The sequence below is a fragment of the Oncorhynchus mykiss genome, chromosome 30 (genome assembly GCF_057628025.1).
Source record: "Oncorhynchus mykiss isolate SJ-2025 chromosome 30, ASM5762802v1, whole genome shotgun sequence".
NCBI lineage: Eukaryota > Metazoa > Chordata > Actinopteri > Salmoniformes > Salmonidae > Oncorhynchus > Oncorhynchus mykiss.
The window spans coordinates 29,587,751-29,659,839 of NC_143051.1; the positions used below are offsets into that span (position 1 = coordinate 29,587,751).

Genomic DNA, 72,089 nt, shown 5'->3' on the forward strand with positions numbered 1-72,089 from the left:
TGGACTGTAGGCCAGAGAAACAAGAGCCTACCGATATTAATCAGGCTGAAGGATTAACATCCTACCATTTCTCTCTTGAAAGAGCAAAACAAGACCCTTTTCAAAGTTGGTGCCTAGACCTGTTCCCCAGAAAGTTTTACCTCCCTTGTGTGACTTAAGTGTTTCATGCTAAATGTAAGCCACTATCACTAGTGGAGGGTCTTTCTGCTGAGGGGGAAAGGCCTCTGAATACATAATATAACATGGCTTAAAGCTGTGCCAAGAGTACAGAAGCACACACACAAAGTCATTTCATGTATGTTCATCTCAGTAACATCATGCCAGCACACATCAGATGTGTGTTATTGTAGCGACCTCTTTGGATCTCTTGGCGTAACTGGTGTTGCGTTGTCAGTTGCTGAACCCGGTTTGGAGTCCCGGTTGGTGCTACCCCACGAATTTGCTACAATAGTGTGGCCGGGCACCGAAGCGAATTGCGTTCGGCAAGTGGGCGTGGGGATGTGTAGTCAGGCGTCAGGCCATGGATGTGAAGGCATGTAACTATTTTGAGCCCAAATCTTCATCAGGCAACAGCGTCCTCTGTTGTCTGAAATACCAAAAAACCTCGACACAATTTTGTTGAAAATCGTTTTTTTTTTTTTATCAGCGATTAACATTTCGGTTATCTTTCGGTTTGTAAACTACTAATTGACCAACATTGATTCAATAAATTTAATACAATTTCGTTTTAGTTCTTTTGTGAGTTCAATGAAGTTTCGCCAGAGATAAATCAGATCAAGCCCAAATATTCGATACAGTTTAGCGCAGAAAACGTGGTAATGAACTACAATGACCATAATCTATTGCAAGTCTACTTGTCAGGTCTGTGTTTCTTTTTATGCCAGCTACATTTTATGCAATCCAGAGGAGAGCAGTTGCTTTGCCAGGTATCTCTGCCTAAAAATACATGATCTAATGGATTGATAGTTGGTATTCAGCAGTCACATGCCTTATATACTTTGAAGAACTACTAAAATGTTGATTTTGTCTTTCATTAATTGTTTTATTCTGTGTTACAGCATTCAACACATATAATGCATAGTGCATTTAATGTTTATCATAATACCTATGGTTATTGCTTTTCAGAATGTGTACTACTGACACATTGCAGTAGTATTCTGTTTCGGACACATGCATTTCTAGCTAGCCATAATGCATTGTAAGTAAAGATAGCACCCATGTTCAAGCCAGCCAAAGGCCGAGCCCAGTGTCTACTCTAAGTGTGCAAGCAAGCAACTGTCTGCCACGTTAGCAAACAATGCTTGCTAGCTTTCCAAATAATCATTAGTCTAATGAGATGCTTATTTCAGAGAGATTTTTGGAGACTGAGACAACCCCAAATATAGCCACAGAAAGCCATGTGCATGGGATGAATGGGACTGATAAAGGCAGAGCTGCCATTACAACTCAGTAAGTGTGCTTGGCTGGAACAAAAGCCTGCACCCACAATGGCCCTATGTGAATATAATTGGCCACCCCTGCCCCAGAACATCACCAGTCTGACATGAGTACTGATGGAACAGGCATCAATGAGAGAAACTACACAATTAAAAATATCACACCAAAAGGGGGAATCTAAAAGAATTAGGCATACCTATTGAATTGTCTCAATTATATGTCAATGTGATTTAGCATTCTCTGTTTTTCAGGTTTCTCACAACGAAAGAAAAGTTCCATGAATTACTGGACTCTGGAGGGAAGGGTCCTAACGGTGACAAGGCCAGCGGTGATGCAGGACCAAAGGAGACGGCAGAGGACTCTATGGAAGAGCCTCAAGATAATTTTTTTTAAGTGGACCCGGATGAGCAGGAGAGGACGGGGAAACAGGACAGCAAGCGAATGCGAGGGCAGGACAAGTCCAGGCCGCACATGAAACCCACGAGCAACGAAAACAGACTGTCCTTCCATTATTCAGGTAGGAATGCCACTTTAGGGGATAGATGAAAGGGCCAACTACTTTTCATGCAACCTGGGACTTTCCATCTTAGAAATCTCATCAAGTCATTAAATGATGTTTTTCCTTTACCTATCAGGAGCATGCTCAATTGAATTTCCTGTAGACCTAATTGTTTATCAACACCAATTTTATATTTTTCCCCCCCAGGAGCGTGAGGCCAAATGTGTCTAAGGCGACAAATGCAAGTTCTTCCATAACATTGTGGTGTACATGCGGCATGTAGGCTAGTGGTTAGAGCATTGTTACGGTGCGTGAATGAGGACCCAAAAGCGAATCAACTTAAACAGAGCTTCTTTAATTACCAAACATAGGTAGGCTCAGATGGACCGGCAGATTCCGACAGGACAGGACAAGGTTACAGCAAACATGACGACAGTCTGGTTCAGGCATGAATGACACAAACAAACAAGAATCCGACAAGGACAGGAGCAGAAACAGAGAGAGATATTGGGACCTAATCAGAGGGAAAAAGGGAACAGGTGGGGAACGGGGTGAATGGGTAGTTAGAGGAGACAAGGGACAGCTGGGGGAAAGCGGGGGAGAAAAGGTAACCTAACACGACCAGCAGAGGGAGACAGGGTGAAGGGAAAGGACAGAGACAAGACAACATGACAGTACATGACAGTACCCCCCCACTCACCGAGCGCCTCCTGGCGCACTCGAGGAGGAAACCTGGCGGCAACGGAGGAAATCATCAATCAGCGCACGGTCCAGCACGTCCCGAGAGGGAACCCAACTCCTCTCCTCAGGACCGTACCCCTCCCAGTCAACTAGGTACTGATGACCACGGCCCCGAGGACGCATGTCCAAGATTTTACGGACCCTGTAGATAGGTGCGCCCTCGACAAGGATGGGGGGGGGGGGGGGGAAGACGAGCGGGGGCGCGAAGAACGGGCTTAACACAGGAGACATGGAAGACCGGGTGGACGCGACGAAGATATCGTGGAAGAAGAAGTCGCACTGCGACAGGATTAATGACCTGAGAGATACGGAATGGACCAATGAACCGCGGGGTCAACTTGCGAGAAGCCGTCTTAAGGGGAAGGTTCTGAGTGGAGAGCCAAACTCTCTGACCGCGACAATATCTAGGGCTCTTAGTTCTACGCTTATTAGCAGCTCTCACAGTCTGCGCCCTATAACGGCAAAGTGCAGACCTGACCCTCTTCCAGGTGCGCTCGCAACGTTGGACAAAAGCCTGAGCGGAGGGGACGCTGGACTCGGCGAACTGAGATGAGAACAACGGAGGCTGGTACCCGAGGCTACTCTGAAAAGGAGATAGCCCGGTCGCAGACGAAGGAAGCGAGTTGTGGGCGTATTCTGCCCAGGGGAGCTGTTCTGACCAAGACGCAGGGTTGCGAAAAGAAAGACTGCGTAAGATGCGACCAATAGTCTGATTGGCCCGTTCTGCTTGACCGTTAGACTGGGGGTGAAAGCCGGAAGAGAGACTGACGGAAGCCCCAATCAAACGGCAAAACTCCCTCCAAAATTGAGACGTGAATTGCGGACCTCTGTCCGAAACGACGTCTGACGGAAGGCCATGAATTCTGAAAACATTCTCGATGATGATTTGTGCCGTCTCTTTAGCAGAAGGAAGCTTAGCAAGGGGAATGAAATGAGCCGCCTTAGAGAACCTATCGACAACCGTAAGAATAACAGTCTTCCCCGCTGACGAAGGCAGTCCGGTGACAAAATCTAAGGCGATGTGAGACCACGGTCGAGAGGGAATAGGAAGCGGCCTGAGACGGCCGGCAGGAGGAGAGTTACCGGACTTAGTCTGCGCGCAGACCGAACAAGCAGCCACGAAACGACGCGTGTCATGCTCCCGGGTGGGCCACCAGAAACGCTGGCGAATGGAAGCAAGCGTACCCCGAACGCCAGGGTGGCCGGCTAACTTGGCAGAGTGAGCCCACTGAAGAACGGCCAGACGAGTAGGAACGGGAACGAAAAGAAGGTTCCTAGGACAAGCGCGCGGCGACGGAGTTTGAGTGAGTGCTTGCTTTACCTGCCTCTCAATTCCCCAGACAGTCAACCCGACAACACGCCCCTCAGGGAGAATCCCCTCGGGGTCAGTGGAGGCTACTGAAGAACTGAAGAGACGAGACAAAGCATCAGGCTTGGTGTTCTTAGAGCCCGGACGATAAGAAATCACGAACTCGAAACGAGCGAAAAACAGCGCCCAACGCGCCTGACGCGCATTAAGTCGTTTGGCAGAACGGATGTACTCAAGGTTCCTATGGTCAGTCCAAACGACAAAAGGAACGGTCGCCCCCTCCAACCACTGTCGCCATTCGCCTAGGGCTAACCGGATGGCGAGCAGTTCGCGGTTACCCACATCATAGTTACGTTCCGACGGCGACAGGCGATGAGAAAAATACGCGCATGGGTGGACCTTGTCGTCAGAGAGGGAGCGCTGAGAAAGGATGGCTCCCACTCCCACCTCTGACGCGTCAACCTCGACAACGAACTGTCTAGAGACGTCAGGTGTAACAAGGATAGGAGCGGATGTAAAACGATTCTTGAGGAGATCAAAAGCTCCCTGGGCGGAAACGGACCACTTAAAGCACGTCTTGACAGAAGTAAGGGCTGTGAGAGGAGCTGCCACCTGACCGAAATTACGGATGAAACGACGATAGAAGTTCGCGAAGCCGAGAAAGCGCTGCAGCTCGACGCGTGACTTAGGGACGGGCCAATCAATGACAGCTTGGACCTTAGCGGGATCCATCTTAATGCCTTCAGCGGAAATAACAGAACCGAGAAATGTGACGGAGGAGGCATGAAAAGTGCACTTCTCAGCCTTCACAAAAAGACAATTCTCTAAAAGGCGCTGGAGGACACGTCGAACGTGCTGAACATGAATCTGGAGTGACGGTGAAAAAATCAGGATATCGTCAAGGTAAACGAAAACAAAGATGTTCAGCATGTCTCTCAGGACATCATTGACTAATGCCTGAAAGACAGCTGGAGCGTTAGCGAGGCCGAAAGGAAGAACCCGGTATTCAAAGTGCCCTAACGGAGTGTTAAACGCCGTCTTCCACTCGTCCCCCTCCCTGATGCGCACGAGATGGTAAGCGTTACGAAGGTCCAACTTAGTGAAAAACCTGGCTCCCTGCAGGATCTCGAAGGCTGAAGACATAAGAGGAAGCGGATAACGATTCTTCACTGTTATGTCATTCAGCCCTCGATAATCTATGCAGGGGCGCAGAGACCCGTCCTTCTTCTTGACAAAAAAAAACCCCGCTCCGGCGGGAGAGGAGGAGGGGACTATGGTACCGGCGTCAAGAGCTACAGACAAATAATCTTCGAGAGCCTTACGTTCGGGAGCCGACAGAGAGTATAGTCTACCCCGGGGGGGGGTGGTTCCCGGAAGGAGATCAATACTACAATCATACGACCGGTGTGGAGGAAGAGAGGTGGCCCTGGACCGACTGAACACCGTGCGCAGATCGTGATATTCCTCCGGCACCCCTGTCAAATCACCAGGCTCCTCCTGTGAAGAAGAGACAGAGGAAACAGGAGGGATAGCAGACATTAAACATTTCACATGACAAGAGACGTTCCAGGAGAGGATAGAATTACTAGACCAATTAATGGAAGGATTATGACAAACTAGCCAGGGATGGCCCAAAACAACAGGTGTAAAAGGTGAACGAAAAATTAAAAAAGAAATGGTTTCACTATGATTACCAGAAACAGTGAGGGTTAAAGGTAGCGTCTCACGCTGAATCCTGGGGAGAGGACTACCATCCAGGGCGAACAAGGCCGTGGGCTCCTTTAACTGTCTGAGAGGAATGTCATGTTCCCGAGCCCAGGTCTCGTCCATAAAACAGCCCTCCGCCCCAGAGTCTATTAAGGCACTGCAGGAAGCTGACGAACCGGTCCAGCGTAGATGGACCGACAAGGTAGTGCAGGATCTTGAAGGAGAGACAGGAGTAGTAGCGCTCACCAGTAGCCCTCCGCTTACTGACGAGCTCTGGCCTTTTACTGGACATGAAGTGACAAAATGACCAGCGGAACCGCAATAGAGACAGAGGCGGTTGGTGATTCTCCGTTCCCTCTCCTCAGTCGAGATGCGGATACCTCCCAGCTGCATGGACTCAGCACCCGAGCCGGCAGAGGAAGATGGTAGTGATGCGGAGAGGGAGGCGACGGAGAGCGCGAGCTCCTTTCCACGAGCTCGGTGACGAAGATCAACCCGTCGCTCAATGCGAATAGCGAGTTCAATCAAGGAATCCACGCTGGAAGGAACCTCCCGGGAGAGAATCTCATCCTTTACCTCTGCGCGGAAACCCTCCAGAAGACGAGCGAGCAAGGCCGGCTCGTTCCAGCCACTGGAGACAGCAAGAGTGCGAAACTCAATAGAGTAGTCTGTTATGGATCGATTGCCTTGACATAGGGAAGACAGGGCCCTGGAAGCCTCCTCCCCAAAAACAGATCGATCAAAAACCCGTATCATCTCCTCCTTAAAGTCTTGATACTGGTTAGTACACTCAGCCCTTGCCTCCCAGATTGCCGTGCCCCACTCACGAGCCCGTCCAATAAGGAGAGATATGACATAGGCGACACGAGCAGTGCTCCTGGAGTAAGTGTTGGGCTGGAGAGATAACACAATATCACACTGGGTGAGGAACGAGCGGCATTCAGTGGGCTCCCCAGAGTAACACGGCGGGTTATTGATTCTGGGCTCCGGAGATTCGAAAGCCCTGGAAGTGGCCGGTGGATCGAGGCGGAGATGGTGAACCTGTTCTGTGAGGTTGGAGACTTGGGTGGCCAGGGTCTCAACGGCATGTCGAGCAGCAGACAATTCCTGCTTGTGTCTGCCTAGCATCGCTCCCTGGATCTCGACGGCTGAGTGGAGAGGATCTGAAGTCGCTGGGTCCATTCTTGGTCGGATTCTTCTGTTACGGTGCGTGAATGAGGACCCAAAAGCGAATCAACTTAAACAGAGCTTCTTTAATTACCAAACATAGGTAGGCTCAGATGGACCGGCAGATTCCGACAGGACAGGACAAGGTTACAGCAAACATGACGACAGTCTGGTTCAGGCATGAATGACACAAACAAACAAGAATCCGACAAGGACAGGAGCAGAAACAGAGAGAGATATTGGGACCTAATCAGAGGGAAAAAGGGAACAGGTGGGGAACGGGGTGAATGGGTAGTTAGAGGAGACAAGGGACAGCTGGGGGAAAGCGGGGGAGAAAAGGTAACCTAACACGACCAGCAGAGGGAGACAGGGTGAAGGGAAAGGACAGAGACAAGACAACATGACAGTACATGACAAGCATTGTACTAGTAACCAAAAGATTGCAAGATTGAATCCCACAGCTAACGTAAAAATATGTCGTTATGCCCCTGAACAGGCAGTTAACCCACTGTTCCTAGGCCGTCATTGAAAATAAGAATTTGTTCTTAACTGACTTGCCTACTTAAATAAAGGTAAAATAAACATGGCCTCTTAGCCCACCGATGTTGGAGAGCACTGCTACCTCTGACACTTTTGGGAAGTGGCACTACGGCTTGAGCTGGCAGTTTGCCTGGGCCAACACCAGCGCTGACCTCAAAAATCTGGTGAACGAGGAGCATGTGAAAGCCATGGAAAGGAGAACGCCAGTGAGGAATAGCCTGGACAAGGACATGCAGTGGCGCCTCCACAACAAGGTGGTCCCCTTTACAGCGTCTGACGCCTACATGAAGACCATTTTCAAAGGTGGACACAAAGCAGGAAAAAGCTGCAGCAGCAGAGAACGGTAAGGCTTGGTGGTTCTGCCATTATGTGGGAACGGTATGTTGCCTGGGTTGTATTCATTAGTCACACACCATAGCAAAATGTTTTGTAACAGAAAATGGTTTGCAACAAAAAGAGTTTCTATTGGACAAATTCAGGTAGGGGCCTTAATCTTCGAAGAACAATTAGAGGTGACTGGTGACAGTGGAAAGGAAAAAACTGCCTGGCTGGGAAATATAATAGATTTGTGCGATTAAAAATAAATAAATAATAATAATAATAATAATTTTACATTTTTTGAAAGGGGGGGATACTCTTCCAATGACTGTGAATTTATTTTATGGTGTCTAGAGGTTTTTCCTTGACAAGTTGTTTACCTTTTGAAAAATTGCAGGTTAGCCAGGAGGACCTGGCTCTAGTGAAGACCATTGTGCGTTGACTGATGCTGATGTCATAAAGCTACTACAATGTGAAAAGAAGCTGGTACGTTTGAGCTGCTTGTCTGAAACACAGTGCAAGGTTTTTTGTCTTGCATGTCGGGGATCTGAGTACCACTTTGTATATTAGGCTCATTTAAATATTAACAACCCGTTTTAATATTAAGAAGTTGTATAAACCAAATAGTACATTTATGAATATTGTTTTTATTCTTCCTAAAGGTGGACTTCAAAGACAAGCTGTATCTTGCTCCCTTAACAACAGTAAATTGGTCCTTGGAACAGAATTGGGCACTTTCCCAGACTTAGATTATCCCTACTCCTGGACTGAAACCCAAGCTCAACTGAAAATCTATTTTAAAAGAGTTTCTTAGTCCAGGAATAAACATCTTCTGGGTCCTGGAAACCAACCCAATGTGCTTGATATGTCAAACTAACTGTAACAGTTTAGCTTCCGTCCCTCTCCTTGCCCCTACCTGGGCTTGAACCAGGGACCCTCTGCATACATCAACAACAGTCACCCACGAAGCATCGTTACCCATCGCGCCACAAAAGTCACAGCCATTGCAGGGCAAGGGGAACAACTACTTCAAGGTCTCAGAGCAAGTGATGTCACCGATTGAAACGCTATTAGCGCGCACCACCGCTAACTAGCTAGCCATTTCACATCGGTTACATAACCATACTCCAAAGAGGATCATAACTTTGTGCTTCATATACTTTATGATTTTGTGTGTTGTGTTCTGCATTATGTATTTTAGAATTATCTAATAAAATGAGAACGAAGACCAGGCTGAAAGTAATAGTTAGATTAGTATTTTTTTTAAACCGGATTAGCAATGATAATCTGAATACTCAGGGAGCATAGGCCATCGATAACTCCTGTCCATTGCACTTTGTTCTGGGCAGTATGCTTAAGCTTGTTCCACCCCATGCCGGTTCTACAAGTGATAGTCGTGGAAGTGGTAGTAGATCACTCCAAAGTTTCAGATTTTTTTCTCGTTTTGTTGTGTGGATCTAGCTATTTGCCTCAATTTGAAATAAATGGGAAAGATGGGGATCATTTTAGTCCATTTCAGATTTGTCCTCCTGGGAATTTGAGCTCAAAGTAAAGGTATTGAAACATTACCAAAGTCACCCCACCTATGTTTTTGTAAAAAGCTGAGGGATAGACAGAGTTATGGATGCAAGGGCTGATATTAATGCCAAAATGATAATAGAATAATACAATTACAATTTTAACCATGTTTAGAGGCTATAGTGTTTGTTTACATTTACTTTGTTTAAAACATTAGAGTAAAACAAGCTTATATTAGGGGTTCTGGTGGGGTACAGCAGTTGAACTAAGCTCATGGGGCATTTACAACTTATATTATTTAAGAATCTATGCATTTAGTTGCTACATAAAAAAAATTATGTAGCAACTAAGGATTCTAGCTTCTAGGCCTTGGTCTGTACTAAAAGTATGATCATTTCAAATTTTAGGTGGAGAGATGCTTTCTTGACGCAATGACCAGATGTACAGAGCAACTCAACAACAAAATCGACGTGGACTTTGTGGACTTCAGCTCGGGGTGTCCCATTGACCTTGTGTGCAAGAAGGCATAAACTTCTGAACCTATCACGTAAGGACCGAAATAAGGTATTTCAATGGACATTCTCCATTGAGTTTGCTTTTAAGTCCAGGGTTAGTCATAATCTGTGTGGGGAAACCAGCCCTCTAAAACAGACGATTAATATGGTCTTCCCTTTCTTTAGGGCGGAGGTTGTGGCCTGATGACGTGCACCAACAAGTTTGAGCAAATCATCCGAGGAATGAACTCTGTAAGCGATGCTTCTATATATAGTACAATTCCTTATTTGCTCAACTATGTTATTGGAGATGTTGCACTCGATGCAGGCTCAATAAAACGCTCAAAGCATTTGAAAGAAAATAAATACTTGAACTCAGTTCTGGTATGTAAAGGGACTTGGTTGTTCTGTCCTCTGGTTCTGGATGTTCCATTGACTGTCAAGATTCGTACCGGCGTTCAAACTCATCCCAGAGATGAAGAAGTGGGTGGTGTCCATAATCACCGTACGTGTGTCAGAATGTAATGCTGAATCCTAAATCGATCTAGCCCAAGTAAACTGTTGTGTATTGTTGGGGTCTTTGGTTGTGTCAGGGATGTGTAGCATAAGAGTAATTTCAAGTATCTATGCAGTTGCATGGCAGGTCCAGGGAACAGCGCTATACCAAGTCAGCTGACTGGGACTACATTAATACCTGCTCCCAATTTGCCAGCCCCATCCCACTCTTTGGCGAGTTAGATTTGGAGATTTCATTAGTCATATGCAGAAGTAATAACAGTGAAATTCTTAAACTCCGAGCTCCAACAGCGCAGGCCAAAGGGAAGTGAAAGAAACAATAAAGATAATGGTCCCGCTTTAAATGATGTGCAGTTTATAAAGGTTTCATAAATACCACAAATGTTTTACAAATCATCTATAACCCTATGTCATGCTTTATAAAGGGTTCATAAATGTGGCATAACTGTGTGACATGACCAACAATGTCAAATGTGACATAACCTACGATGTTTTTGGTTACTGGCCCAAAGAGCTTAACCGCTAGGCTACCTGCCACATATGGCGATAATCCCTGAGAACTCTCTCTGGAAGGTAAAAAGGGCGACATTTGATGACCAAGTATTCCAAATTGGGAGAGCAGAACCTTGCAAGTTCCTATACGTTTCCCCTGTCGCACCACTTGTTGCTGATCATAGAATGGAGCCCTTCGCCCTTGTTTTGTCCCCTCGATAAACTGTAAAACCCATTGGTTGTATATAATCCGTTTGGTTGTTGAAGGAAAGCAAAGTCTCATTGAAACAATGTATGCTGCAGGATCTGATGTCCCTCACACTGAGTTCAAGTTTATTCATAATTGATTGAACATTGGCGAGTGGTAAGCTCTGTAATGGAGGACAGGTCGCCGGCATCTCAATCTCACAAAGTGTGTATGTTCGAGCATGCATCTTTGTGTGTGCACCTGTTAAACCTAATCTCTCTTCTATGCAGGTAATGGGGACATTTTGTTTTACGATGACACCATGAAGGCTAGAGAGACTGAAGTTTCGGGTATTATGCTGGCAAGGTTAGTATCTTAATGGAAAAGAAAAAACAGTGCATTCGGAAAGTATTCCGACCCCTTAACATTTTCCACATTTTGTTACGTTATGGCCTTATTCTAAAATATATTAAATATTTTTTTCCCTCATCAATCTACACACACAACCACATAATGACAAAGCAAAAACTGGTTTTAAAACATTTTTGCAAATGTATAAAAAACAGAAATAACTTATTTACATAAGTATTCAGACCCTTTGCATGGAGACTCAAAATTAAGCTCAGGTGCATCCTGTTTCCATTGATCATGCTTGAGATGTTTTTACAACTTGATTCGAGTCCACCTGTGGTAAATTCAATTGATTGGACATGATTCTGTAAGGTCCCACAGTTGACAGTGCATGTCAGAGCAAAAATTGAATTGTCCTAGGAGCTCTGAGACAGGATTGTGTCGACACAGATCTGGGGAAGGGTACCAAAAAATTTCTGCAGCATTGACGGTCCCCAAGAACACAGTGGCCTCCATCATTCTTAAATGGAAGAAGTTTGGAACAACCAAGATTCTTCCAAGAGCTGGCCGCGCAGCCAAACTGAGCAATCGGGGGAGAAGGGCCTTGATCAGGGAGGTGACCAAGAACCCGATGGTCACTCTGACAGAGCTCCAGAGTTCCTCTGTGGAGATAGAACCTTCCAGAAGGACAACCATCTCTGCAGCACTCCACCAATCAGGCCTTTATGGTAGAGTGGCCAGACAGAAGCCACTCCTAAGTAAAAGGCACATGACATGACTCTGGCCTGAATGCCAAGCGTCACGTCAGGAGGAAACCTGGCACCATCCCTACAGTGAAGCATGGTGGTGGCAGCATCATACTGTGGGGGTGTTTTTCAGCTGCAGGGACTGGGAGACAAGTCAGGACAGAACGATCCTTGATGAAAACCTGATCGAGCGCTCAGGGCCTCAGACTGAGGTGAAGGTTCACCTTCCAACAGGACAATGACCCGAAGCACACCACCAAGACAATGCAGGAGTGGCTTCGGAACAAGTCTCTGAATGTCCTTGAGTGGCCCAGCCAGAGTCCAGACTTGAACCCGATTGAACATCTCTGGGGATACCTGAAAATAGCTGTGCAGCAATGTTCCCCATCCAACCTGACAGAGTTTGAGAGGATCTGCAGAGAAGAATTGGAGAAACTCCCAAAATAAAGGTGTGCCAAGCTTGAAGTGTCATAACCAAGAAGACTCAAGGCTGTAAACGCTGCCAAAGGTGCTTCAACAAAATACTGAGTAAAGGGTCTGAATACTTAATGTAAATATGTCTTCACCTGTTTTTGCTATGGCATTCTGGGGTATTGTGTGTAGATTGATGAGGGGAAAAATGTAATTTAATTTAATCCATTTTAGAATAAGTCTGTAACGTAAAAAAATGTAGATAATGTCAAGGGGTCCGAATACTTTCCGAATGCAATGCAGTGTACTTTAGATTTCACGCAATTTGACTGATCAGAGTAGTGTGCTCTGAGGCTGAGTGGATAGAATATAGCTTACTCTTAACCAATTATTTCAGATCTACACAAGTGCATAGGGAGGCTTGATGAGGGGCTTGGGCAAGGTTCGCACAAGGTATATTTCCATGTTTTTTGCGCTCTGGTTTCCAGATGAGCTTGCTCATTCCACCCACACTGCCACTCAGTCAGGCGGGTACAGAACTGACTGATTAGGCCTGCCAAATGTCACATCAATAGCTAAAATGCCAAAATATATTAAATCTAGCCTTTTGTGCGTATGGAGCATTTCTAGGATCTTTTATTTCAGCTCATGAAACATAGGATCAGCACTTTACATGTTGTGTTTTAAGTTTTTGGTCAGTATTAGTTTACCCATTTTTATTTTATTTTACCACTACATCATTGGACCCAACCCACACAGTGTAAGGTGCAGTAAATGCGTCAGACTTTGACATTGCTAGCATGGGTGAATCGGCCCTGGAAGGGGAAAGACAACGCTACATCCTGCACTGCCTCCAGTTCTACATTGTGACTCATCAGACCAAAGGACAGATTTCCACCGGTCTAATGTCCATTGCTCGTGTTTCTTTGCCCAAGCAAGTCTCTTCTTATTGGTGTCCTTTAGCAGTGGTTTCTATGCAGTAATTCGACAATGAAGGCCTGATTCACACAGTCTCCTCTGAACAGTTGGTGTTGATGTGTCTGTTACTTGAACTCTGAAGCATTTATTTTGGGCTGCAATTTCTGAGGCTGGTAACTAATGAACTTATCCTCAGCAGCAAAGGTAACTCTGGGTCTTCCTTTACTGTGGCGATCCTCATGAGAGCCAGTTTCATCATAGTGCTTGATGGTTTTTGCGACTGCTCTTGAAGAAACTTCTTGAAATGTTCCAGACTGACTTATCTTCATGTCTTAAAGTGATGATGGGTTGTCGTTTCTCTTTGCTTATTTGAGTTGTTCTTGCCATAATATGGACTTGGTCTTTTACCAAATAGGACTATCTTCTGTATGACAACCCTACCTTGTCACAACACAATTGATTGGCTCAAACGCATTAAGAAGGAAAGAAATTCCACAAATTAACTTTTAACAAGGCACACCTGTTAAATGAAACGCATTCCAGGTGATTCATGAAGCAGGTTGAGAGAATGCCATGAGTGTGCAAATCTGTCAAGGCAAAGGTTGGCTTCTTTGAAGAATCTCAATATAAAATATATTTAGATGTAACACTTTTTTGGGGGGTTACTACATGATTCCATGTGTTATTTCATAGTTCTGATGTCTTTCTTGACTATTATTCTACAATGAAGAATAAAGAAAAACCCTGGAATGAGTAGGTATGTCCAAACTTTTGATTGGTACTGTATATCATGAGTAAGTTTATTACTTGTATATATTATTTAATTTGCAAACTTGTCCATGAAATGAAAAGCAGCCGTACAGAACCAGTGCTAGACCGGCACATTCCTCACTCGCTTTCTCGTGTACACTAAGGACCTGGGGAAGAGTTGCAGGAGAGAAGAGAAGAATGTCCCTAGTTCATGTCTAGAAATAAAATAGTAGCTCGCAACATGTTTCATTTTTTAAAAGCAGCTGAATATCTTTTCCAACTACACACAACACGCTGAATAGTTTCATGGAAAAGGGTTTTTAATAATAGTCCATCATATGTTCCCTTCTCCACAGTGGAATGCTGCTTGGACATATGTACCCAAGAATATCAACTTTCTGCCCAAGCATAAGACAAATGCTTACAAATGAATGTGTGTGAATGCTCAACAAAATGTTATGATGGTAAAGCTTTTTTCATTATTTTATTCATTTTATTCAAGTCAGCAGTCCTGAATGTACTTTACCTATTACATGAGTAATACACTGGAGTGATTTCAAAATTACAGTAAGTTTATGTAAATTATTTATAAAGAATGTATTCGGAGTGGTGTGTATCTTTTACTTGGAAATGTATTTTCTTACCATTGCACCAAATAAATACTGTATATGGAATAAAATAAATAGAAAATACAACTGATCTTTTCCCAAAAGCATCTTAAGGCTAAGTTTGTTAGAACCATGGGATCCTAAGGTTCTAACAATGGGATCCTATGGTTCTAACAATGAACTTAAGATGCCTAAGGGAGACCGGGCCTTGGTCACTTCTGGTCTTCATGTTTACACTGATTACAGCACAGACCATCCCCAGCAGATCACAGTGCAGCAGTGAGTCAACGCCAAAAGGGTTCCTCCAGAAAGAGTCTTAGGGACTGACACACACACACCTTGTCATAGAAGTCAGCACACCAGTACATAGCCGTGGGAAGTAGGGGTGTTGGGGGGAGGATGCAGCACCCCCTGAAAAATTTGAATAAAATAAAGTAGTGCACTGGGCTTTTACTAGTCCTGTATTAGTGGACCGGATTTATAGCCGTCTGTAGCGTGGGCAAAATAAAAATCTCCCCACACCCAAACATCTTCAAGCAACTATGTACCAGCACGCCACACTGTCCTCCAGTGAGGTTGGAGAGGACTAGAAAGGAGCGAGATGTAATTGTTTGGCCATCCATGTCTTTGGGCATTGCTGAGCAGTCTGTCTGTACACCACACAACCCTGTCAAACTTGGTAAGATCATAGTTACAGCTGATGTAACCGATGTGAAATGGCTAGCTAGTTAGCGCTGGTGCGCGCTTGTAGCTTTTCAATCGGTGACGTCGCTCGCCCTTGAAGACCTTGAAGTAGTGGTTCCCCTTGCTCTGCAAGGGCCGTGGCTTTTGTGGCGCGATGGGTAACGATGCTTCGAGGGTGACTGTTGATGTGTGCAGAGGGTCCCTGGTTCGAGCCCAGGTAGGGGCGAGGAGAGGGACGGAAGCAATACTGTTACATTGATGCTGTTGATCCGGATCACAGGTTGCTGCAGAAAAGGAGGAGGTCAAAAGGGGGGTGAGTGTAACCGATGTGAAATTGTTTTTTTTTCAGAATTCCTAGTTTTCTTGAAAGCACAAGGGCTGCATTCCAAACACTTAAAATACACACCCTCTACCCCCAAAATTAAGTGGGCACTTCTGATGTCGAGCTAACACTTGCAGGGAAAGGGGAAAGGGTGTGCCCGGAAATGTGTCACTTGCTTGTCCCGAGACAATTGTGTTTTCAGCCACCTGTAGCTTGTGGGTGCTTTATATGCGGTACAGTCAATTATGATTGCATGTCTACTTATATTAACTATATAATTATTAATATACGTCTACTGTATGATAGCTAGCAAATTAATTAACTTGCCTAGCTGGAACTTCTGAAGAAGGAAATTGTTTTATTTTTACAATTTCCAAAAGCTAACCAAACAAAAACATTACTGTTACTAGACGTTTGTGCCGTCGTGCATTAGTAGTACAGTTTCTAACTTATTTACATTCATTTTTACATACACTTGTATGTTGACTTCTCCATATTGAAGTTTAGGTTTTAAGTCTTAGCGTATGTACAATCATCACAAATTGAATTATGGGGCGTTTCAGGCCCGAAGTGAACATATGTGTACACTCGTAAACTCAATCAAAAACGAGGGCTTTGGGGCTTACGTTGCGAACTTCCCTTGCTTGGCTAATTATTTGGACCGACGACAAAGATGGCCACGGGAATTCTCTCAAGGGCATAAGGGTAAGTGGAGAGGGTGTGTACCTGCGGGCTGACCCCGGATGCCATTTTGAAAGGTGTTTCCTCCAACACATTGGCTGCATTCCAAACACTTAAGACACCCTATCCCCTCAGCCCTCAAATGAAGTGGACACTTCTGATGACGTATCATAACGTCTGACGAGTATACACTTGCAGGGCGAGGGAGGAAGGAATGATTTTTAAATGGATCGCCCTTGCCCGGATATTCTTTACTCGTTCATCCTGCGATGATTGTGATTTCAGCCACCAGTAGCTTGTGGGTGCTTTATATGCGCTACAGTCAGTTATGATTGCATGTTAACTTATATTAACTACATTTTTTATATTAACTACAACTTACATTAATTACATTCCCTTTTGTCACCAAAGCCCCATATACTACCCACCACTGCGAACTGTACGCTCTCGTTGGCTGGCCCTCGCTTCATACTCGTCGCCAAACCCACTGGCTCCAGGTCATCTACAAGACCCTGCTTGGTAAAGTCCCCCCTTATCTCAGCTCGCTGGACACCATAGCAGCACCCACCTGTAGCACGCGCTCCAGCAGGTATATCTCTCTGGTCACCCCCAAAACCAATTCTTCCTTTGGCCGCCTCTCCTTCCAGTTCTCTGCTGCCAATGACTGGAACGAACTACAAAAATATCTGAAACTAGAAACACTTATCTCCCTCACTAGCTTTAATAACTTCTTAGGCTGCAATCCCGTTAACGGGATCGATATGACAACAGCCAGTGAAAGTGCAGGGTGTCAAATTCAAACAACATAAATCTCATAATTAAAATTCCTCAAACATACATGTATTTTATACCGTTTTAAAGTTAATCTTATTGTTAATCCCACCACAGTGTCCAATTTCAAATAGGCTTTACAGCGAAAGCACCACAAGTGATTATGTTAGGTCACAAGTGTTACACATGGAATTATAGATATACCTCTCCTTAATGCAACCGCTGTGTCAGATTTCAAAAAAACTTTACAGAAAAAGCAAACCATGCAATAATCTGAGAACGGCACTCAGAAAAACCAAACAAAAACATTACTTTTACGAGATGTTTGTGCATTAGTAGCACCATTTCTAATGTATTTACTCTCATTTTTACTTACACTTGTATGTTGACTCCATACTGACGTTCACATCAGAAAAGCTGAGTACAGGCTGAACCAATTTAGAAGACATGCTCACTGCTTTCTCAGTGTGACCCACCACACTCATTCCATTGGCAGAGCCAATGATTCGTGGGCAGATAGAATTTAGGCCCACTATTCTGCCTCAGCAGAAAAATGATGCCTCAATATTTCCTCAACTTTAGTGACCGGTCTAATAGTCAAGTAACACTAGGTTACAGTACTATTTCCCAGCACAATGACACACTGGTGGCACACAAATCACTGACACGCTTGGCTGTAGTCAAGGCAAGCAACAGTGCCGTCTTCAGAGACAACATCTTGAGGGGAATTTGATTCAATGGTTCGAACGGTGTCTCACAGAGCGCCTCGAGTACCAACGTTAAATCCCACTGTGATAGCGTGGCTCTAGCCCCAATAGCGTAATAGCGTGATAGCGTGGCTCGCATCCCCAATAGAAACTGTTTCACTAAAGGGTGATTGAAACAGTGTCTCTGCCAAACCCCTCATGACAAGCTGAAATCAATGCCGCGATGGTGCAATCAACATTTGAATCATCTCCTTGTACCACGGAGCCCCTGGGCGGTCGGGGGCTATCAATATGATTGACAGCCCTCCTGTTCTCACACAGGCTAGCAGTGGGAGAATGCAGGACAGCGGTGGAAATGCGTACAGGAGAACCTCTGGCCACTGGTGCGCAAAAGCGTCTATCCCTAGTGACTGTTCGTCTTGGGCTTGTAGAGAAAACTATAGAGGACATTGCTCGTTCACACGTGACGCAAACAGGTCCACCTCGGCTCTCCCAAATCGTTCCCATATTTGGAGAACAACATCGGGGTGCAGTTGCCACTCGTCGTCTCGGGGACCCCTCGAGACATGAGGTCTGCTCCGATGTTCTGACAGCCTGGAATGTGTGCTGCTGTCAATGAGCGAAGGTGCTCGTGAGCCCACAGCTACAAATCCTCCGCCAACCGGTGGAGTGCAGGAGACCTGACTCCCCCTTGGCGATTTAAATAGGCTACTGTCGTTCTGTTGTCTGACCAGACCAGCATGTCGTGTCCCCGTAGGGTGGACATGAAGTGGGTCAGAACCAGTAGAACCGTCTCCATTTCCAGGAGGTTGATGTGACGTCCCGATTGGGACCACACACCCCTAGCTGCCCGAGCCTGACATGTCCCTCCCCATCCAGTCAGACAAGCATCTCTGTACACTGGAATGTAGGATGACACTGCCTATTGCGACCCCTTGCGTCATTATGCACGGGTCTCTCCAATAGGGAACTGTCAACAACCGACGACGGTGCCTCACTGGGTCCAGTCGTAGTTGAGCAAATCATCGCTGTGTTTTGCGTATGTGAAAAAGTCCCAGTGGAACCACGGAGTGGGTAGACAACATGAGACCCAAAAGTGTCATGACGGAATGCGCCGTCAGCATGTGATTCGGATAAAACCTTCTTATGGCTAACAACAAGGCAGACCGTCGAGGATCCGAAATTCGAGCCCTCATAGTCACAGTGTCTAGCTGTAATCCCAAATAGACAATCTGCTGACTGGGCCAAGGCGCACTCTTTTTCCAATTCACAGCAAACCCCAGACGCGTGAGGTGAATCACTGTCTGTGTCGTGTGATCGCCAGCTCTGCTGACGGAGCCAAAACCAGTAGGTCGTCTAGGTAGGCTAATAGCCTTATCCCTTGACGGCGCAACGGCTCCAATGCCGCCTCCACACATTTGGAAAACGTGCGAGGTGCCAGGGCGTACCCGAATGGCATTCTCGCATACTCCTACGCCACCCCTTGAAAGGCGAAACGCAGAAACTTCCTGTGACGCGGAAGTACCGGCACATGAAAGTATGCGTCCTTTAGATCTATGCTTACACAAAGTCTCTGTTGTGAAAACATTCCAGTAGACGTTTTGTTGTGAGCATTCGGAAAGGCCATTTGGCTGCGCTCTCGTTGAGAGTGCGTAAATCCTAAAATCGGCCTCATTCCCCCTGTCTTTCTTTGGCACTAGGAAATAGGGCTAATATAGCCCGCTGTTCCTTTGCTCCTGGGGACCACTGTGACCACCTCCTTCGCCAAAAGTTCCGCAATCTCAAGAGCGGCTACTTTCTCTGGCGTCTTCATCACCGTCTCCACCACACCCGAGAACGGGGGTGGGGTTCGATGGAATTGAATGGCATAACCTTTCTCCAGCATCCGCCTTAGCCAGGAGGAGAGGGTGCAGCTTCGCTGTCACTCCCAATAGTGCTCTGAGAGCGGGAGAGCGCGAAGTTGTGGTATAGACTGTAGGAAGGACCTGTATTCCTCTATGGCCCAAGCCGCCGCTGTCTCCCAACACTGAAGTGGTGAGACAGCCCAAGGTGGGCCCCCTACGAAAGGGGGAGGGAACACTAACGCGTTCTGTGAGAATCGGGGGCGCCGACACTTCGGTTATGCATGTAACCTTGTGGTTCCAGCCCTCCGTGAACTCAGCACGGGTCTGCGCTACACTAATTGAGGCGCTGGCCTGAATTAGTGCGCCGTCTCCCAACAGCCATTGTTTCATCGGCCCACTATGGGGCTGTGTATGCAGGCTGCTATTAAAACCCCTATCTACTTCACTCCTCGGAGTGTGTAGTGTTGGGTTTTTATGAGGTATAGCATGATGGCTCATTACAAACGTCCGTCTTGCTTTCCTCTTGTCATTCCCACTCACAACGTACCTCTGTGTGTGCTCAGTTCCGCAATGGGCTGTGCTGCACACAGTGGTGAGAGGAAGAGAGAGAGAGAGAGAGAGAAGGAATCTGAGCGGTCTCGGTTTTGTTATGGAAAAGATGTTCTCTTGTGACAAAGTCAAATGGAACACATTCTTTATTCAACACAGACACAATGACTCCTCCATCCCTTTGCAGGGGTGGGGGATGAACAGTGGGCGCCCTCACATGAAGTGTAGCGCTCTCTCCCCCTCGCCCCGTCATGGCCGTCGCCTCTTCTGACTACCTCTCGGCTGCCAGGGCGACGAAATAAACGGGGTCTCTCTCGTCGGTTTCACCGCTGCCTTCTCTGGTGCTGCCGGAGGGGCTGTGCCCGCTCTCGGTACTTCAGGTGCAGCCGTTCGACGGGCTCTCCGTCTGGCCGTAGACCCTGGTCTACTGGAGACGGTGGAGCGATGGGGATCTTTCGTTGCTGTTCTAGACCCTCCTGCCAAGGTCAGGTGTCTAGCCGGCTGCTTTCTCTCCTCCTCAAGCTTCCCAAAAAGTGCTGTCGCATCTGTGACGGCGGCTCCAAAGAGACCGCAGGTCAGAGATGGGGGCGTTCAATAGGGCGGCTTCGTCAGTCTCCTTCATAGCCGCCAAGGACAGCCAGAGGTTTCGTTCCATTCCCACCGAAGTGGCCATGGATCTCCCCGCACATACAGCTGATGCTTGTGTGAGATGGAGAATGGCGTCAGAAATCTTCGACGCTTCCTCCATCTCCTCTCCCGACAGCTCCTCTCTGCCCGTGGTGAGATGGGATAGAGAGGCTGCCAAGAGGGCAATATTATTCGCTGCTGCTACAGCTTGTGTACTCAGAACAAAGGACTTCTCAGCCAGCTGTGCTGTGAGGCGGTCCTTAGTCGTTCGTAATGTGGGTCTCTTGGCAGACGGCCAAGAGCTCGAACCCGGCACGAGGTACGCCGCAAAAGCGGCCTCGAGCCTAGGGATCTCATGGGGCTGTCCTCCGTCAACGTTAGTGAATGGGATATACGCCTTCACCGGCGCTCTGGCCGTCAAAGGCGTTTCCCATGCACCCTCCACATATTTGGCGAGTGAGGGCACGGTTGGTGCCAAAAGTACCGCTGCCCGTCCTGGTCTGGAATAGTGGCCGCCCACCATCAAATCCACTTCCGAAATGGAGGGAATGAGGGGCAGTGTAATTTCCAGCCTGCTCGCAGCCCGCTCAATGAGCCCTGTCCAATCAGAGCGCAGAGAGGCCACTGCGTAGGAGGGGGCTGCTGATAATTCAGAGCCCATCTACTCCTCGCCTAAGGATGAGAAAATCCCCTATCTCTCCCTAGGGTGGGGGGGTCTTTTCAGCGTCGGTCGGTAGACTGAATTATTTCGGAGAAAAACCCAGACACTTCCCAACATCCTCATCCTCTCTAGATGCTCCGTCATCATATGATGCCTCAGAATCTGAGGCTATCATAGACATAGCGTCTTCTAGAGGGAAATCCTCACTGAAAAATGCCCATCGCTGTTTCCTCTCCTTTAAAGAAAGGAGTGAACAGCTAGTGCATTCCGGAGGATCTGTGAGACTGCCCCTAGCGTGCTTTGAACCTAAGCACACAAAACAAAGTTTGTGCGGGTCCAAAGCCCCGCATAGTGGAGCAGCGACACTGAGCTCTTAAAAGAGCTTTTGGGATTGGAAAAGATGTGCTCATTGAAGGACAGGACGACGTCAACAACAGGATATCGACGACGGGTTCGTCCTGAGATTTCTTCTCTTCTAGGCTTCTTCAGTCCAGTCCTGTCGCTGAAGATAATGGGAGGCTGATTGAGGGGAAGCGTCCCCTTATATAGGGACACCTGTACTCCTATTGGCTGCAGGTGTGTGCATCATTTTCTCTCAGGCTATTTGCTGCCTAGGCAGCGGGGTAAAACACTCCCCTAGGGGTGGAGCTGCACGACGTAGAACCGCCTTCAATGAATCAGCATGTCGGAAATGTCTGTTTCCTAGTTTCGACTAGCACATGAACGCGGCAGAACACTTCATAATTCCCACTGATGCCCAAAAACTCAGTTTGCCAATGGGGAGCTTTCTCTGAGGTAATTGGATTAAAGAGGAGGGAACAAAAAATCATGTCTGAATTTAGATTCGATTAGCAATCCAAATTCATGATATTAACAACAAACATTTATATTTGTACATTGTATTTCCCATGGCATAAATAAAAAATAATGACAATGTTAATGTTAATGCTTATGTAACGGATGTGAAACGGCTAGCTTAGTTAGCGGTGCGCGCTAAATAGCGTTTAAATCGGTGACGTCACTTGCTCTGAGACCTTGAAGTAGTAGCTCCCCTTGCTCTGCAAGGGCCGCGGCTTTTGTGGAGCGATGGGTAACGATGCTTCGTGGGTGACTGTTGTAGATGTGTGCAGAGGGTCCCTGGTTCGAGCCCGGGTATGGGCGAGGGGACGGTCTAAAGTTATACTGTTACATTGGTGCCGTGACCCGGATCACTGGTTGCTGCGGAAAAAGGAGGAAGGTCAAAAGGGGGTGTGAGTGTAACGGATGTGAAACGGCTAGCTTAGTTAGCGGTGCGCGCTAAATAGCGTTTCAATCGGTGACGTCACTTGCTCTGAGACCTTGAAGTAGTAGTTCCCCTTGCTCTGCAAGGGCCGCGGGTTTTGTGGAGCGATGGGTAACGATGCTTCGTGGGTGACTGTTGTAGATGTGTGCAGAGGGTCCCTGGTTCGAGCCCGGGTATGGGCTAAAGATATACTGTTACACTTAGGTTGTCTCTAGCCCTAAAAATAGTAAGCTTTCTGCTTTAAATAACAAACATTTCACCAAATAGATATCAGTGTTTCTGGTCTTGGAAAACCTCATGATACTTGTATGACAACAGTAATATCCAGGTTGGTTTACAGAATGGGACCTTTGTGCATGACACAAGTCATTTTTCCAACAATTGTTTACAGACAGATTATTTCACTTATTTCACTTATTATTTCACTGTATCACAATTCCAGTGCTTCAGAAGTTTACATACACTAAGTTGACTTTGCCTTTAAACAGCTTGGAAAATTCCAGAAAATGATGTCATGGCTTTAGAAGCTTCTGATAGGCTAATTGACATAATTTGAGTCAATTGGAGGTGCACCTGTGGATGTATTTCAAGGCCTGCCTTCAAACTCAGTGCCTCTTTGCTTGACATCATGGGAAAATCAAAAGATTGTAGACCTCAACAAGTCTGGTTCATCCTTGGGAGCAATTTCCAAAACGCCTGAAGGTACCACGTTTATCATTCCGTTGATATTTTCTTTCCTGAAAAACTCTCCAGTCCTTAATGATTACAAGCATACCCATAACATGATGCAGCCACCACTATGCTTGAAAATATGGAAAGTGGTAATCAGTCACGTGTTGTATTGGATTTTCCCCAAGTATAACAGTTGTATTCAGGACAACAAGCTAAATACTTTGTACATTTTTTTTGCAATATTACTTAAGTGCATGTTTTTGAATATTTGTTATTCTGTATAGGCTTTCTTTTCACTCTGTCAATTAGGTTAGTATTGTGGAGTAACTACCAAGTTGTTGCTCCCTCCTTAGTTTTCTATCACAGCCATTAAACTTTATGGACATATTCAATCTCTCCCTATCCCAGTCTGCAGTCCCCACTTGCTTCAAGATGTCTACAATTGTTCCTGTACCCAAGAAAGGCAAGTGAACTAAATTACTAATGCGGCGTAGCACTAACTTCTGTCATGAAGTGCTTTGAGAGTCTAGTTAAGGATCATATCACCTTTAACTTACCTATCACCCTAGACCCACTTAATTTGCTTACCACCCCAATAGATCCACAGACGATGCAATGCCATCACACTGCACACTGCCCTATCCCATCTGGACAAGAGGAATACCAACGTAAGAATGCTGTTCATTGACTATAGCTCAGCATTCAACACCATAGTACCCTCCAAGCTCATCATTAATCTCAGGGTCCTGGGTCTGAACCCTGCCCTGTGCAACTGGGTCCTGGACTTCCTGGCGGGCTGCCCCTAGGTGGTGATGGTTGGAAACAAAACCTCCACTTTTCTGATCTTCAACACAGGAGTCTCACAAGGGTGCATGCTGAGCCCCCTCCTGCACTTCCTGTTCACCCATGAATGCGTGGCCATGCACGCCTCCAACTCAATCATCAAGTTTGCAGATGACACAACAGTAGTAGGCTTGATTAACAACAATGACGAGACAGCCTACAGGGAGGAGGTGAGGGCCCTGGGAGAGTGATGCCAGGAAAATAACCTCTCACTCAATATCAACAAAACAAAGGAGCTGATCGTGGACTTCAGGAAACAGCATAGGGAGCACGCCCCTATCCACATCGATGGGACCGCAGTGGAAAAGGTGGAAAGCTTCAAGTTCCTTGGTATACACATCACTGACAATCGGAAATGGTCCACCCACACAGACAGTATGGTGAAGAAGGTGCAACAGCACCTTTTCAACTTCAGGAGACTGAAGAAACCCTCACAAATGTTTACAGATGTACAATAGACAGCATCCTGTCGGGCTATATCATCGCATTCTAAGGCAACTGCATCACCTGCAACCACAGGGCTCTTCAGATGGTGGTGCGGTCTGCCCAACGCAAACTACCTGCCCTCCAGGACACCCGATGTCACAGGAAGGCCCAAAAGTCAGGCCAGCATCCCGGAGTCGCCTCTTCACTGTTGACGTTGAGACTGATATTTTGCGGGTACTATTTAATGAAGCTGCCAGTTGAGGACTTGTGAGGCGTCTGTTTCTCAAACTAGACACTCTAATGTACTTGTCCTCTTTCTCAGTTGTGCACCGGGGCCTCCCACTCCTCTTTCTATTCTGGTTAGAGCCACTTTGCGCTGTTGTGTGAAGGGAGTAGTACACTGCGTTGTACGAGATCTTCAGTTTCTTTGCAGATTCTCGCACGGAATAGCCTTCATTACTGAGAACAAGAATAGACTGACGAGTTTCAGAAGTAAGTTATTTGTTTCTGACCATTTTGAGCCTGTAATCGAACCCACAAATGCTGATGCTCCAGATACTCAACTAGTCTAAGGAAGGCCAGTTTTATTGCTTCTTTAATCAGCACAACAGCTTTCAGCTGTGCTAACATAATTACAAAAAAGGGTTTTCTAATGATCAATTAGCCTTTTAAAATTATTAACTTGGATTAGCTGACACAACGCGCCATTGGAACACAGGAGTGATGGTTGCTGATAATGGGCCTCTGTACGCCTATGTAGATATTCCATAAAAAAATCTGCCGTTTCCAGCTACAATAGTCATTTACAACATTAACAATGTCTACACTGTATTTATGATAAATTTGATGTTATTTTAAATGGACAATTTTTTTTATTTTCTTTCAAAAACAAGGACATTTGTAAGTGACCCCAAACTTTTCAACGGTAGTGTATAAATATACTGTATTCTAATCTACTGTATTTTAGTCAATGCCACTCCACCATTGCTCGATCAAATGTTTATATATTTCTTAATTCAATTTTTTTACTCTACATTTTTGTGTATTGTTGAGAGTTAGATACTGCTGCACTGTCAGAGCTAGGAACACAAGCATTTCGCTACACCTGCAATAACATTAGCTTAATATGTGTGACCAATAACAATATATATATATTTTTTTAACTTTGTACCTGTTTTAAAGTTACCATTGGCCTCATGGTGAAATCCCTGAGCGGTTTCCTTCCTCTCTGGCAACTGAGTTAGGAAGGACGCCTGTATATTGGTAGTAACTGGGTGTATTGATACACCATCCAAAGTGTAATTAATATGAGAGAAAATTTGACTTGGAAAGTTGTCTATTAATCAGCTACCAAAAACTTAAGCTTATATTCAATATACAGTACGAGTCAGAAGTTTGGACATACAGTGCCTTGCGAAAGTATTCGGCCCCCTTGAACTTTGCGACCTTTTGCTACATTTCAGGCTTCAAACATAAAGATATAAAACTGTATTTTTTTGTGAAGAATCAACAATAAGTGGGACACAATCATGAAGTGGAATGACATTTATTGGATATTTCAAACATTTTTAACAAATCAAAAACTGAAAAATTGTGCGTGCAAAATTATTCAGCCCCTTTACTTTCAGTGCAGCAAACTCTCTCCAGAAGTTCAGTGAGGATCTCTGAATGATCCAATGTTGACCTAAATGACTAATGATGATAAATACAATCCACCTGTGTGTAATCAAGTCTCCGTATAAATGCACATGCACTGTGATAGTCTCAGAGGTCCGTTAAAAGCGCAGAGAGCATCATGAGGAACAAGGAACACACCAGGCAGGTCCGAGATACTGTTGTGAAGAAGTTTAAAGCCGGATTTGGATACAAAAAGATTTCCCAAGCTTTAAACATCCCAAGGAGCACTCTGCAAGCGATAATATTGAAATGGAAGGAGTATCAGACCACTGCAAATCTACCAAGACCTGGCCGTCCCTCTAAACTTTCAGCTCATACAAGGAGAAGACTGATCAGAGATGCAGCCAAGAGGCCCATGATCCCTCTGGATGAACTGCAGAGATCTACAGCTGAGGTGGGAGACTCTGTCCATAGGACAACAATCAGTCGTATATTGCACAAATCTGGCCTTTATGGAAGAGTGGCAAGAAGAAAGCCATTTCTTAAAGATATCCATAAAAAGTGTTGTTTAAAGTTTGCCACAAGCCACCTGGGAGACACACCAAACATGTGGAAGACGGTGCTCTGGTCAGATGAAACCAAAATTGAACTTTTTGGCAACAATGCAAAACGTTATGTTTGGCGTAAAAGCAACACAGCTGAACACACCATCCCCACTGTCAAACATGGTGGTGGCAGCATCATGGTTTGGGCCTGCTTTTCTTCAGCAGGGACAGGGAAGATGGTTAAAATTGATGGGAAGATGGATAGAGCCAAATACAGGACCATTCTGGAAGAAAACCTGATGGAGTCTGCAAAAGACCTGAGACTGGGACGGAGATTTGTCTTCCAACAAGACAATGATCCAAAACATAAAGCAAAATCTACAATGGAATGGTTCAAAAATAAACATATCCAGGTGTTAGAATGGCCAAGTCAAAGTCCAGACCTGAATCCAATCGAGAATCTGTGGAAAGAACTGAAAACTGCTGTTCACAAATGCTCTCCATCCAACCTCACTGAGCTCGAGCTGTTTTGCAAGGAGGAATGGGGAAAAATGTCAGTCTCTCAATGTGCAAAACTGATAGAGACATACCCCAAGCGACTTACAGCTGTAATCGCAGCAAAAGGTGGCGCTACAAAGTATTAACTTAAGGGGGCTGAATAATTTTGCACGCCCAATTTTTCAGTTTTTGATTTGTTAAAAAAGTTTGAAATATCCAATAAATGTCGTTCCACTTCATGATTGTGTCCCATTTGTTGTTGATTCTTCACAAAAAAATACAGTTTTATATCTTTATGTTTGAAGCCTGAAATGTGGCAAAAGGTCGCAAAGTTCAAGGGGGCCGAATACTTTCGCAAGGCACTGTACTTACCAATTCAAGGGTTTTTCTTTATTTGTACTATTTTCTACATTGTAGGATAATAGTGAACACATCCAAACTATGAAATAACACATATGGAATCATGTAGTAACCAAAAAAAGATCAAACAAATCCAAATATATTTTAGATTCTTCAAAGTAGCCACCCTTTGCCTTGATGACAGCTTTGCACACGCTTGGCATTCTCTCAACCACCTTAATGAGAAATGCTTTTCCAACAGTCTTGAAGGAGTTCCCACATATGCTGAGCACTTGTTGGCTGCTTTTCCTTCACTCTGCGGTCCAACTCATCCCAAAACATCTCAATTGGGTTGAGGTTGGTGTAATATTCATACGTGTAAACATACTGAATTGTAATTGGAAGACATGGTGTCAGAGTAAAAGATCTTAAAAGATGGATTTTCTGGAGTTCCTTCACCTCGAATGGACTGATAGTCTACAAACTTACCCGATGCATGGCGTAAGTACAAACAGCATGTGGAGCCAATGTTCACGGGTCCTCTGAAGGACAGAGGAGAAGAGGAAAAGTGCAGCTACTTGCTCCTCTGGATCGGTGAAAAAGGGAGAGATATTTACAACACATGGACACTTACCGTGGCTGAATCAAAGGTACTAAAAACATACTACGATCGTTTTGAAGCATATGTTGCGCCGAAGACTAATACGCTTTTCGCTAGGTACAAATTCCATGAGAAAGTACAGGGAGGTAGCGAGTCTTTTGAACAGTTTGTGACAGAGCTGCGTCTGCTTGTGAAAGACTGATTATGCAAAGGATGAGATGGTCAGGGACCGTATTGTATTTGGAATACACTCACCGCGAGTGAGAGAGAAACATTTGAATGTTGGGTCTGAGGTAATGCTGGACAAAGCTATCGACATAGCCATATCTCACGAGCTAGCACAGGCTCAGATAAACAATTTTGCGCGTGCTTACGCAGTCAGGCAGACATCAAAATAAATCACAGACAGCTTCACCAGCAAAGCAACCCACACCATCACACCTCCTCCCCCATGCTTCACGGTGGGAACCACACATGTAGAGATCATCCATTCACCTACTGCTTCACCTGCAATTTGACCATGAATCCCTTTGTGTTTAGGGGGTGTTTCACAATATCTATCAATTTAACCACTTATGCAGTAAAATATTTTTACACAATCATAAATGGGAGACATGAGAGATGTGAAAAAACATGGTTGTGTTTTTTTCTACCTCAGGCAGGGGTATTTAAAAAAGGTGGTGGCCTTGCCATCTTAACCTGTCCTGGTGAATAAAAACAGTCCTTTTCCGACAATCAGATTTTTGTTCGTCACTATGGCCTGTCCCTTTGCGGAAAATCCAATTAACATCGGAGCCTGCACTGTTCGCCGTGCATTACAACGGGAACAAATGATTGAACAACTTACTCAACGCGTACATAGCCAATGTAACCCAAAGCAGTTACGCTCTGACTGCTATAGGCCTACAAACTACAAAAGTAAATGTATTTCTTATTTTTTTTTAATTACCACAGGAAGTTTCCTGTACATTTCTGAACGATTTGGCAATGCCTCGCATTGAGAGATATTTTAATGTCTTTATTAATTTCCCTGGCCATCAAGCTGTCCATATAATCAAAGAGGACTTTTACAGAATAGCAGGTACAGTAGGCTGCGGTCAGTTGACTGCCAGCGACACTTTGCTAAGCCATGTGTGTAAGCTAGGCCTATTAGGTATTGGAATAGTGCCACTTCACTTGCACATTTACTTTGTCTGCTATTTTCTGCCAGGCTCACTCTCTGGCTTTTGTATGACTTTTTTTTGGTAAATATGTGAACATATTCATTGTACGTTACAATTGTTTCTTGTTCTAGACTTGTGAAATTTTTGGTTCGGTCTTTTGACTCCCCCTCTATCATTTTGTTTCTGCCATCAACATGAGGACCTTTTTGAATGTTGTACTCACCCGCCAGTTGTCCGATCAACTAATCTGTGCTTCGCTTAAAGGCTCTGCATGGTCAATCTGACATCTGCAGTGGCCATACAGCATTTACTGTGATAAGGCCTATGCAGAAGACAGGGCATTCATACTTCTTGAGAAGAACAGAGATGTTGTGAAGGAAGTGTCAATACGGAGCTATATGGAGCCCTCCGCAGTGTCAATAATGGAAAAAAGCCAACCAGATGGCACCATTTTCTTGTTTAACATACATCTTGTTAAAATGTATTTTATAGCCAGGGTCACATTCCAACACTCAGACATTATTTACAAAAGATGTGTTTAGTGAATTTGTGTTTGGTGAATCCGCCAAGACATAGGCAGTAGGGATGACCACGTGTTCTCTTGATAAGTGCATGAATTTCAAAATGTTCCTGGTCTGCTAAGCATTTACAACGTAACAAGTACTTTTGGGTGTCAGGGAAAATGTATGGAGTAAAAATGTCAACATTTTCTTTAGGAATGTAGTGAAGTAAAAGTAGTCAAAAATATAAATAGTACAGATACCCCCCAAAACGACTTAATTAGTACTTTAAAGCATTTTTACTTAAGTACTTTACACTACTGCGCATTGTTACAAAATTTGGGAGACACATAGCGATGTGATACAGAGCTCGATTTAGCCTCTACAAAGAGCCTTTGGATTGCATTGCCAGAGCAAGGAAAAATTGGCTTTAATTGAGCCTATTTAAACGAGAAGCAGCCATTCTGGAACCAACAAATCCCGGACTCCCTCAACTGGTTAAGCGAAGCCGGAAATGTTAAACCCTCTTTCTGGAATACCCACCAGAGGGGTATCCTACGAATCAAGCGAGATATACTCAGGGGTTTCTAAAGCTAACCAGCTTCAATTAGCTTCACATTCCAGCTAAGGCTTCATCCGTACTATTACGGTGGATATTGCTCGTCCACCTGCCGCTAACTCTAGCAGGTTTGTAACTGCATGTGTAAGGGGCTTAATACAGTTGTATTCCAGCCACTAGGGGGTACTCTGGTGAAGCCCATGGGAAATAAAGAAATATAGTTTAAGTGAATTGGGGAGAGGAAGAATAAGAAACAAAAAAAGGTCTGTAAACTGCTGTTACATGTGCTGACATGATTAAAGGTGGAGTAAACCGTACCTTCCGCGTTTAAGTTTATATTATAAGCTCATAGAAGGGGTAACAAATTTGTAGGCACCGCTGAGATTTATTTTCATGTGAGCACCAGCCCATATTCCTGGAACGGACAACGAGTGAGAGACATTGGGAGTGTAGCTAGCTAGCTAACGTTAGCGGGCTAACCACCAAACAGATTGTAGCTATCTTGCCATTGCCTGCATTGACGTTGTTGCCACGTGAGTAGGACCAATATGAGTCGAGAGAGGGAAACGTTGGATGAAATCGAGCAGAGTTTATGGACTTTAACTGAGGACAATTTACGGCACTTGTGTGTACGTTGTGGAATAGGAGGTGTAGATGACTGAAGTAAAAGGAATCGCGCTTTGCGGCTCAAATTGATGGAAGATTACTGTGAGAAGGAGGATTTAATGGAATCAGAGGATGGAAGAATGTTGACTGATTCAACTGAAATACGAAATCAAAGGAATACCGGACTCTGAGGATAATGTGAAAAGTCTGCCTTCAAGTCCCAGCCAGTCGGCGCCAATGATGCAAGTGGACAGCGAACCCAGCGGAGAGATGGGAGCTGCGGCAGAACGAAAAGAAGAGAGAGGGGGTCCTCAGCCCAGCAGAGAAGTGGTATCAGCTCCAGAAAGGCACCCGCCACAGAGAGAGAATGGAATGAGTATGTCCAGTTATAAAGACTTTAACATCCATGGACAGATAGATTAGAATCAGAAAGATAAGCTCAGCTTCAGCAGGCTAGGACATCAGATTGAAAATGGACAGAGAAAAGGGTACCATGAATTAGAAATCATACAAGCAGTAACCAGAGCTGTGAGCCCAGGGCTTGAAATGAGGAGTTATCTGGAGGGAAAAACAGACATGACACTCTACACACTTAAGGCAAATCTTGAGGACACATGCAGAGAAGGATGCTACTGAACTGTATCACAAGATGACTAAAGCAACACGAGCCGGGAGAGTCTGCCTTGGACTTCCTAGTCCGGGTCTTTGACCTGAGACAGAAAGTGTTATCAGCCTCAGCTCAAGCCCAATCAGGACTGAAATATGGCACAGAGTTAGTCAAGAGCCAATGCCTGCAGGCCATTGTTACAGGATTAATAAATGATCATGTCAGGGCAGAGATGATGGTGCATCTCCAGAATATTAACACCAGTAATGAACTGTTGCTTGAGAAAATGCAAATTGCCCAGGGCAATGAAAGCGAACGCATGCAAAAGGCCAGGATTTCACGTAAGTTCACACCCACACGAGTGAACGCAGTACTGAGTGAGGATAACGGGGATAGCAGATAGGAATGTGCACAGGCAGAGCCCTCACGGACAACAGTCCAAAAACAAAATAAATACAAACCTCTACTGAGTAAAATTGATGCGAGCAAGGAAGCAATCAAAGAACTGACCTGTCAGGTAGCCTCATTAGTACAGTCAGTGCATGGCCAGGGTGACAGTTCAGTTAGGAATCGCTCCAACAGAAAACCAAGTCCTACCAACAGGGAGAAAAGAAAAAGCAAAAGTTGTTATGAGACTGGTCAACAGACATTGCTACAAATGTGGCAGTGATAGCCATTGGGTAGTAGGATGTAGGATCAAAAACCATCAAGCGCTATGATGAAACTGGGGCGGCAGGTAGCCTAGTGGTTAGAGCTTTGGACTAGTAACCGCAAAGGTTGCAAGATTAAATCTCTAAGCTAACAAGGTAAAAATCTGTCGTTCTGCCCCTGAACAAGGCAGTTCTTAGGCCGTTCTTCCACTGTTCTTAGGCCGTCGTTGAAAATAAGAATTTGTTCTTAACTGACTTGCCTAGTTAAATAAAGGTAAAATAAAAACGGGCTCTCATGAGGACTGCCACAGGAATGAAAGACCAAGAGTTACCTCTGCTGCAGAGGATATGTTCATTAGAGTTACCAGCCTCAGAAATTGCAGCCCAAATAAATGCTTCACAGAGTTCAAGTAACACACATCTCAACATCAACAGATGAGACTCTGTGAATCAGGCCTTCATGGTCAAATTGCTGCAATGAAACCACTACTAAAGGACACCAATAAGGAGAAGAGACTTGCTTGGGCCAAGAAACATGAGCAGTGGACATTAGACTGGTGTAAATTTGTCCTTTGGTCTGGAGTCCAAATTGGAGATGTTTGGTTCCAACTAGAGGTCGACCGATTATGATTTTTTTATATATATATATATATAATATTACATTTTTGTAATAATGACAATTACAACAATACTGAATGAACACTTTTATTTTAACTTAATATAATACATATGGGCTTTTGGATGGGTGTTCTTAAGGTGATTCCACAGGTTGGTGGTATTTTTTTATTTTGACGTTGCTGACCCCATGCTTACATCTTTATCACAAATAAGACACCTTGCTTTCCCTGGTGCCAATTCCATGTAATAATCCCCACACTGGTGCTCTGCTTTTCTCTGCCATCTGTAAAACACACACACAGCTCTGAAGTGACAATGATACTGAAGAGTCTTCTTAGGAGACAAACACTCTCAACTGTTTGAATAAAAATAGAGTTTAAGTTACTTGTGATGAATGTTGAAAACAAAAACTGTAATTTCTATATGCAGGAAATCCTATTTTAATAATGGACATGGTAAGAATTGACTACCAAAGTGCGAGTCATAATTCCCATGACACCTTCTAGCAAAATCTGAAAAGCGGTTCCTTCATTAATTTATTCCATAGGATATTTTTTAGATTCACTTAAAATAAGGTCTGTGTTTCGTGTAGGCTTACACCACCGTGACAATTTTATAACTGTGTAGATATCCATACGACAAGGTAACTGATCAATATTGGCTAAATATAAGTGAAGATAAAAAAAATTGTAGAATGGATTTATGAAAATATGTTGACAAACGTTACCTTATCCTAGTGAGATTTACACGGGTATCAAAACGCTGAGGCGGTTTAAGCACGAAACACAGACCTTATTTGAAGTAGATCAAGACATTCTCTATGGAAGACATGAACGGTAAAATAACGAAGGAACCCCTTTCAAGTTCAGCCGCAAGTTATTACAGGAATTATAACGCGTCGACTATTTCTCTCTAAACCATGACTATTCTGAGGCTGCTGCTGCCTACCACCCCTCAGTCAGACTGCTCTATCAAATATCAAATCATAGACTTAACTATAATAAACACACAGAAAATCCGAGCCTTTAGTTTCCAGATTTGACCTATCACCTGGAAAACAAAACGTGTATTCCGTTCCGTATTTTTTCTAACGGGTGGCATCCATGAGTCTAAATATTACTGTTACATTGCACAACTTTCAATGTTGTCATAATTACGTAAAATTCTGGCAAATTAGTTCGCAAAGAGCCAGGCGGCCCAAACTGTTGCATATACCCTGACTCTGTGTGCAATGAACGCAAGAGAAGTGACACAATTTCACCTGGTTAATATTGCCTGCTAACCTGGATTTCTTTTAGCTAAATATGCAGGTTTAAAAATATATACTTGTGTATTGATTTTAAGAAAGGCATTGATGTTTATGGTTAAGTACACATTGGAGCAACGACAGTCGTTGATTGATTGTTTTTTATAAGATAAGTTTAATGCTAGCTAGCAACTTACCTTGGCTTACTGTATTTGCGCAACAGGCACGCTCCTCGTGAGGCAGGTGGTTAGAGCGTTGGACTAGTTAACTGTAAGGCTGCAAGATTGGATCCCCCGAGCTGACAAGGTAAAAATCTGTCGTTCTGCCTCGTTTCTAGGCCATCATTGAAAATAAGAATGTGTTCTTAACTGACTTGCCTTGTTAAATAAAGATTAAATAAAGGTGTAAAAATAAAAAAAAACATCGGCAAAATCGGCGCCCAAAAATACCGCTTTCCGATTGTTATGAAAACTTGAAATCGGCCCTAATTAATCGGCCATTCCGATTAATCGGTCGATCTCTAGTTCCAACTGCCGTGTCTTTGTGAGACGCGGTGTGGGTGAACAGATTATCTCTGCGTCTGTATTTCCCACCGTAAAGCAAGAAGGAGGAGGTGTTATGGTGTTATGGCTGGTTACACTGTCTGTGATTTATTTAGAATTCAAGGCACACTTAACCAGCATGTCTACCACAGTATTCTGCAGCAATGCAGAATCCATCTTGTTTGAGCTTAGTGGGACTATCATTTGTTTTTCAACAGGACAATGACCCAACAGAGTGACGAAGTGCTGCATCAGATGACCTGGCCTCCACAATCCCCCAACCTCAACCAAATTGAGATGGTTTTGGAAGAGTCGGACCGCATAGTGAAGGAAAAGCAGCCAACAAGTGCTCAGCATATGTGGGAACTCCTTCAAGACTGTTGGAAAAGCATTTCAGGTAAAGCTGGTTGAGAGAATGCCAAGAGTGTGCAAATCTGTCATCAAGGCAAAGGTTGGCAATTTGAAGAATCTCAAAAATCCAATATATTTTGATTTACACACTTTTTGGTTACTACATGATTCCATATGTGGTATTTCATAGTTTTTATGTCTTCACTATTATTCTACAATGTAGAAAATAGTAAAAAATAAAGAAAAACCCTGGAATGAGTAGGTGTGTCCAAACTTTTGACTGGTACTGTATCTATGCGAGTCAGGGTTCTCAACTCTGGCATACTTAAAAAACAAGTACAGAAACAGACTCAATGCTGAACATGACCTCTGTGTTGCGCTGTCAAACCCAGAATAGACAACCTGTGTGATTTGATCAATCAGTTTATTACATTTCAGAATACATTAAAAAAAAATATTTTAACAGCAACAGTTCTAACCTAGACTTTTTTTCAACAATACTTCCTACAGTAAGATGTACAGTACGCCTGCATTTTTAATCTACTATTACTTAGGGTTGCAATATCAAAAACTCAACCTGTGTGATGTGATCAATGAGTTTATTCCAGTTAAGATTTAAAATCATTGATTGTATTTTAACAGCAACAGTTCCAACCTAGACAGATGTAGAGAGTGTTTTTAATGAGAAAAAATAAATATGCATTGCTATTTATATGGGTATTTAATTGTTATTTGTTTTTGGCTTAAGGGCAATGAAATGTACCAGTATTTACGTATAGTTTTGCATTTTTTTTATTTACTAATATTTTCATAAACTTTGGTTTCAGGAAAAAATCATTTCTAATTTGGGTCCCAGGCTGAAAAAGTTTAAGAACCTCTATTATCAACGTTATTTTTTACAATGATGTTAAATATTTTTTCATTATTTTAATTATTTTGTATTAATAACACTAGGTAAAAAAGTAATGCACGTGTTAAATGAATATGTGACGTACAGTCATATCCAGGTCCTGATTGGACAGAAAGCTTATCGTTGCATTAAATAGTGTTGACTTGTATATTTTTTGACACACAAAGGTCGAAACGGCGTTCTATTTATCCAGGTCCTGGTTGGTCAACAAGCTTATTTGACGCATCAAATAGTTTGTATCTTTTTTGACACGCAAAGAACCAAACTGCATTCCATAGTTGACAATATGTGAACTCTTATTTATTCTCCAATGTTTATTTAAAACATATACGTTTGCACAATGAGCAGTTCTCTCTCAAAACATCGTTACAGTTGTTGTTTAGCTAGCTAGCCAATCGTAGACATATTTAACGTTACATTGACATGACATCAGTCAAAACACCTCAAAACAAGACATGGTATCAATAACAAGCTGAAACAAGTCACGTACGATTCCCCACATGGCAGTTTCTTGTCGTTGTTGGTAGAATCACAACAACTTTGGCCGTTCTGACGATTGTAATTTACATAGGCTTTCTAGGGCAGACCAGGGCTTTTGGCACCGCTGGGTTGCTACGCAGTAGCCGATCAGCAGAGCTTCACACTCCAGACCGGACACCGGGGGCCTGCAAAGACCACCTACATCAGTCAGAATACTTCACTATTGTAGTCATATTTTGTCTCTACAGCAAGAGGGCGCCAAATTATCAGGTTCTGGTTAGTTATTGTTCAACATACAGGCCGGTCCAAATACTTTGAAAATGCAGTATTATATGTTTGAATTAGGTGAAAGCTAACATTACAAGTTTTCCAATAACCATTATATACCATTATGTGGAGTGTGGAGCTTGCAATGCCAGGGTCGGTTCCCACTGGAGTCCTCCACACACAAATTTATGTATGCTCTGTTGTTCGCTTTCAATAAAAGCATCTACAAAATTACAATATAAACTAAGCATGTACTGTTCATCTTTCATGTCATACCATGGCATTCACACATAAAACAAGAGGATGTTCCTTATCGTGGATGTAATGGCATGTTCAATAGAACAGATTCAATGAAACTAGAACACCTTTCAGCATCATAGTAGATAGAAGTCAGGGAAATGTTAGGGAGTGAGTCAACTCTTAAATGAACATACGGTCTTATTATATGAAATCTAATGACAAACCAAACCAGTTTTAAATCAACCATGACTGTTTAGGGTGTGTCTAGTTATTGGAGGATGGCAATGCCTAAGACAACAATAAATAATCAGTAACTTGAAATCACATTTCACATATCCAAATAGTGTTGTGTAAGGGTAAATTGTACAATTCACATCTGATAAATATAAGTTAGGATTTGTTATGATTGGGTCACTGCAAATCGTTAGTTGGGATGTGTGCAATATTTTTTTTAATCATTGGTCAAAACACTGACACACTGACTGGGGATGTTGCTCTTTGCAAAATGACACGTTTTCTCTAACTGAATACATTTCTACCTGTACATGTGTGTTGTTTACTGTGGCAAGTAGCCATCCTACAAGCAGGAAGGAGTTCTATAGAAATAATCCACTTCACAGAAGTTTAACGGCATGCACCAGGCCAATTTTTATAGTACGATAGTAGAAATAAAGGTTGTAAATACACCTGGCTGGCTAATTTTGAGGAAATATCCTGTATATATCCAATATTTGTATTTCATTCTGACTCTAAATTCTGGTTAGGCTAAAGTTGTAAAAACTATAATGGGCTTTTCACATTGCTGAGACAAACAGAGCCAAGCTCTACTGAGCTGTCATCCACTAGTTGCTGGAAAGGACAATGTTATAAGAAAATATCCAAGCCAGCACAGTATGGTTTGGGTCAGTTCAATAGTGTGAAAGGGTATACGTTAACACAGCAACTTACCTCACCACCTTGATTAAGTGTTAGACAATTCTTATGAATCATCTTAAAGTAACTTAGCAATGAATTGATCAATGAAACACTGGATTTTGCAATGCCTCACCAGCCTGGAAAGCTTTCAATACATATGTTCTGAGTTTGTCATCAACACATTTCACACATTCTACGTCATATGCAGAGGTGTCTCTACATGTCTGGGTGTTATTATGTGTAATTAAGACAGTCAGACAGACGCACACCAGAATAGAAAGGGCGGTTATTTAGGAACATTCCAACTCAAGGTGTCTTTAAAAAAAGGCACTCCCTTCCCTAACGTCAAAATATCTTCACAAGACCCTCCACTTGTATTGTAAAAAAAAATTGCGTCCTCATAGAATTAACTCAAAATATTTGTTTAACGATAACTGTAACTAGCGACCCTGTGTTTATACACATGGATATCAACTTTGCCACTTCAGCTTCAGCTTCAGTTTTTGTGGTACAGTAGATGCCATGCAGGGCTATGGGCCAGAAGGTTGAGGGTTCGCCGACCACCACAGACTCTACAAACTCATACAAATTAACATTTCCCATCCATAGTTACAGTCAAGTTCACTCAAAGAGCACTTACACAATATTAGTGCCTTATAGAAAGAGTAAACATACTGATCATCTGGTTTTACAAATTTGCTTTCTAGGATAGAGAAAATATTTAAAAATATTCGAATGAACACCCTTATTTTGAATGCCTTATTTTACATACCGATACTGGGGTGGGGAGGTCATCCATAATGCGGGAGGGTTGTCTAACTTTTGTTTGTGTTTTTGCTTTTGGGAGGGTTGTGTGTTTTTTTTTTTTTTTTTTTTTTTGGAAAAGGAGGGTAGTGCATTTTGCCCCCACCTGGTTTACATGAGTTTTTTTGCAGGTTTTACTATATAATGTCTTCCATCTTAGACACATTTCCTCATCTGCTTGCATGCCCCTCCCCTATATCAAGGTGTTTTGGTACTTCCCTTAAGCACTACGCTTTTCCTCATGCTAACTTTTACTATACCACAGGTCAGTATAGTCTACCAGTATATCCTGCCCTCCATCCACCATAGTGACAATAGTGGTTGGTGGATCATTTGTTCAGATCTGCAGTAGGATAACTAGCAATCATACCACATATAAAAGCATTCAACGCTGCATCAATTTTCAATATGAATGCATAGTAAGAAATATGAATAGCTGATTTATTTATTTATTTATTCCGTTATTTTACCAGGTAAGTTGACTGAGAACACGTTCTCATTTGCAGCAACGACCTGGGGAATAGTTACAGGGGAGAGGAGGGGGATGAATAAGCCAATCGTAAACTGGGGATTATTAGGTGTCCGTGATGGTTTGAGGGCCAGATTGGGAATTTAGCCAGGACACCAGGGTTAACACCCCTACTCTTACGATAAGTGCCATGGGATCTTTAATGACCTCGGAGAGTCAGGACACAGGCAGCAGAGAGGCCAGGTGCATCATTGCGCATGAAAGAACAGTGAAGACATGAAACACACAGCTCAAAAAGTTCCTCTATTGATCATGTTTAGGGACCATATGCTACCTAGACAACAACACCACAATGCAATGAATAATTGCATTATTGTTTTCAAGTGAGTACAAAATTCTACTCTAGGCTGCTTTGAAAATGTCATTTGAATAATGGCGCAAAAGCCCTGTGTTTCATTTAATTTGGATCAGTTGTGGGTCTACTCTCGACAGTGTAGAAGTTCTAGAATAATAGAGTAGCAGGCCTATCTGGCTTTTTATTTCTGATACTGAGATGTGGTCTGTTGCTGATCATCATTCTGCCAAGTCTTCGTACAATAATGTGGCCACATGCTCCCGGCAGGCCCAGTTATTCAGGAAAGCTTAACATGAGCTCTGCTTAATCTTCAATCCGAGCGGCTATTCCTCGCACACATCAAACCTAACATATCAATATAGCCTAAATATTGGTCATTTAACTTTATGTGCCATGAACACAACAAGTCACAGTGTTTTAATCTGATTATTAGGCTACTTCAAGTCTCCTGAGGCATGTGCATGTTCGTCCAAAATATGATTCCAGCCTCTTCAAAATGGCTTCACATTAACCAGGTTTCCATCCAAATCAAATCTAATTTTATTTGTCACATGCGCCGAATAGTGAAATGCTTACTTACATGCCCTTAACCAACAATGCAGTTTTAAGAAAAATAAGTGTTAAGTAAAAAATAGATAAAAATAACAAATAGTTAAAGAGCAGCAGTAAAATAACAGTAGCGAGGCTATATAGAGGGGGTACCGGTACAGAGTCAATGTGCGGGGGCACAGGTTAGTTGAGGTAATTGAGGTAATAGGTACATGTAGGTAGAGTTAAAGTGACTATGCACAGATAATAACCAGAGAGTTGCAGCAGTGTAAAACGGGGGGAGGGGGATATAGAGGTCTGATATAGAGGTCCTGGATGGCAGGAAGCTTGACCCTAGTGTGTACGGCCTAGTACATCACTACCCTCTGTAGTGATGCAACCAGTCAGGATGCTCGCGATGGTGCAGCTGTAGAACTTTTGAGGATCTGTGGACCCATGGGGGAATAGTCTTTGTCGTGCCCTCTTCATGACTGTCTTGGTGTGTTTGGACAATGATAGTTTGTTGGTGATGTGGACACCAAGGAAATTGAAGCGCTCAACCTGCTCCACTACAGCCCCATCTATGAGAATGGGGGTGTGTTCGGTCCTCCTTTTCCTGTAGTCCACAGTCATCTCCTTTGTCTTGAACACTTTGAGGGAGAGGTTGTTATCCTGGCACCACATGACCAGGTGATTGTTGACCTGTTTTAAGGTCTTACTCACATCAGCTACGGAGAGCGTGATCACACAGTCGTCCGGAACAGCTGATGCTAACATGCATGCTTCAGTGTTGCTTGCCTCGAAGCGAGCATTGAAGTATTTTAGCTCGTCTGTTAGGCTTTTTTTGGGCAGCTCGCGGCTGTGTGAGCTGTGCTTCCCTTTTTATGCGAGTAAAGTACGTTAACAAAATGTCAGGACAGGCCTGATGATAACATACATTTTGTGTAGGTAAACTTACCAGATGTCGACAAAACAAAATAGGCTGGACAAGGTGGGATATTTTTGTCGGTCAAATTAATAATGTGAGAAATGTTGGTGGAAAATGCTTTTCAAGTAGACTTGGATTCATGTGATATGTTGTGTGGTTCTCCCAATACAACTCGGGAGAGCATGTAGTTTATTAGGCTACAAATTAAATAAGTTACGATGAACTTCACAGTATGGTGAAAGTGCACAGTGATGAGCATGATTCTCCTTTCAATAAATATCGAAGGTCTTATTCTGGTGACATGATGACCGATGCTGCCGTTGGGACCTCGAAGCCAGCTCCACTGCATTTTTTTCATTGTCCCCCTCTAATCAGGGACTGATTTAGGGACACCAGGTGTGTGCACTTAATTATCAGGTAGAACAGAAAACCAGCAGGCTCTGGACCTCGTAGAGTAAAAGTTGAATACCCCTGATGTAGGCTATACCCACAATGTATATGCTAGCTGTTAGCTAGAGCACAAGTGCCAATACCAGAGTGGGCACATTCGCTACACAGTGCATTCAGTATTCAGTATTCCGACCCCATGACTTGTTTCCACAGTTCGTTAGGTTACAGACTTCTTCTAAAATGTATTTAATATTTTTTTTCTTCATCTATCTACACACAATACCCCATAATGACAAAGCAAAAACAGGTATAGAACGTTTTGCTAATTTATAAAAAATAAAAACCTGAAATATCATATTTCCACAAGTATTCAGACCCTTTACTCAGCACTCTGTTAAAGCACCTTTGGCAGCGATTACAGCCTCGAGTCTTATTGTGTATGGCACTACAAGCTTGGCACACCTGTATTTGGGGAGTTTCTCCCATTCTTTTCTGAGTGCCCAGCTCCCAGTTGTTTTGAACATGGAAATAGTGACGACGTCAGCATCACTGGCTACTGACCTATTAAAAATGAGTGTGTTCTTCAAACATGTCAGGGAACTGTCTTATGTGGGACACCATACGAAGGGATGACGAATGACAGGTGCCGTTTCTGTATTGTTTGGGAATGACAATAGAAGATGAAAGACAATTATAATATTTGCACATTGTTGTATTAGCAGAACACTAAGGATGGTTTACTCTACATGGAACCGTTACACTTGAAAGGTATCAAAACACTTTGTTTGGAGTATCTACATAAGTTCAGCAATTTGCACTATTCTCATATTACATTGTAGGCTTCTGGTGGACCCTTGGTTTGAGGCAAACTCTGTCATATCCAGGATGAAGTGTCATGCACTCCACCCCTCCTGCCACCCGACTGCACATGTACGTACATGAAAACAGAACCTCACCCAGAGACCTGGGAATGTCGGTATGTGGTTAGACAGCCAAATCCTTAGAATATACCATAGAAATTGAATTGAATGCCATGCTATTTCTGGGACAGCTGAAGTTGTACCGAAGATTTGTATGCTCCTTGTTCTATCTTTTCGTTTCCTCTACACACAACTTATTTGTATTTTTGCTAGGTAAAGTGGCAACCTTGGCTAGCGCGCACTGTCTTTATAATCACATCAATATTACAGCAGAAAATGTTTTGTCTTTACATGAAATTACGAAACTTCAAGTTGCAAGCTACTTTTGTAGCAAGGTGTTGTAGAACAAGTGTCTCTTGAAACACATTGCAGACACTGGTAAAACATGTGTATACTGGCCTCCCGGGTGGCGCAGTGGTTAAGGGCACTGTACTGTTCTGTCGTAACCGGCCGCGACCGGGAGGTCCATGGGGTTGACGCACAAATTGCCCAGCGTTGTTCGGGTTAGGGAGGGCTTGGCCGGTAGGGAAATCCTTGTCTCATCGCGCACCAGCGACTCCTGTGGCGGGCCGGGCGCAGTGCGCGCTAGCCAAGGTTGCCAGGTACAACACAGTGTTTCCTCCGGCACATTGGTGCGGCTGGCTTCCGGGTTGGATGCGCGCTGTGTTAAGAAGCAGTGGGTTGTGTATCGGAGGACGCATGACTTTCAACCTTCGTCTCTCCCGAGCCCGTACGGGAGTTGTAGCGATGAGACAAGATAGTAGCTACTACAACAATTGGACACCACGAAATTGGGGAGAAAAAGGGGGTTAAAAAAATAAAATAAAAACCTGTGTATACTTTAAATGCATACATTCAGCAGCTGATGATGTTACTAAAATTGTCACGGCCATTAAAAGAAGTGCAGCGTGGCGAGCGTACATTTTCCTTTTATTAATAATGTCACCAACAAAACAACAAACGAAGACACAACCGTGCCACTAACAAAAGTCAACTACCCACACTGAAAGGAGGGAAAAAAGGGCTACGTAAGTATGATTCCCAATCAGAGACAACGATAGACAGCTGTCCCTGAATGAGAACCATACCCGGCCAAAACATAGAAATAAAGAAACATAGAAAACAAAACAGAATGCCCACCCCACATCACATCACACCCTGACCTAACCAAATAGAGAAATAAAACGTCTCTCTACGGTCAGGGCGTGACAAAAATGAACAAATGACGGGAAATCACGCATTACATGCCTTCACAGTATGAATAAGCCTAATATGTTGATATTCATTGCTTACTGCATATGTTTTTACTAAACATCACGTTCTAAATAATATGGAGTACGATTAGTAAACAGAAGTATGTACTTTTAGTAAGTAGTAGGCAAGACATATGTTGGACATGGACCAAGCCTCGGGATTTGATGAATGTGAAATGTCATATGAATATAAATATCTTCTTTCCCAGCCCTGTCTCTAAGTAGGTTGGTGTACAATATGAGTTAACTCTGGTCACACCCTAAAAAGTCACACCCTCGAAGATAAACATACTCTCTAAAACTTGTGTTGTGTTTGCACCTAACAAGTACAATGGAAATGCACAGACATTACATCCATATAAACAGTCCTTATTAGTCAAGAAGGCTCTGATAGTAACAACTAGACATGTTGAGACAGGCATCACTCTCAGGGTTCAAAAGTGATACTCACATTTTGAAAGAGACTCACCCGAATTGCTTAACTAAATAATTTGGGTAACACGTTGTGAATGTTAAAGGTGCCATAACAACCTAATATTTAAAAATAATTCAAAAGATACCAGAATAATTTATTTTTTCATTACAGTATTTAGTAGCAGTATTGTTGCTGACTGGATTAGTCCTGTGCACCACAAGACTGTATTAGACTGCTGAGCTAAAGCCAAGGCATAAGCTTCTGGCTCAATGGGTGTTAGGTCGGGTATCTGTAAAGCACTTCCTGACCACCGCTGTTGTAAAAAGGGCTTTATAAAATAAATGTGATTGATTTGATTGGAGCTAATACATGTTTTCAGGTATCAGGCAACGTTACTGAACACATTACAATGCCATCATTTGCTCTGACCTGAGTTCAAATAGTATTGAGCCTGTCTGGAGTAGAGTGCCAGAAAGATGTGGTTTGCTCTTTTGGGACTATTACAATGGTGTTTGTGCCAGGCAAGCTCAATCATCGACCACAGCTCATTATTCATCCAGGTCTGGTTCCAACCCCTTCTGCCATTGTGTCCTTGAGCAAGGCACATAAACACCTGAACTGCTACCTGGGTACTGCTCTGAGGCTTACCTGATGCTCCCAGACTGTTGCGTGAATAGTATGCCAGAGGGTTGGGTACTGTGACAGGTGGAATACACATTTTCGTTGTACTGATAAACAAGGCAACATTAAACATGTCCTCCAACTAATAAATGTAAGTTATTGTGTGTGACCACATTTTATCCAATATATTGACCAGATACTCAAGTGGCCGCTCTAACAATGAAAATAAATGTGTTCAAAATAGAAGGCAGTTAGCCTGGGTACCAGTCCAGGGCTTGACATTCAGGTCATTTCAATTGTGAGTGATTTCATGTTTCATTTGCATAATAAAATGATGTGATTTTTACAGTGATTATAAATACAGGATAATTGTGTGACTTTTACAGAGAGTATAGGCCTAATGTTTATGAATTAAAATGGCCAACGTGCTTCCCGTGGTTACTTTTTTGTATTGTCATGCCAGATACTCAAGGTTGTGACCCGGTCTGTGTACATCTTAGACAATGGTTTTCTGATGTAAAACGGAAACGTCAGCAACGTGAAAAAGGCACGTTTTTCTTTCCTTTTAAATCTTTTATTTTCTTTTTACATAAAACACATTGATTGTTCTTATCTCGTTTTTTTGCAGATGAACCAAAAAAACGAGATGCCGAGATGCAGCAGTGTGTATGAAGACTCTCCGGTGTCAGTGTCCGAGGGGTTGGCTGAGAGAGTTTTTAAGGTGACTGTGGAGAGAGCCAGAGCGGGGAATAACCCTTATACTGCGTGCATACAGCCATGGAGCTATTGAGAACACTACCTGTGTTACAGCCATTACTGGTAAGACGGGGAGAAAGAAGGGATGAGGGAGGAGATGTGTGTAGGTGGTGAGGAGGCAGAACATGTCGTACCCTCTGTCCTGAAGAGGTTAGTGTGCGAGGGCGCTAACCTGCTATTCTCCCTCTGAGGAAGAACATCCCGGAAAACATTACCTTCCTCTCCTTTTTGTGTGTTGTGTGTGTGTGTGTCCAGATGTTTTAGTCTACTCATAAAAGTGTTTGTCTTTCAAGAAATTCCACAAATTAACTTTTAACAAGGCACACCTACCTCATGAAGCTGGTTGAGAGAATGCCAAGAGTGTGCAAAGCTGTCATCAAGGCAAAGGGCGGATACTTTGAAGAATCTCAAGTATAAAGTATATTTTGATTTGTTTAATTAACATGTTTTTGGTTACTATGTTATTCCATGTGTTTTTTTCATAGTTTTGATCTCTTCACTATTATTCTACAATGTAAAACATTGTAAAAAATAAAGAAAATCCCTTGAATGAGAAGGTGTCTCCAAACTTTAGACCGGTACTGAATGTGTATGTACAGTATATGTCTATATACAGTGCATTTGGAAGGTATTCAGACCCCTTTTTCTACATTTTGTTACGTTATAGCCTTATTCTAAAATGTATTAAATCGTTTTTTCCCTCATCAATCTACACACGATACCCCATAATGACAAAGCAAAAATACATATTTAGAAATTTAAGCAAATTTATAAAACCTAAAAAATTGATATCACATTTACATAAGTATTCAGACCCTTCACTCAGTACTTTGTTGAAGCACATTTGGCAGTGATTCCAGCCTCCAGTCATCTTGGGTATGATACTACAAACTTGGCACACCTGTATTTGGGGAGTTTCTCCCATTCTTCTCTGCAGATCCTCTCAAGTTCTGTTAGGTTGGAAGGGGTGCGTTGCTGCACAGCTATTTTCAGGTCTCTCCAAAGATGTTTGATCGGGTTCAAGTCCGGGCTCTGGCTAGGCCACTCAAGGACATTCGGAGACTTGTCCCGAAGCCAGTCCTGCATTGTCTTGGCTGTGTGCTTAGGTGAACTTTTGCCCCAGTCTGAGGTCCTGTTTGCTCTGGAGCAGGTTTTCATCAATGATCTCTCTATAAGTTCCTGTTGAACACATCCTGTTGAATGCGGAACGAGGGAGAGCTTGGTTTGTTGTTTTGAAAGTGTATTGGAAAGTTTCTTAGTAGCTAGCTAACTTTTTAGTTTGGATCCCGCGAAACATTTGACATCAGTTACTGGGACTGCTACTCTCTGTCCAGTGATCCTGCCGATCAAGGCTGGGTCTGAGGAGCTATTTGGCGTGGCAACTAGCCTAGCTGCTTAATAGCTGGCTATCAAGGTAGCTGGGTTCATTGAGGACTTCAATGTAGCCCGCGACGCGGTTAGCCATTGTGGCTGGGACCGCGGATTGTCCCGGGTTTGTGGCTGTCTGAACACAACAAACAGCAGGGATCTAATCTTCCCTGTGACCTGCCATGTCTGGAACTGCGAGTAGGAACAGCGTAACCTACGTTGCTACCTACCATGACAAAGACAAAAGCCGGCAGGAGTATTGTTGAGGACATTGGTGTCTCTCTATCACAGGTGAGGGATCTTTTAAACAAAAAAAAAAGAGTCCAGGACCTGAAGAACAGTTTGCAGTTCTCCCTGTGTGTGAATCCATGATAAATCTCAAGGGACAATAAAGGCGGAACAAAATGGTTGTGGACGGAATTGCAGAATTCCCACATGAGACCTGGACGAAGTCTGAGGAATGTACATCTTCCTCAACAAGGACTATCCTGAAGCTGTGCGCCAGAAGAGGAAAGACCTTATCCCAGCCATGAAAGCTGTCAGAGCGCGTGGGGACATTGCTTACATCCACTATGACAGGCTCATTGTCCACCCTCCCTCCCAGAAGCCTGGAAGGGATGAGAGAGCCAAGCCTATGGGTTCGTAGCTCCAACCCCGCAGCGCACACACACACACACACACACACACACACACACACACACACCAATTGATTCATGAACTGCTGAATGTTTATTTTTATTATCTTGCTTTGTTTGCTCTTTTCCATAAAATGTATATCTCTGATAAGCTACCCAGGAAAGGCCTGAAAATTGCCCATATTAATATGTAGCCTTATAAATAAGATTAATGAAATCAATAACTTGCTAACATCAGATAACATTCATATATTAGCCATTTCTGAGACTCACTTAGATAATTAATTTGATGATACAGCAGTAGCAATACAAGGATATAACATCTATATATGAGTCAGAAACGCTTATGGATGAGGTGATGCTGTATATATTCAGAGCCATATCCCTGTACTGCTTAGAGAAGATCTTATGTCAAGTGTTATTGAAGTGTTGTGGTTGCAGGTTCTCTTGGCACATCTAAAGCCTTTTATTTTGGGGGTGTTGCTATAGGCCACCAAGTGCTAACAGTCAGTATCTAAATAATGTGTGAAATGCTTGATAGTGTATGTGATGTAAACAGAGAGGTCTACTTTCTTGGGGACCTGAATATTGACTGGTTTTCATCAAGCTGTCTGCTCAAGAGGAAGCTTCTCACTGTAACCAGTTCCTGTAATCTGGTCCAGGTTATTAATCAACCTATCAGGGTGTTTACAAACACTATAGGGACAAGATTATCCACATGTATGGATCACATTTTTACTAATACTGTAGAACTTTGTCCTAAAGTTATATCTGTACCCAATGGATGCAGTGATCACAATATAGTGGCTATATCCGGGAAGGCCAAAGTTCCAAAAGCTGGGCCTAAAATACTGTACAAGAGATCATAGAAAAGATTTTGCTGTGACTCTTATGTGGATAATGTTACAAATATTTATTAGTCTGATGTGATTAAAAAGGAGCATCCAGACACTGCACTTGATGAATTTATGAAGTTGCTTCTTCCAATTATTGATAAACATGCACCTGTTAAGAAACTGACTGTGAGAACTGTTAAGGATCCATGGATTGATGAGGAATTGAAAAAAATCATGGTTGAAAGAGATGGAGCAAAAGGAGTGACTAATAAGTCTGGCTGACTTGCTGCAAATTGAGAAATTATGTAACTAATTATGTGACAAAAAAAAAGAAGAAACTGTTATGAAGCCAAGATCAATGATATGAAGAATGGTGGGGAAAACTTTGGAGTACTTTAAATGGAATTATGGGCAGAAAGACATTCAGCTCCATCTTTCATTTAATCAGATGGCTTATTCATCACAAAACCATTTGATGTTACTAATTATTTTAATGATTACTTCATTTGCGAAACTTAGGCAGAAAATGCTAGCAACGAGCAGTGAGCCATCGTATTAGTGCATAAAAATAAAATTAAAATAATGTAAGAAAAACATTACAAGTTCGAATTTTGTAAAGTTTGTGTGGTCGATGTGCAAAAATGAATTGTTAACGGTCAATAATGACAAACCTCCTGGCATTGACAAATTGGATGGAAAGCTACTGAGGAGTGGCTATAGAGTCAGCTACCATCCTATCTGTCATATCTTTAATATGAGCCTAGAGGAGTGTGGTGTCAGGAAAACAACCTCTCCCTCAACGTCAACAAAACGAAGGAGATGATCGTGGACTTCAGGAAACAGCAGAGGGAGGAACTCCCTATCCACATTGTGGGGTCAGCATTGGAGAAGGTGGAACGTTTTAAGTTCCTCGGCATAAACATCAAGGACAAACTGAAATGGTCCACCCACAGAGACAGTGTGGTGAAGAAGGCGCAACAGCGCCTTTTCAACTTCAGGAGGCTGAAGAAATTTGGCTTGTCACCTAAAACCCTCAAACTTTTACAGACACACAATTGAGAGCATCCAGTATCACCGCCTGGTAGGCAACTGCACCGCCTACAACCGCAGGGCTCTCCAGAGGGTGGTGCGGCCTGCACAACGCACCTACAGCACCTGATGTCACAGGAAGGCCATAATTAAGGACAACAACCACCCGAGCCACTGCCTGTTCACCCCACTACCATCCAGAAGGTGAGGTCAGTACAGGTGCATCCTAGCTGGGACCGAGAGACAGAAGCTATTTTTCAATCTCAAGACCATCAGACTGTTAAACAGCCATCACTAACACAGAGTGGCTGCTGCTTACATACAGACTTGAAATCATTGGCCACTCTAATAAATGGATCACTAGTCACTTTAATAATGTTTACATATCTTGCATTTCTCATCCCATATGTATATACTGTATTTTATACCATCTATTGCATCTTGCCTATTCCACTCGGTCATTGCTCATCCATATATTTATATGTGTATATTCTCATTCAATCCCTTTACTTAGATTTGTGTCTATTAGGCAGTTGTTGTGGAATTGTTAGATTACTTGTTTGATATTGCTGTACTGCCGGAACTAGAAGCACAAGCATTTCGCTAAACTCGCAATAACATTGCTAACCATGTGTATGTGACATAACATTTGATTTGATTTTTTTTCTGTTAGAGTTCAGTGCAGCCTTTTGATATTGTAACCTGTTGTTGAAAAAACTTATGTGTTATGGCTTTTCAACCCTTGCCATATCATGGATTCAGAGCCATCTATCTAATTGAACTCAACTGGTTTTCTTTAATGTAAGCTTCTCTAATGTCAAACATGTGACGTGTGGTGTACCGCAGGGCAGCTTTCTAGAACCTCTACTCTTTTCTATTTTTACCAATGACCTGCCACTTGCATTAAACAAAGCATGTGTGTCCATGTATGCTGATGATTCAACCATATACACATCAGAAACCACAGCTAATGAAGTCACTGAAACCCGTAGCAAAGAGTTGCAGTCTGTTTTGGAATGGGTGGCCAGTAATAAACTGGTGCTGAACATCTAAAAATAAGAGCATTGTATTTGGTACAAATCATTCCTTAAGTTCTAGACTTCAGCTGAATCTGGTAATGAATGGGGTGGCCGTTGAACAAGTTGAGGTGACTAAATTACTTGGTGTTACCTTTAGATTGTAAACTGTCATAGTCAAAACATATAGATTCAATGGTTGTAAATATGGTGAGATCTGTCCATAATAAAGAGATGCTCTGCATTTTTGACACCACACTCCAAAAAGCAAGTTCTGCAGGCTCTAGTTTTGTCTTATCTTGATTATTGTCCAGTCGTGTGGTCGAGTCCTGCAAGGAAAGACCTAATTAAGCTGCAGCTGGCCCAGAACAGAGCGACACGTCTTGCTCTTCATTGTAATCAGAAAGCCTGATATAAATACTATGCATGCCAGTCTCTCTTGGCTAAGAGTTAAGGAGAGACAGACTACATCACTTCTTTTTATATTAAATATTAATCCCAAATTGTTTGCATAGTCAACTTGCACACAGCTCTGACACACACACTTACCCCACCAGACATACCACCATTGGTCTTTTCACAGTCCCCAAATACAGAACAAATTCAAAAAAGTTTACAGTATTATAAAGAGCCATTATCGCATGGAACTTCATTCCATCTCATATTGCTCAAGTGAACAGCAAATCTGGTTTTAAAAAACAGATAAAGCAACACCCACGGCACAACGCCTCTCCCCTTTATGACCTCGATAGTTAGTGTGTATGTATTGGTATTGTTATGTAGGCTATGTAGTGTGCCTTTTTACATTATAAAAAAATTAATGCAGTTCTGTCCTTGACCTGTTCTTGTTCATTAATGTTCTATATTATGTCATGTTTTGTGTGGACCCCAGGAAGAATAGCTGCTGCTTTTGCAACCGCTAAAGGGGATCCTAATGAAATACCAAAATACTTTGCTCTGTTCATCGTTCCCTCGATCCTGACTAGTCTCTCAGTCCCTGCCGCTGAAAAACATCCCCACAGTATGATGCTGCCACCACCATGCTTCACTGTAGGGATGGTGCCAGGTTTCCTTGAGACGTGACACTCGGCATTCAGGCCAAATAGTTAAATCTTGGTTTCATCAGACCAGATAATGTTGTTTCCCATGGTCTGAGAGTCCTTTAGGTGTCTTTTAGCAAACTCCAAGCGGGCTGTCATGTGCCTTTTTCTGAGGAGTGGCTTCCGTCTGGCCACTCTACCATAAAGGCCTGAATGGTGGAGTGCTGCAGAGATAGTTGTCCTTCTGGAAGGTTCTCCCATCTCCACAGAGGAACTCTAGAGCTCTGTCAGAGTGACCATCGGGTTCTTGGTCACCTCCCTGATCAAGGCCCTTCTGCCCCAATTGCTCAGTTTGGCTGGGTGGCCAGCTGTTGGAAAAGTCTTAGTAGTTCCAAACTTCTTCCATTTAAGAAAGATGGAGGACACTGTGTTCTTGGGGACCTTCAATGCTGCAGAAATGTTTTGGTACCCTTCCTCAGATCTGTGCCTTGACTATATCATGTCATGGAGCTCTACAAACAATTCCATTGAACTCATGGCTTGGTTTTTGCTCTGACATGCACTGTCAACTGTGGAACCTTATAGACAGGTGTGTGCCTTTCCAAATCATGTCCAATCAATTAAATTCACCACAGGTGGACTCCAATTAAGTTGTAGAAACATCTCAAGGATGATCCATTTCGAGTCTCACAACAAAGGGTCTGAATACTGAAATGAATGCCTTGTCATTATGGGGTATTGTGTGTAGATTGATGAGGATGTTTTTTATTTAATCAATTTTAGAATAAAGTTTTAACGTAACAAAATGTGGAAAAAGTCAAGGGGTCTGACTACTTTCCTATAATGCACTGTATAAATGTTGAACAAAATGATAAATGCAACAGGTAAAGTGTTGGTACCATGTTTAAAATGAATAAGCTGAAATTAAAGATCCCAGAAATGTTCTATACATATAAAAGCTTATTTCACTCAAATCTTGTGCACAAATTTGTTTACTTACCAGTTATTGAGCATTTCTCCTTTGCCAAGATAATCCATCCACCTGACAGGTGTGGCATATCAAGAAGCTGATTAAACAGCATGGTCATTATCACAGGTGCACCTTGTGCTGGGGAAAATTAAAGGTCACTCTAAAATATGCAGTGTTGTCACACAACACAATGCCACAGATGTCTCAAGTTTTGAGGGAGCGTGCAATTGGCATGCTGACTGCAGGAACATTCACCAGAACTGTTTCCAGAGAATGTAATGTTCATTTCTCCACCCTAAGCCACCTCCAACCTCCTTTTAGAGTTTGCATACTCACCAGACGTGTCACCCATTGAGCTTGTTTGGGATGCTTTGGATCGTCGTGTACGACAGCGTGTACTGGCAGTTCCCGTCAGTATCCAGCTACTTTGCACTGCCATTGAATAAATGTGTGACAACATTCCACAGGCCACAAGCAACAGCCTGATCAACTCTAAAGGAGATATATTGCGCTGCATGAGGCAAATGGTGGTCACACCAGATACTGACTGGTTTTCTGATCCACACCGCTATCTTTTTTTAAGGTATCTGTGGCCAACAGATTCATATATGTATTCACAGTCATGTGAGGCCTAATGATTTTATTTCAATGAACTGATTTCCTTATATGAACTGTGTAACTCAGTAAAATATTTGAAATTGTTGCATGTTGCATTTATATTTTTGTACAGTGTATATTATTCTTATTAACACAAGTTCAACTCACTATAAAACTAGAAATCTGGAAATCCAAGATGATTTCCTCCGTTGTTGGGTTCACCATGTGGGGTCATTGGGATCCTCAATCATAGTTAGAAGCTGATTACAAAGTACATTGACATCTCTTTTGTTAGAGATTCATAAACTGAATCTACCTTCAAAAGAAACAGCTATGTTATGTTAGTTCAAATCTATTGGATTTAGCAGGTATGTGAGTGTAGGACTGTTAAATAAACAAATGGTGGTCACATCAAATACTGACTGGTTTTCTGGTTTTCTGATCCACACCGCTACCTTTTTTTAAGGTATCTGTGGCCAACAGATTCATATCTGTATTCACAGTCATGTGAAATCCATAGAATAGGGCCTAATGATTTTATTTCAATGAACTGATTTCCTTATATGAACTGTGTAACTCAGTAAAATATTTGAAATTGTTGCATGTTGCATTTATATTTTTGTACAGTGTATATTATTCTTATTAACACCATTAAGTTCAACTCACTATAAAACTAGAAATCTGGAAATCCAAGATGATTTCCTCCGTTGTTGGGTTCACCATGTGGGGTCATTGGGATCCTCAATCATAGTTAGCAGCTGATTACAAAGTACCTTGACATCTCTTTTGTTAGAGATTCATGAACTGAATCTACCTTTAAAAGAAACAGCTATGTTATGTTAATTAAAATATATCGAAATGAACAGGCATGTGAGTGTAGGACTGTTAAATAAAAAAGTCTGAGTGATCACTTTAGGCCACTGACTAAATCAAATGAATGGCTCAAAAGTTAAGTAAATTAAGTGTAATTAAGCAAGTTTTGGGCTATAGAAAATCTTGAAAAATGTTTGTCACCTGACCAGTTTTCAGTACAAGAAGGTCAGTAACTGGGGAACTAACAATTGTAATTATACTCTCCAAGAGATTCACCTACCCATCTTTTGTCCCTCCCTTTTTCACATTATCTTTTGACCCTCCCACAAGTTTTCTTCAGAACACCTAACCAGTTTTCTTTCACCAGATCGGTGAAACGCCAGTATCTTTGGGAAAAAAACAAAAGCAATATGATCTATATACTGTATATTATTATATGACATAGCAGTGACCCCACCACTTTAGTTAACAGCTGGAAAATGAGTCTGGAGAAATGTAACCACTCTCAAATTCATGGATGCAAGGAATGACCATCAATGAGGTAAAAATGATGAGGACCAAGGCAGTCTTCAAAATATTGAAATACCTTTATTGTAGTGTAGTTTCATGTTCAATAGAACAAATAAAAACATACTTGAACCCCTTTCATCATTATAGCATTTGTCAGGCAGAGAAGTCTTTAAATAAACATGCAATCTTCTGATATGTAATATTATAACAAACCAAACCAGTGTTCAATCAACCATGATTATAAAGGCTTTGGCAAGTCACAGAATTAGTCATCTGTGGACAGCAACACCTAAGACAACAGTAAATTATCAGAAACATGAAATCACAGTTCACATATCCAAAGTAGTGCTAAGAGTAAGTGTAAGAGTAGGTTGTACAATTCACATCTGATAAATATAAATTGTTGCGGATTGTTACAATTGAGTCCCTCCCTTCAATATGTTTGGTTCAGAGTTCAACATAGGGTAGCGGTCTTAAAATTGTCTCTCAATAGCCATTTTGTAGGGCTCACATCCTTAGGTTATCCCCTGTCCTGGGGAAATGTAACCACTCAAATTCCTAGACTGTTATGGATGCAATAATTAATATTTACCAATCCCGGATTGTCCATTTAAAGACAGCCCAATTACTTTTTTAATACATTTTTTTTTATTCAGCCGTGTGATAAAGATTTATATTAATTTCTCAAAATATATTATTTATGAATTCCAAAAAATAAAGGGTAGTTTGCGCACAAAAATAATAGACAGAATGTCAGAATTATTATAATTAAAAAATATATACATTTTCTGCAGGCATATTTTGGTGTCAACTTTCAGTTTAATTAATCAATGTTAAATAATTTTACCATCTGAAAAAAAGTGTCATACAAATATATTATTCTTATTAATACAATTAATGAAGTCCAACTGAAATCTGGAAATCCAAGATGATTTTCTTCATTGTTCACCATGTGGGGTCACTGTGACCCTCGGTCATAGTCAGCAGTTGATTACAAAATACCTTGACATCTCTTTTGTTAGAGATTCATAAACTGAATCTACTGTTAGAAGAAACAGCTAGGTTATGTTAATAATATATATACACGAAATAGCAGGTGTGTGAGTGTAGGACTGTTAAATAGAAAAAGACTGAATTATAACCTTAGGCCACTGACTAAATAAAAGTATGTTTTTGACTATAGAAAACGTAGAAAAATTGTAATTGTGCCTGACCAGTTTTCAATACAATAAGGTCAGTAATTGGGGAAAACAACATTTTTATTATACTCGCAAACCGATTCACCTGCCCATATTTCGTTCCTCCCTTTTTTCATGTTATCTTTTGTCCCTCCCAAACGTTTTTGTCAGAACACCTAACCAGTTTTCTTTCACCTGACCAGTTTTCAATACCACGTCAGTATCTTGGGAAAAAACAAAACCAGTATTATCCACAAGACCTTTCACATGCATTCACGCGCCCATCCATTGTCCCTCCCTTTTTTCATAATCTTTATCTTATATTTTGTGCCTCCCAAAATATTTACGTCACTTGAAAGGTGAAGAATTTGTGGCATCAAAACAGCCCTAGAGGAATATAAATAGAAACTAGAAATACATTGGCATGACAGTATACAAATGAACAGTTCAATTGTAAGATTGAAATGGCAAACACAACTACAAGGATAATAACATTTTAGAGTGGATAGAAGCTAGATATTGTGATTATTTATTGTCATTGACCAATTCCTTCCTCAATTGATATTTGGAGAAATTACAGAAATAAGGAGACTGGCAGTAAAGTGTTTTCTGTAGGTAAGTAATGACCTTTACTGTATAATGTAATCTGTACATGGAAAAGCTTAGATTTTTTGACATATTTTAGTTGCACACAGTAAAAAATGTAATAGAAAATATAACACAAGGTAGGTACACATGTCACATGAGGAATAGAAACCCTAAATGGGCTTATAAGAAAGGATACAAGTCCTAAATGGATAAAGTAAATAAAAAACATTGAAAATATGAAGATTATGGTTATTATGTATGTGTTATATATGAAAATCCATCCACTTTGATGAACTACAACTATTACTGTCACAGAATATATATAGGATTCAGAATTTCTGGCAGACCGCTTGGAAACTTGAAATTACTTTTCCTCTTTTATGAAGTAACGGTTACATGATTTAAGTGATATGCATTCATCAGTATAATGGATGGATGTGGATTCCTTTCAAAAATAATGAACTAAGCTTACATATGTGTGAGAGGATATTAAGCATAATTATTTATCCTCCTGTCTTCTTTATACGAATACAATAACATGTAGCCAAGTCCTGTGTTGTCATAATGAAAGACACAAACATGTCTCCCATCTAAATCTACCACCTTTCCTTTTGAAGAATACAGACATTGGATTTATGAGCTTTATGATAGCCAAGTTTAAATACCAATGTGTTTTAAGTAGTAAAAGGCTGATTTCTCTTGACAAAATGCAACCCTAATGTAGATTTTACTGTATTATTTGATGTATTATGTGTTATATTTGGAAAAACACTCCACTTTTGATGAACTGCACCTATTACTGTCACAGAATATGTATAGGTTTCAGAGTGTCTTGCTGGGTGCTGGTAGACTGTTTGAAAACTAGAAATTACTTTTCTTCTTTTATGAAGTAACATGATTGACGTGCTACAGTAAAAGGTAGATTTCTCATAGAAAAAATACCACACAAATTTAGAATTCTTATAAAATTTCACTAGGATGTATAAATTCATTTTTACGGCAGCCTACTATACAAAAAAGTACAGAAAACTTTTTGAGATCTTTATTCCTCTTGATCTGGCAAACCTAAATGAGTTAAAGTGCACACGTTTCCTTACCAAGTTACACATTAAGTTTAACTTGAATGGAGTCCACTGTTGCACATTAACAGTGGTTCATATGAACAGTCAATAAAATTGATATTTTTCTTTCTGTTCAGAAAACAACTGCATCAACTGGGTTCAAAATGAAGGCACAGAAAGTGACTGCTACTTTCACCATGGGTATGTAGTACACTGAATTTCATTCTGTAGTCATGTTTCCAACTGTTTTACTAAATGCTAACTTCATGTCAACTAGTGTATTAATCCAAAATATAAATATAAATGATCAAAAAGGCAGGATGCTGACATAAAATGTAATTATACTAATGAGCAATGATGTCATTTTCTTTGCATATGATGTTACAATGCATATAATTTTTTGCGAAATATGTTTATATTTTGACATTTAGTGTGGGAAATTTTAAATGTTTCCTAATCTACTGTCAAATGTCACACCTCGATTAAATACATACATATTTAAAGGGGAAATTACTCAAGTGTAAGAGGTAAACATAATTACACGGCTATATATTTATTCAATTATATTAACACGCTACTTACTGTAATGAAAAATGTGATATATTGTAAACAAACAAAAAATACAACTCAAGTGTGTCAATCTCAGTAAGGTATTATACAGTGCCTTCAGAAAGTATTCACACCCTTTCAGTTTTTACACGTTGTTGAATTCCAGCCTGAATTTAGAATGTATTAAATTTAGATTTGTATGTCACTGGCCGACAGTCAATACCCGATAATGTCAAAGTGGAGTCATGTTTTTCAATTTTTAAAACAAGTTAATAAAAAATGAAAAGCTGAATTGTCTTGAGTTCATAAGTATTCAACTCCTTTCGCTATGGCAAGCCTAAATAAGTTCAGGAGTAAAAATGTAATTGTGTGCAATAATAGTGTTTAACATGATTTTTGAGTGACTAACTCATCTCTGTACCCCACACATACAATTATCTGTAAGTTATCGAGCAGTGCATTTCAAACACAGATTCAACCACAAAGACCAGGAAGGTTTTCCAATGCCTCACAAAAAAAAGCAGACATTGAATATCCTTTTGAGCATGGTGAAGTTATTAATTCAACTTTAGAAGGTGTATCAATACACCCAGTCACTACAAAGACACAGGCATCCTTCCTAATTAAGTTACCGGAGAGGAAGGAAAACTCTCAAGGATTTCACCATCAAGCCAATGGTAACTTTGAAACAGTTTAATGGCTGTGATAGGAGAAAACTGAGGATGGATCAACAACATTGTAGTTAATCCACAATACTAACCTAATTGACAGAGTGAAAAGACAGAAACCTATACAGAATATGCAATTCACTTTTTGTCCTGAATATGTTTGGAGCAAATCCAATACAACACATTACTGAGTACCACTCCATATTTTCAAGCATAGTGGTAGATGCATCATGTTATGGGTATGCTTATAATCATTAAGGACTGGGGAGATTTTAAGGATAAAAAAGAAATGGAATGGAGCTAAGCGCAGGTGAAATCCTAGAGGAGGATCCTAGAGAGGTCTGCTTTCCACGAGACACTGCGAGATAAATTCTCACCTTTCAGCAGGACAATAACCTAAAAAGGGAGGCCACATCTACACTGAAGTTCATAATCAAGAAGACAGTGTGAATGTTCCAGTTTTGACTTGAATCTACTTGAAAATCTATGTAAATGGTTGTCTAGCAATGATCAAAAACCAATTTGACAGAGATTGAAGAATTTAGAAAAGAATAATGAGCAAATGTTGCACAATCCAGGTGTGGAAAGCACTTAGACTGACAAAAGGTATTTCTACAAAGTATTGATTCTGTATTTTATTTTCAATACATTTGCAAAAATGTTCTTAACATGTTTTCACTTTGTCATAATGGCTTATTGTGTGTAGATGGGTAATATATATATATATATATTTTTAATACATTTTGAATTCAGGCTGTAAAACAACAAAATATGGAATAAGTCAAGGGGTATGAACACTTTCTTAAGGCATTGTAGGTAAACATTTACTCTTTATTTTTACATTTTTACATCATTATTTATTTTCTGAAAGAAATAAGGAGTGTGGCTACAAATTACATTTATTTATTTTATATGAAAATAAGCAGAATATTTCAAAACTGCACCATCCAGATGAAGAGTAATCTTGGAAATATTTATATTGTGCGCAATAAACAATTTAACCCTTCATCTCACAATCCATAGTGTTCTTATGTTGGATTATCCATGAAGTTTCTTCCACAACCGCATATCCGACAACTGCTGATCTTATTACAACAACAACAACTGCAGCTCCTACGGCAACAACTGTAGCTCCAACGACAACTGCAGCTCCAACGACAACTGCAGCTCCAACGACAACTACAACTGCAGTACCTAATACTATGACTACAACTACAGACCCTACTACAACTGTAGCTCCTACGGACACTACAAAGGTAACACCTACAATGACCACTGTAGCTCCCACGCCACCTGCAACTCCTACGACAACTGAAGCTCTGATAACAACTGCTGTTCCCACGACCACTACAACTCCAAAACCTACTACGACAGAACCTACTCCCACGACTGCTACGACTGCAGAACCTACCACGACAACCAGTGCAGCTCCTACAACAACAACTGTTGTTCTTACGACAGCAACGACTGCAGCACCTTCTACAACAACTACAACTTCAGCTCCTACGACAACCACAACAGCAGCACCTACAACAACTGTAGCTCCCACGACAACTGTAGCTCCTACAACAACAACTGCTGTTCTTACGACAGCAACGACTGCAGCACCTTCTACAACAACTACAACTTGTGCTCATACGACAACCACAACAGCAACACCTACTACAACACCTGCAGTTCCAACAACTGTAGCTCCCATGACCACTACACTTGCTGTACTGACTACAACAACCACAACTGCAGCTCCTGCTACAACAATTGTAGCTTCTACGTCAACCACAGCAGCTGCCTCTACGACAACTGCTGCTCCAACGACCACTACAATTCCAGAACCTATTACGACAACCACTGCAGTTCCTGCAACAACAACTGCTATTCTTACAACCACAGCGACTGCAGCACCTTCTACAACAACTACAACTTCAGCGCCTACGACAACCACAACAGCAACACCTACAACAACTGTAGCTCCCACGCCAACTGCAGCTCCTACAACACCTTTATCATCTACTTCAACCACAGCAGCTGCCTCTACGACAACCACTGCAGCTCTAACTACAACAACTGCTGCTCAAACGACCACTACAACTCCAGAACCTATTACGACAACCACTGCAGCTCCTGCTACAACAACTCCTTCAACAACTGTAGCTCCCATTACAACTGCAGCTCCTACAACAACTTTAGCATCTACTTCAACCACAGCTGCTGCCCCTACGACAGCCACTGCAGCCCTAACTACAACAACTGCTGTTCCTACGACCACTACAATTCCAGAACCTACTACGACAACCAGTGCAGCTTCTACTACAACAACTGCTGTTCTTACGACAACAACGACTGCAGCACCATCTACAACAACTACAACTTCAGCTCCTATGACAACCACAACAACAGCACCCACAACAACTGTAGCTCCCACGACAACTGCAGCTCCTTCAACAGCTTTAGCATCTACGACAACCACTGCAGCCCTAACTACAACAACTGCTGCTCCTACGACCACTGCAACTCCACAACCTACTACGACAACCAGTGCAACTCCTACTACAACAACTGCTGTTCTTACGACCACAGTGACTGCAGCACCTTCTACAACAACTACAACTTTATCTCCTACGACAACCACAACAACAGCACCTACTACAACACCTGAAGTTCCTACAACTGTAGCTCCGACGACCACTCCACCTGCTGTACTTACTACAACAATCACAACTACAGGTCCTGATACAACAACTGTAGCTTCTACGTCAACCACAGCAGCTGCCTCTACGACAACCACAGCTGCTCTAACTACAACAACTGCTGCTCCAACGACCACTACAATTCCAGAACCTATTACGACAACCACTGCAGTTCCTGCAACAACAACTGCTATTCTTACAACCACAGCGACTGCAGCACCTTCTACAACAACTACAACTTCAGCGCCTACGACAACCACAACAGCAACACCTACAACAACTGTAGCTCCCACGCCAACTGCAGCTCCTACAACACCTTTATCATCTACTTCAACCACAGCAGCTGCCTCTACGACAACCACTGCAGCTCTAACTACAACAACTGCTGCTCAAACGACCACTACAACTCCAGAACCTATTACGACAACCACTGCAGCTCCTGCTACAACAACTCCTTCAACAACTGTAGCTCCCATTACAACTGCAGCTCCTACAACAACTTTAGCATCTACTTCAACCACAGCTGCTGCCCCTACGACAGCCACTGCAGCCCTAACTACAACAACTGCTGTTCCTACGACCACTACAATTCCAGAACCTACTACGACAACCAGTGCAGCTTCTACTACAACAACTGCTGTTCTTACGACAACAACGACTGCAGCACCATCTACAACAACTACAACTTCAGCTCCTATGACAACCACAACAACAGCACCCACAACAACTGTAGCTCCCACGACAACTGCAGCTCCTTCAACAGCTTTAGCATCTACGACAACCACTGCAGCCCTAACTACAACAACTGCTGCTCCTACGACCACTGCAACTCCACAACCTACTACGACAACCAGTGCAACTCCTACTACAACAACTGCTGTTCTTACGACCACAGTGACTGCAGCACCTTCTACAACAACTACAACTTTATCTCCTACGACAACCACAACAACAGCACCTACTACAACACCTGAAGTTCCTACAACTGTAGCTCCGACGACCACTCCACCTGCTGTACTTACTACAACAATCACAACTACAGGTCCTGATACAACAACTGTAGCTTCTACGTCAACCACAGCAGCTGCCTCTACGACAACCACAGCTGCTCTAACTACAACAACTGCTGCTCCAACGACCACTACAATTCCAGAACCTATTACGACAACCACTGCAGTTCCTGCAACAACAACTGCTATTCTTACAACCACTGCAACTGCAGCACCTTCTACAACAACTACAACTTCAGCGCCTACAACAACTACAACTTCAGCGCCTACGACATCCACAACAGCAACACCTACAACAACTGTAGCTCCCACGACAACTGCAGCTCCTACAACAACTGTATCAACTACTTCATCCACAGCAGCTGCCTCTACGACAACCACTGCAGCTCTAACTACAACAACTGCTGCTCAAACGACCACTACAACTCCAGAACCTATTACGACAACCACTGCAGCTCCTGCTACAACTACAACTTCAGCTCCTACGACAACCACAACAACAGCAACTACAACAACTGTAGCTCCCATGACAACTCCAGCTCCTACAACAACTTTAGCGTCCACTTCAACCACAGCAGCTGCCTCTTCGACAGCCACTGCAGCTCTAACTACAACAACTGCTGCTCCTACGACCACTGCAACTCCAGAACCTATTACGACAACCAGTGCAGCTCCTACTACAACAACTGCTGTTCTAACGACCACAGTGACTGCAGCACCTTCTACAACAACTACAACTTCAGCTCCTACGACAACCACAACAACAGCACCTACAACAACTGTAGCTCCCACGACAACTGCGGCTCCTTCAACAGCTTTAGCATCTACGACAACCACTGCAGCCCTAACTACAACAACTGCTGCTCCTACGACCACTGCAACTCCACAACCTACTACGACAACCAGTGCAACTCCTACTACAACAACTGCTATTCTTACAACTGCTGCGCCTGCTTCACCTTCTTCAACAACTACAACTTCAGCGCCTACGACAACCACAACAGCAACACCTACAACAACTGTAGCTCCCACGACAACTGCAGCTCCTACAACAACTGTATCAACTACTTCATCCACAGCAGCTGCCTCTACGACAACCACTGCAGCTATAACTACAACAACTGCTACTCAAACCACCTCTACAACTCCAGAACCTATTACGACAACCACTGCAGCTCCTGCTACAACAACTACATCTTCAGCTCCTACGACAACCACAACAGCTACACCTACAACAACTCTAGCTCCCACGCCAACTGCAGCTCCTACAACAACTTTATCATCTACTTCAACCACAGCAGCTGCCTCTACGACAACCACTGCAGCTCTAACTACAACAACTGCTGCTCCTACGACCACTGCAACTCCACAACCTACTACGACAACCAGTGCAACTCCTACTACAACAACTGCTATTCTTACAACTGCTGCGCCTGCTTCACCTTCTTCAACAACTACAACTTCAGCGCCTACGACAACCACAACAGCAACACCTACAACAACTGTAGCTCCCACGACAACTGCAGCTCCTACAACAACTGTATCAACTACTTCATCCACAGCAGCTGCCTCTACGACAACCACTGCAGCTATAACTACAACAACTGCTACTCAAACCACCTCTACAACTCCAGAACCTATTACGACAACCACTGCAGCTCCTGCTACAACAACTACATCTTCAGCTCCTACGACAACCACAACAGCTACACCTACAACAACTCTAGCTCCCACGCCAACTGCAGCTCCTACAACAACTTTATCATCTACTTCAACCACAGCAGCTGCCTCTTCGACAGCCACTGCAGCTCTAACTACAACAACTACTGCTCCTACGACCACTGCAACTCCAGAACCTATTACGACAACCAGTGCAGCTCCTACTACAACAACTGCTGTTCTAACGACCACAGTGACTGCAGCACCTTCTACAACAACTACAACTTCAGCGCCTACAACATCTACAACTTCAGCGCCTACAACATCTACAACTTCAGCGCCTACGACAACCACAACAGCTACACCTACAACAACTGTAGCTCCCACGCCAACTGCAGCTCCTACAACAACTTTATCATCTACGTCAACAACAGCAGCTGCCTCTACGACAACCACTGTAGCGATAACTACAACAACTGCTACTCAAACCACCTCTACATCTCCAGAACCTATTACGACAACCACTGCAGCTCCTGCTACAACTACAACTTCAGCTCCTACGACAACCACAACAACAGCAACTACAACAACTGTAGCTCCCACGACAACTCCAGCTCCTACAACAACTTTAGCGTCCACTTCAACCACAGCAGCTGCCTCTACGACAACCACTGCAGCTCTAACTACAACAACTGCTGCTCCTACGACCACTGCAACTCCAGAACCTATTACGACAACCAGTGCAGCTCCTACTACAACAACTGCTGTTCTAACGACCACAGTGACTGCAGCACCTTCTACAACAACTACAACTTCAGCGCCTACGACAACCACAACAGCAACACCTACAACAACTGTAGCTCCCACGACAACTGCAGCTCCTACAACAACTGTAACTTCTACGTCAACCACAGTAGCTGCCCCTACGACAACCACAGCTGCTCTAACTACAACAACTGCTGCTCCAACGACCACTACAATTCCAGAACCTATTACGACAACCACTGCAGTTCCTGCAACAACAACTGCTATTCTTACAACCACTGCGACTGCAGCTCCTTCTACAACAACTACAACTTCAGCGCCTACGACAACCACAACAGCAACACCTACAACAACTGTAGCTCCCACGCCAACTGCAGCTCCTACAACACCTTTATCATCTACTTCAACCACAGCAGCTGCCTCTACGACAACCACTGCAGCTCTAACTACAACAACTGCTGCTCAAACGACCACTACAACTCCAGAACCTATTACGACAACCACTGCAGCTCTTGCTACAACAACTCCTTCAACAACTGTAGCTCCCACTACAACTGCAGCTCCTACAACAACTTTAGCATCTACTTCAACCACAGCTGCTGCCCCTACGACAGCCACTGCAGCCCTAACTACAACAACTGCTGTTCCTACGACCACTACAACTCCAGAACCTACTACGACAACCAGTGCAGCTTCTACTACAACAACTGCTGTTCTTACGACAACAACGACTGCAGCACCATCTACAACAACTACAACTTCAGCTCCTATGACAACCACAACAACAGCACCCACAACAACTGTAGCTCCCACGAAAACTGCAGCTCCTTCAACAGCTTTAGCATCTACGACAACCACTGCAGCCCTAACTACAACAACTGCTGCTACTACGACCACTGCAACTCCACAACCTACTACGACAACCAGTGCAACTCCTACTACAACAACTGCTGTTCTTACGACCACAGTGACTGCAGCACCTTCTACAACAACTACAACTTTATCTCCTACGACAACCACAACAACAGCACCTACTACAACACCTGAAGTTCCTACAACTGTAGCTCCGACGACCACTCCACCTGCTGTACTTACTACAACAATCACAACTACAGGTCCTGATACAACAACTGTAGCTTCTACGTCAACCACAGCAGCTGCCTCTACGACAACCACAGCTGCTCTAACTACAACAACTGCTGCTCCAACGACCACTACAATTCCAGAACCTATTACGACAACCACTGCAGTTCCTGCAACAACAACTGCTATTCTTACAACCACAGCAACTGCAGCACCTTCTACAACAACTACAACTTCAGCGCCTACAACAACTACAACTTCAGCGCCTACGACAACCACAACAGCAACACCTACAGCAACTGTAGCTCCCACGACAACTGCAGCTCCTACAACAACTGTATCAACTACTTCATCCACAGCAGCTGCCTCTACGACAACCACTGCAGCTCTAACTACAACAACTGCTGCTCAAACGACCACTACAACTCCAGAACCTATTACGACAACCACTGCAGCTCCTGCTACAACAACTCCTTCAACAACTGTAGCTCCCACTACAACTGCAGCTCCTACAACAACTTTAGCATCTACTTCAACCACAGCTGCTGCCCCTACAACAGCCACTGCAGCCCTAACTACAACAACTGCTGTTCCTACGACCACTACAACTCCAGAACCTACTACGACAACCAGTGCAGCTTCCACTACAACAACTGCTGTTCTTACGACCACAGTGACTGCAGCACCTTCTACAACAACTACAACTTTATCTCCTACGACAACCACAACAACAGCACCTACTACAACACCTGAAGTTCCTACAACTGTAGCTCCGACGACCACTCCACCTGCTGTACTTACTACAACAATCACAACTACAGGTCCTGATACAACAACTGTAGCTTCTACGTCAACCACAGCAGCTGCCTCTACGACAACCACAGCTGCTCTAACTACAACAACTGCTGCTCCAACGACCACTACAATTCCAGAACCTATTACAACAACCACTGCAGTTCCTGCAACAACAACTGCTATTCTTACAACCACAGCAACTGCAGCACCTTCTACAACAACTACAACTTCAGCGCCTACAACAACTACAACTTCAGCGCCTACGACAACCACAACAGCAACACCTACAGCAACTGTAGCTCCCACGACAACTGCAGCTCCTACAACAACTGTATCAACTACTTCATCCACAGCAGCTGCCTCTACGACAACCACTGCAGCTCTAACTACAACAACTGCTGCTCAAACGACCACTACAACTCCAGAACCTATTACGACAACCACTGCAGCTCCTGCTACAACAACTCCTTCAACAACTGTAGCTCCCACTACAACTGCAGCTCCTACAACAACTTTAGCATCTACTTCAACCACAGCTGCTGCCTCTACAACAGCCACTGCAGCCCTAACTACAACAACTGCTGTTCCTACGACCACTACAACTCCAGAACCTACTACGACAACCAGTGCAGCTTCCACTACAACAACTGCTGTTCTCACGACCACAGTGACTGCAGCACCTTCTACAACAACTACAACTTTATCTCCTACGACAACCACAACAACAGCACCTACTACAACTACAACTTCAGCTCCTACGACAACCACAACAACAGCAACTACAACAACTGTAGCTCTCCAGAACCTCTCCAGAACTCCAGAACTCTCCAGAACTCCAGAACCTATAACGACAACCACTGCAGCTCCTGCTACAACTACAACTTCAGCTCCTACGACAACCACAACAACAGCAACTACAACAACTGTAGCTCCCACGACAACTGCAGCTCCTACAAAAACTTTATCATCTACTTCAACCACAGCAGCTGCCTCTTCGACAGCCACTGCAGCTCTAACTACAACAAATGCTGCTCCTACGACCACTGCAACTCCAGAACCTATTACGACAACCAGTGCAGCTCCTTCTACAACAACTGCTGTTCTAACGACCACAGTGACTGCAGCACCTTCTACAACAACTACAACTTCAGCTCCTACGACAACCACAACAACAGCACCTACAACAACTGTAGCTCCCACGACAACTGCAGCTCCTTCAACAGCTTTAGCATCTACGACAACCACTGCAGCCCTAACTACAACAACTGCTGCTCCTACGACCACTGCAACTCCACAACCTACTACGACAACCAGTGCAACTCCTACTACAACAACTGCTATTCTTACAACCGCTGCGCCTGCTTCACCTTCTACAACAACTACAACTTCAGCGCCTACGACAACCACAACAGCAACACCTACAACAACTGTAGCTCCCACGACAACTGCAGCTCCTACAACAACTTTATCATCTACTTCAACCACAACAGCTGCCTCTACGACAACCACTGCAGCTCTAACTACAACAACTGCTGCTCAAACGACCATTACAACTCCAGAACCTATTACGACAACCACTGCAGCTCCTGCTGCAACAACTACATCTTCAGCTCCTACGACAACCACAACAGCTACACCTACAACAACTGTAGCTCCCACGCCAACTGCAGCTCCTACAACAACTTTATCATCTACTTCAACCACAGCAGCTGCCTCTACGACAACCACTGCAGCTCTAACTACAACAACTACTGCTCCTACGACTACTGCAACTCCAGAACCTATTACGACAACCAGTGCAGCTCCTACTACAACAACTGCTGTTCTAACGACCACAGTGACTGCAGCACCTTCTACAACAACTACAACTTCAGCGCCTACAACAACTACAACTTCAGCGCCTACGACAACCACAACAGCTACACCTACAACAACTGTAGCTCCCACGCCAACTGCAGCTCCTACAACAACTTTATCATCTACGTCAACAACAGCAGCTGCCTCTACGACAACCACTGTAGCTATAACTACAACAACTGCTACTCAAACCACCTCTACAACTCCAGAACCTATTACGACAACCACTGCAGCTCCTGCTACAACTACAACTTCAGCTCCTACGACAACCACAACAACAGCAACTACAACAACTGTAGCTCCCACGACAACTCCAGCTCATACAACAACTTTAGCGTCCACTTCAACCACAGCAGCTGCCTCTACGACAACCACTGCAGCTCTAACTACAACAACTGCTGCTCCTACGACCACTGCAACTCCAGAACCTATTACGACAACCAGTGCAGCTCCGACTACAACAACTGCTGTTCTAACGACCACAGTGACTGCAGCACCTTCTACAACAACTACAACTTCAGCGCCTACGACAACCACAACAGCAACACCTACAACAACTGTAGCTCCCACGACAACTGCAGCTCCTACAACAACTGTATCAACTACTTCATCCACAGCAGCTGCCTCTACGACAACCACTGCAGCTCTAACTACAACAACTGCTGCTCCAACGACCACTACAATTCCAGAACCTATTACGACAACCACTGCAGTTCCTGCAACAACAACTGCTATTCTTACAACCACTGCGACTGCAGCTCCTTCTACAACAACTACAACTTCAGCGCCTACGACAACCACAACAGCAACACCTACAACAACTGTAGCTCCCACGCCAACTGCAGCTCCTACAACACCTTTATCATCTACTTCAACCACAGCAGCTGCCTCTACGACAACCACTGCAGCTCTAACTACAACAACTGCTGCTCAAACGACCACTACAACTCCAGAACCTATTACGACAACCACTGCAGCTCCTGCTACAACAACTCCTTCAACAACTGTAGCTCCCACGACAACTGCAGCTCCTACAACAACTTTAGCATCTACTTCAACCACAGCTGCTGCCCCTACGACAGCCACTGCAGCCCTAACTACAACAACTGCTGTTCCTACGACCACTACAACTCCAGAACCTACTACGACAACCAGTGCAGCTCCTACTACAACAACTGCTGTTCTTACGACAACAACGACTGCAGCACCATCTACAACAACTACAACTTCAGCTCCTACGACAACCACAACAACAGCACCCACAACAACTGTAGCTCCCACGACAACTGCAGCTCCTTCAACAGCTTTAGCATCTACAACAACCACTGCAGCCCTAACTACAACAACTGCTGCTCAAACAACCACTACAACTCCAGAAACTATTACGACAACCACTGCAGCTCCTGCTACAACAACTACATCTTCAGCTCCTACGACAACCACAACAGCTACACCTACAACAACTGTAGCTCCCACGCCAACTGCAGCTCCTACAACAACTTTATCATCTACTTCAACCACAGCAGCTGCCTCTACGACAACCACTGCAGCTCTAACTACAACAACTGCTGCTCAATCGACCACTACAACTCCAGAACCTATTACGACAACCACTGCTGCTCCTGCTACAACTACAACTTCAGCTCCTACGACAACCACAACAACAGCAACTACAACAACTGTAGCTCCCACTACAACTCCAGCTCCTACAACAACTTTAGCGTCCACTTCAACCACAGCAGCTGCCTCTTCGACAGCCACTGCAGCTCTAACTACAACAACTGCTGCTCCTACGACCACTGCAACTCCAGAACCTATTACAACAACCAGTGCAACTCCTACTACAACAACTGCTGTTCTAACGACCACAGTGACTGCAGCACCTTCTACAACAACTACAACTTCAGCTCCTACGACAACCACAACAACAGCACCTACTACAACACCTGCAGTTCCTACAACTGTAGCTCCGACGACCACTCCACCTGCTGTACTTACTACAACAATCACAACTACAGGTCCTGATACAACAACTGTAGCTTCTACGTCAACCACAGCAGCTGCCTCTACGACAACCACAGCTGCTCTAACTACAACAACTGCTGCTCCAACGACCACTACAATTCCAGAACCTATTACGACAACCACTGCAGTTCCTGCAACAACAACTGCTATTCTTACAACCACTGCAACTGCAGCACCTTCTACAACAACTACAACTTCAGCGCCTACAACAACTACAACTTCAGCGCCTACGACAACCACAACAGCAACACCTACAACAACTGTAGCTCCCACGACAACTGCAGCTCCTACAACAACTGTATCAACTACTTCATCCACAGCAGCTGCCTCTACGACAACCACTGCAGCTCTAACTACAACAACTGCTGCTCAAACGACCACTACAACTCCAGAACCTATTACGACAACCACTGCAGCTCCTGCTACAACTACAACTTCAGCTCCTACGACAACCACAACAACAGCAACTACAACAACTGTAGCTCCCATGACAACTGCAGCTCCTACAAAAATTTTAGCGTCCACTTCAACCACAGCAGCTGCCTCTTCGACAGCCACTGCAGCTCTAACTACAACAACTGCTGCTCCTACGACCACTGCAACTCCAGAACCTATTACGACAACCAGTGCAGCTCCTACTACAACAACTGCTGTTCTAACGACCACAGTGACTGCAGCACCTTCTACAACAACTACAACTTCAGCTCCTACGACAACCACAACAACAGCACCTACAACAACTGTAGCTCCCACGACAACTGCAGCTCCTTCAACAGCTTTAGCATCTACGACAACCACTGCAGTTCTAACTACAACAACTGCTGCTCCTACGACCACTGCAACTCCACAACCTACTACGTCAACCAGTGCAACTCCTACTACAACAACTGCTGTTCTTACGACCACAGTGACTGCAGCACCTTCTACAACAACTACGACTTCAGCTCCTACGACAACCACAACAACAGCACCTACTACAACACCTGCAGTTCCTACAACTGTAGCTCCGACGACCACTCCACCTGCTGTACTTGCTACAACAATAACAACTACAGGTCCTGATACAACAACTGTAGCTTCTACGTCAACCACAGCAACTGCCTCTACGACAACCACAACAGCTCTAACTACAACAACTGCTGCTCCAACGACCACAACAACTCCACAACCTATTACGACAACCATTGCAGCTCTTGCAACAACAACTGCTATTCTTACAACCACTGCGACTGCAGCACCTTCTACAACAACTACAACTTCAGCGCCTACAACAACTACAACTTCAGCGCCTACGACAACCACAACAGCAACACCTACAACAACTGTAGCTCCCACGCCAACTGCAGCTCCTACAACAACTTTAGCATCTACTTCAACCACAGCAGCTGCCTCTACGACAACCACTGCAGCACTAACTAAGACAACTGCTGCTCAAACGACCACTACAACTCCAGAACCTATTACGACAACCACTGCAGCTCCTGCTACAACAACTACAACTTCAGCTCCTACGACAACTACAACAGCTACACCTACAACAACTGTAGCTCCCACGACAGCTGCAGCTCCTACAACAACTTTATCATCTACTTCAACCACAGCAGCTGCCTCTACGACAACCACTGCAGCACTAACTAAGACAACTGCTGCTCAAACGACCACTACAACTCCAGAACCTATTACGACAACCACTGCAGCTCCTGCTACAACTACAACTTCAGCTCCTACGACAACCACAACAACAGCAACTACAACAACTGTAGCTCCCACGACAACTCCAGCTCCTACAACAACTTTAGCGTCCACTTCAACCACAGCAGCTGCCTCTTCTACAGCCACTGCAGCCCTAACTACAACAATTGCTGCTCCTACGACCACT

At 43.2% G+C, this 72,089-nt stretch overlaps 1 long non-coding RNA gene and 1 pseudogene across 4 annotated transcripts; both read left to right on the forward strand.

The window, feature by feature from the left end:
- The first annotated feature begins 1,235 nt into the window (after window positions 1-1,235).
- On the forward strand, window positions 1,236-18,558 carry LOC110489422 (tRNA-dihydrouridine(47) synthase [NAD(P)(+)]-like; annotated as a pseudogene).
- Window positions 18,559-30,799: 12,241 nt separating this feature from the next.
- Window positions 30,800-46,021, forward strand: LOC149970252 (uncharacterized). Of its 4 annotated transcripts, XR_016493607.1 has the most exons (4): window positions 30,820-32,154; window positions 34,551-34,633; window positions 35,088-35,266; window positions 45,344-46,021. It is a non-coding gene; the product is annotated as an uncharacterized LOC149970252 (long non-coding RNA). The 4 variants fall into 4 exon arrangements; XR_016493608.1 differs by lacking the exon at window positions 45,344-46,021 and having other exon boundaries at window positions 30,800-32,154; window positions 35,088-37,111; XR_016493606.1 differs by lacking the exon at window positions 34,551-34,633.
- The last annotated feature ends 26,068 nt before the right edge of the window (window positions 46,022-72,089 follow it).